Here is a 72,089-nt window from a genome sequence, read left to right as displayed (position 1 = left end):
CTAGAACCCAGTTTGCATTTACACTGCTACATTTGCTAGGCTTTCACACTCCTGTGACCTGTCTGCAAGAGCTGAGCAGTACCAGGGAGACACATGGTTAGTAAGAACCATCTTTTAGAACGGTATCCACATTTTTCAGGGGTTTGTCACTTGAAGAATTCTTCCAAAGCTATATGAAAAAATCCTGTCTGATAGGATCATGCTCAGGGTCTATTCAAAGAGCCAGTTCTTTAGTATATGATTCTTCTGCATACAGGATAGAGTAAAAAATATTCCCTTGACATTTTTTCAAAGGCAATTCAATTTGAAGGAAGACTTTAATGGCAAATGTAAAAACACCTTTTGGAAATGTTCGTGGCTTTGTTTTTGTCCAATGTTTTGTTTTTGCCTTAATGTTTTCCCGAGCAATGAAGAATGTTTCTATTTGCAGCTTTTGAAAACCAAAATCTTGTTGATTTCTTTTTATAACCAAAATAACTGTATGTCTGATATGTCAATAATGTAAAAAATTCTAGGCAGCTCTCTGTATTTATGTCACCATAGTACCAGTAGTCCTGGAAGGGGCTGGGAATTTTTGCAGTATGTGCAGTACACTCAGAGTCCTCAAAAAGGATCTGTTTTGCAGCTTGATCCTCTTTCACTGAAACCCAGTTTTCTGCCATATCTCTTCCACAATGAGAAAAGGTGAGGTACTGAGGCAGCTGTCATCAAGCAATTAGTGAAGGCCAGTCTTAAATCACCAGCCACAGGCTTATCTTGTCTAGCTACAGTAAGATAAAACCAACAGGATCTTGTTTCTGTTAGGGTTGTAGGTGGAGACTGGATGGTATATTGAAGATAGTTAACACAACATCTTTATCTGAAAATTTTAATTGCTAGCCTCTTCTTGTGGTATTACTAAAATCTTTTCATTAGGATTAATTTAGTCTGTGTTTAACTTCGCCTTATATCCTTAAGTAACAAGCTGAGCAGAATGTTTGTTACCTTGGGCAAGCCAGAACTGCCTGACAATAATTTGGGGGTTTTTTTCTTTAGCATTTTGTTCCTAAACAGAGCTAAACAAACAATTAACAGTAGGCAATTCATGCATTTAATTTAATTTTTTTTTTCTATTTTCAGCTTCCTTTTTTGCAGGTTTAGACCCAATTCTCAGCTGATGTGAACTGCTGTTATGCTGCTACTGCTGCTGCTGTAGCCATACAGATTTAGCTCATCTTGACTAGACATTCTGTCTTTCACTAAGATGTGAATTGCCTTTACAAATTTGCTATCCAAAAAGCCAGGAATTTGTACCTTAAGCTGGTCAGGACCTAATCTTTGCATTAATGATTTTGAGCTTTGACTGATCTTTATTTATTCATAGTGCTTGTGGACATTCACTTAAATCATCACACAGCTTTGTTTCTGCTCCTGGCTGGATGCCTGTGGCTGGCACCTCTGGTGTAAGCATGGTTTTTGCTCCTACGAGTGTGCATATTGGAGTCTGAGTTTGATAACCACTGGATAACTTTCATGCCAACACCATCTCACTTGCAATAATCTTTATGGAAGAAATAGACACATATTGGAGGAAAAACAGCCAGGATGGCTGCATTCACATTCAGTCACTGCATTCGTTAGCCCCAGCATATTTGTTTGCATGCAGAAACTAGGGAAGCACTAGAGCATGGACCATGCCAGGTCATACCCAGCTCAGTCCAACCACCTGAGGTCCTCAGGATCTCAGACTCTGCTGCTGGTTTCCTCTCGTAACCTACAAAGGTCGCTTTTTGTAAAGGGGGAAGAGCCTTGACTCTGGCCCTACTTCTCCTACAGAGTTGCTGTGGCATCAGGGAAATTTTGCGTTCAGCTTCTCTTGATGAGATGACAAGCCCAATTCTCCATCATATCACAGGAGTTTGCTGCTCAGTTCCTGTCTGAAGAGCATTTTCATAGCTTTTACATGATGATGTCGAGCAGTGAGACTTGTAGCTGCTGTTAGGAGACAAATCTGTTCTTGCCAGTGAGACAAATTTATTCCTAGAGACCTGGAGCTGCTGTCTTTAGAAGGCTTTTCTGAAATAATCCAGTATTTCTCTTATTGTTTAACAGTTATCCCTTTCTTTCTCTCTTTCTTTGACTTTTGACCATATGAACGTGGACTCTGGACCAGTATCAGTTTTAATTTGTGTTTTATTTGATATTTCCTCTTTTCTTGCCAACACCAGCTATTGGGATATACTTGCTTAACAAAACACAAAGAAGTGAAGCAGGGGAGGAAATTTAAGCTGAAGTTCAAATGCTCAGTTAGTCCCTCTTTAATTAAGGAAAAAAAAAAAAGCCTATTACCGAAAATGTCCATATCTCTTTCAGAACTGACAGTTATTCACTATTTACATGGGACTTAATAACACTATTTATTAATCAATAGGGATATCCATGGCAACCTTGGCATTACAGGGCCTGATATCTTGTGGGAACACGGCTGAAGAAACACTAACTCTTAATCTTTAATACACAGTTCTTTTGTGCCAGGTTTCAGAGGAAGGTAAATTTTCCATTTTGTGTCTTAATCCTTTCCTTAAAGAATAAATCTGCTTTTGGTCACCACGCCTTTCATTTCCTTTCTCTTTTAACACCTGCAGTGCGTGACACAAGTAAAATGCTACCAAGGGACCAGGAGAGAAATGAAGCAAGGTGCAGTGGCATCAGGTTGCATTTGTATTCCTATATCTGCAACTGTATCTCTAGAGCTTTATATTGACCTAAACATTAAAATCTGTAGGATGGACTGCTCAGATGCCATTTGGCCCAAAACATATCACTGCCTGCAATACATTTTTACCTACCTTTGACAGGTTTTTTTTTGTTGTTGCACAAGAGTATTCAACCTTTTCTTCCCAATATTCCTGCATTTTGGTCACAACAACCTCATGCACTGCTATGGGCTGCTGAAAGAGTGGCTGGAAAGCTGCCAGGTGGAAAAGGACCTGGGGGAGCTGGTCCATGGCCAGCTGGACACCAGCCAGTGTGTGCCCAGGTGGCCAAAAAGGCCAGTGGCATCCTGGCCATCAGGACAGGGCAGTGATCACCCCCTGTACTCAGCACTGGTGGGGCTGCAACTCCGGTCCTGTGTCCAGTTCTGGGCCCTCCACTGCGAGAAAGGCATTGAGGGGCTGGAGCCTGTCCAGAGAAGGGCAACGGAGCTGGTGAAGGACACAGAGAGCGAGTCACATGAGGAGTGGCTGAGGAAGCTGGGGGTGTTTATCCTGGAGAAAAAAAGAGTCTGAGGGAGGCCTTATCACTCCACACTACTCCTGAAAGGAGGCTGTAGCCAGGTGGGAGTCAGCCTCTTCTCCCAGGCAACCAGGAAGAGGACAAGAGAAATGGCCTCAAAACGCACCAGGACAGGTTCAGGTTGGAAATCAAGAATTTTTTCCCATTTGTTAAGCATTGAAACAGGCTGTCCAGGGAGGTGGTGGAGTCACCATCCATGGAAGTATTCAAGAAACATCTGGACATTGCACATAGTGCTATGGTGTAGTTGCCATGATGGTGTTCAGTCAGACGCTGGAATCAATGATCTTGGAGGTCTTTTACAACCTTAATGATTCTATGATTCTATTAAATTTCTATTGCTGTGTTGTTTTTTTTTTAATTGCAAAATAATGAAGGTTTTTCTCAAATTGTTTCTGTCCTCCAATCACCTAGTTCTGTTTCAGCCCTGATTTTATTAATATGCTGGTAGAAGTTTAGATAGATTGCTAAGCCTTGATTTTCTTTGCAATAGTCTTTCTGCTTAGTCCTTATGGCATTTGTACTTGAACATTTTATTGTTCTATTTTTAGTTAGAATTTCAGCCAGTTTCCTGGTATTAAAATGATAGTCTGGCACAAACTCTCAGGGAGAGCCTTACAGACCTGCTGATAGGTATGATTAAGGCTAGCTGAAAATTTTCCATTGAAACTCTCAGTTAATGAAAACAGGTTCATGACTCAGAGACAAGTGTTGAGGTTTATTTTTGCCACAGAAGTTTTCATTGAACAAAAAACAAATGCCAGTAGAGCCATTTCGGAAAAGTTGTGGCACCTCATCCCCAGAAGGCTTCTAGATCAGGATCAATGAGGCTTCAAGCAACCTGATCCAGTGAGAGACATCTGGGACTGTGTCAGGGGCATTGGAACTAGCTGATTTGTAAGATCCCTTTCAACCCAAGCCTTTCTACAATTCTGTGATTTACATTGTTGAGTAGAAGCCCCCATGGAATCTGATTTTTTTTTTTTCTCCAGTAAGAAGCAACAAGCTGATTCAGGTATAATTGTCTGAATAGATGAAAACATGAAATAATATATATCTGAACTCTCAAATTAGAAGGAAAATGTTCTTTCTCACAAATGGAGTGTATCCTGCTACATCTGCAGCTGGGCTTAAATGGAGTCAAAACATGTCTGTGAATAATAAAGCAGCTATAAGCCCAAGTACATCTTTACAACTCTACAGGTCTGGGATGGGAGGTTTTGTGATGTAAAATAAGCTTTCAGAAATGGAGATGGGAGAAAATTTAATTCTGAATTAATTGCTGCAGCATCTCCTTTCAGGATCTGAATGTTGGCAATAACCCTCAGGAAGTAGCTGGAGGGATCTGGAATTTCGATCCCTCATGGAAATTATCTGCATCTGTGGACTAATATTTTTGTGGGGATGGATACCCACCTTCCACCAGCTTGCTGCCATGTGACATCTTTTTCTCATTTCCTATCAGCTTAGAGCAAATGGTAAAAAATGCTAATGGCAGAAGGATAAGCCTTAGGTGTCTAAGGAACATTGAATGGTCACAAGTAAAAATGCATATCCCAACCCTGGAGGTGAAATGTATATCCCAGTTCTGGAGGTGAATAAACATCTTGCAGGCCAGTTATTGCAAGGGAAGCTGTGCCTAATTTCCTGTAACTCGAGGAATGTACAGGCTTTAACTTCTCCCTGGATGTAAGCAGAGTGAAATTCCTGTGATATACAGCTCTTGATTGTGGGCTGCAATATTTCTGTGTGGTTAGTTCTTACACAGGTGATCTGCAAGCAAAAATTTTACAGAATTAGATGTAATTATTTCCTCTCTATTTAATATTTGCTGTTTCCAATACTATTGGACTAAGAGAAGATAAGCCAGTATGGATCATGGAGCAAAATTGTCTGGACATTTGCTCAAATTGTATTTGAAAAGAATAAACCATAAATGATGTATACTGATCAGAGAATTGATTGAAAAGATATGTCATTAATATTTCAAAAGATAGTGGCTTACAAAAATGCAGGGTTTGCCTGCAAGGTCCTCATTGTGACATGATGAAGGAAGAATCCTGAAGATCTCTGCAGAAACTTCAATGACAACTGAAGACCATAATCCTGTAGGAGAAGAGTTTCCAAGAACAAAACTCTGATTTTCAATCTGAATGTTTGGAAAACCTGCTGCTTTCAGGTGTCTGCTGTGGCTTTTGAGAAATGTCCTATTCCCATTCCAACACTGACTTCAGAGGTGTTTTGACTTCTAGAGCCTTTGAAAACCTGCTAGGTACCTTTGAATACCTGTGTATGTTCATAATAATTCGTGGCAACTGTTGATATAACTCAGTGCTTGCTGAACCTGAAGGCACATTTCCTATTCCCTTTCATAAAATTCATAAAATTAGGCCAGTGCTTTAAGCATTCTGGAAAGATCAGAGTTTTGCTTTCTTCCAATATACCTCTAAGCTTGGATTAGCGCCCAAAAACTCGTTGACACATAACAACACCTGAATTCAGCTCTGTCACTTGAGAACACAAATACATTCACCAAGAAAGAGCTATATGCTTTTACTGACTTTTCCAAGAAAGCACGGATTTGAGGGGGGGTGGGGGGGATCATCTGTTTGATTAATTTCTTTAATTTTTAGAAAATTTAGAAAGTTTAATTTTTCAACTTGCAGCCCCCTCACATAGCAGTGATCTACCATATGAACAGAGATTAAATGACACTTGTTATACAAATCAAAAAATGTGGGTTAAACAAATGTTTAGTGGAAACAGTAAAATGTTAAAGAAAAATAATTATAAAGTTCAACTGATGCAAAAAGCTAGAGGCACAGTAATGCTCCTTTTTCAAAGGCACAAAAGGTGGTTTCATGCAACATGAAGGAGGAATAGAAAATTATTTTGAGGTATCAGCAATCATGGATCAAATTCCTAGATTATGTCATTTAACCTTCAAATGTTGTTCAGACCTTCATCTAAGTGCTACATGTTTGAGAAATTGGTATCTTTTGGCTCTTTTTGACTGTGAGGGATGATCTCCAAGGTGATATTTAATTAGAACACCAGCTATCACCATGATATCCCAATGCTGGCTGAGCCTTTCTTAAGTTTTATTTGTAGATAAAGCATGGTATAGTAGAACTTGCATTAGTTTTCTCCTTTGCTCTAAATTTTTTCTTTGGTGTGTGTTTTGTGTGTGAAAACATGGGCAGTTTCCAGGTCCTGTGCTCAAGAAATGTTGATTATGTAGGCAGTGGCAAAATGCTCACTGATTTTGATGGGGCCAGGATTTCACCTGAGAAATCTCAGCCCCAGTGAATTTTAGATGAATGGTTTGTTTCCAGCCAGCAAATGCAAACTGGAAGTCATCTGTCCTCTTAAAATGAGTCTTATTGCCTCCTGGTTCCAAATTAGTTTTTGGTGTTAGGAAAACATCCTCCCTTCATGCCATCCTTCAAACAATGATCTTTCCTGACATCTGGAAGCTTAGAGGAATATATATGTGAGACATAGAAACTACAGGGGGCAAAAAAAGAAAAAAATTAAAAAAAAAAAGAGGAAAGAGAAGGTGTCCTGTTTACAGATGTGTGTGTTAGGTGGCTGGCTGGCTTAGCCAAAGTGCCATGTGTGATTTTGGTGGCGCACCACATCGCTGCCTTGGTGGGAAGTAAATTGCTGCTGTCACATGTGGGGTCGGATGGACACACAGAGGCGGCCCCAGCTTGCCGGGGACTTCAGCGTGAGAAGCCCAGCTGGACAGGTCTGTTTGCCAGCAGATGGGGAATGGAGACATGCCCTCAAGGCTTTGGAGACATTAATGGCAGGAGAGGCCCTCAGCAGGGACCTGTGTTGTGTGATCTGATGTGGAAAGAGCCCACAGTGCCAGAGTCCAGGTATCTGTCCCAGCAGCCCTGCTGCCCGAATCCTAGCCATGAGGGAAATGTGGCCTAGGAGAATCCCTCCAAGTGGGGGATTTACTTGGGAGGTAAAGTGATACTGTGTATGCTGGCTCTCCCAGCTGCCTGCCTGTGTTGTAGGCAAAGCATTTGGAGGTATAAAGTCCTATTAAATACAAACAGGGTTGTGTTTTATTCCTAAGAGCATTTCTTTTATTTTAATTTTTAGCATTTTCCTTGAGCCTTAAAATATTTGTCTTTACTCTCTCCTATCATTTTCCTCACTTGTCTGATACTGTACAGCAAGGAGAATCCAATTAAAATATCAAAGTTAGGGTGATCTGTTTCCTGCTGTGGATGACACCCTCAGGTGATGGTTTCTTAGGAAACAATATATGCCCTCTTGGGCAAGAGGAAATATATTCTGCCAGTCATTGGAGAGTCAGTATTGGAGCTTATGCTGACAGGTGCTGGCTCTTGGAAGGGAGCAGATGGCAGAGAGACATCCAGCAGATCTAATTAAACTGTGAGGCATCACTTTAACTATGAAGGAAATGTACTTAAGTCCAGTCCTGTCACACTTGGAAGAAGTTCTGTCAGGGTTGCTTGTAGCTTTGGGAAAACATGGTATGTTATTATTATTTATTTTATTAGGTGTGTTGACGAGGGGGTTAGCTTCTCCTACACCCCCTCATCTGTGCCATCTCCTCCTTGGGATGGCAACTCCTCTCCGTGGCAGCTGATAGGACTTCAGAAAGAACGGATGTGAAGGGTACAGGAGGCAGGAAAAGCAAGATGCTGAATTATGGCCTACAGAAGAAGAGGATGCCTCCTGCAATAGCCCATGGATGAGACTTCATTCTCTGATGATTTTTTTTCCTTTTTTTCCTGGTCTTTTCTTTGCAAACACAGGTGGTCAAGAGGTTACTGTCTCTGATCTCCTTTCTGTGCAATACGAATACAAGAGATTCAGAATGTTTAGAAGTCTCATTTTTCAAGTGAATGCTTGGAAAATGCTAATTATTGCACAGTGAAAAGGGTTTGTATATATTACAGGATTTTTTTTCTCTCAGAAAATATCTAGCTTTTGTTGAAACAATTTTTCTTTGAAGCTGCAAACCATTGGGCATTGTATGCAGCTAATATACAGATATTATGCTACAACCAAAATATAATCATTAAAACACCACTTTCTAAACAAAGCTGGAAACTTTTTGTGTAAAAACTATTAGGATCACTCATATGCACAGATACCAATTCACTAAGAGGTAGGATAATGCACAATCTAAGGCATACACTAAAGTGCAGATAATGAGACACCTACTTATTCACATTTCATTAGCAGTATAAAGGCTCTAAATCAGCTCTGTTGCTACTCATTCCATAAAGCATTGTCATCACTTTCATTTAAAAATACTGATCTTAGTTCTCTATAATTACTGTATAAAAGCCCGAGATATTGTTTCCAAGAGATCATGTTTACTTTCCTGAACAAAAATGGGTATGGGCATCATAATGAGCTTCGTATCAGCTAGTCGGGTTTATTCACCCCTACAATGGCTCATCTTACTCTGGAAATAAAGGGACCTCTGGCTGACCTTTTGTTTCAGAGTTCATGGGCCAGGAGCCTCTTTTAAAGCACAGCTGGCCTCTGCTTTGGATCTAGAGTGGCTGTTCCCTTCAGACAAAATACACCCCCTGAGATAAAACTCTCCATGAGCACAGGTCCCAGCGGCTCCTGCAGACTGGGAGCCCCATGAAGTGCTGAGGGTGTGAGGAAGAGGAGGTCTTTGCCTCCCTGGACCCTGCTGCAGAGCCAGGAGGCTGCCCCTCTGCTGCAACACCTCAGTGCTCATTGCTGCAGCTGCAGGGAGCAAATGTTACCCAACATTGTACCCTGTCACTGGACAATCACACTGATCCTGTCCAGACTGGTTTCCACCATGGGGATGGATGGTTTGCCCCATTAGTTTGGTATTGCTAGCTCAATTGCCTGTCTCCTCTTTAAGACACTGTAATGCCTACATAAAAGTTACATTATTTGTTTCTTCCTTCATCAAACCCATAGTTCTCAAATATTTTGAGTATAAAAACCTAGAGCAGATTATTCTGAATGCTGCCAGCTTAACATTGAATAACTTTTATACTCTTTTCTACCTAAATGTGCTTATTTAAAAGGAAGATAGCTCTTGCTTATGTTCAGAGAGCACGATTGATATTTGAACCAAATTAATGTTTGCTTCGCTGGTACACCTCATCCTGAACCTGCATCTCATCCTAGCCAGGAGTTATTAAACTTCACTGCATTATTGTGAGAAATATTCTTGAACTGTAGTAACTTTACTTCACATGAAGGTTTCCCCAAGTAGTGAGTGAAGGATTGAGTTGCCCATAGTCTCCCAGCAGAACTGTGGGCAAGACAGATAGAAGACACTGTCCTGGGTATTCTTTGAAGCTCTGTGTGGCCTATTGCTCTGAAAATATAGCACATTACTTTTATTTAAAAACAGTGAATGGATCAATAGAACAATGCTGCAGAAAGATTAATTTTGGATCACAGTCGTTCTTGGAAAATATTCATCATGACTGAATAATTGCTTCACAGTTCAAAATAAAAGGGACAATCTTGGTTATTTAAGCATATTCTTATTATGTAACAATCACTTTATTTAGCAATAGAGTATTATTTTTAAAACCACGTTACTGAGAAATAGAGCATTTTGGGTTTAGTAGCAATATTTGAAAGCAGAAAAATGTTTTTTTCCCTACAGTACCAGCAACCCATTTATTGATTAGGTTGATAAATTTTTCTTTTTGCTTTTAAGGTTTTGCTTATTTATTTATTCCGTTTGCATAGGATTAAGGAGGTTACATATTTGTTACATGATTTCATTCAGAATTCATTGATGTGTCACTGCATTCAATAGAGCATGAAAATGCTTGGGTCATGGTCCTACAGACAGAAATCCTTCCTAGGCTTCACTGGCACCACCATGACTGAGACAAGTTTGATAACATGGTGGCTCCAGTCAAAGAAGCTTTGGTAGAAATTCTGTTGACTCATAAAAATACAGCTGCTATGCATGACGCTGATAATCAGAGTCCTGCTTATTAAAAAAAAAAAAAAAGATGAAAAATTCTAAGTGCTTTATCAAGGAATAAAAGACAGGAACTCTTCCTCCTGTGCTTTGCAATTTAACCCTTTAAACCTGAAAAAACCTGTGAAGAAACAACTCCAAAATGCTGCTGGATCTACGTGGGAGCGTTTTCCCCCCCCCCCCCCCCTCCCCTTTCCTGCTTTGCACTACTGAAAATTACTTCCCAAAATGCTGTAGTTAGTAGGCTTGTTCTGATACTCCTATCTTCTCTGTCAAATTTCAATCAAGAAACAAAGTCTGCATCCAGTTAAATGAGGAAAAAGTGGGTTGATTTTTGCAATGATGTTTCCATTGAGCTTGATTCACTGATGGGTCTCTGAGCAGTCTCCAAAGGCGGCACAGTGCTCTCTGTTCCAAGCTGAAGGACAATCAGGCTGGCAGGGAGGCAGCAGGAGCTCTTGGGAGGAAAGATGAGGCTGATCACTGCTGTTCCCCCTCCCTGCAGGCTTTCAGCCCTCATATTCAAGCCCAGATATTCACTGATTTTTGACACCCCAGGAGTTTGTGCTGCCAGCCAGTACAAAGGCTGGGCTCCCCCTGACTTGCTCAGTCTTGGTGTGCCCTGACTTCGTGCAGGTTGCCTCTGTCCTGAGAAGCAATGTGAGCTGATAGGAGTGGTTTGTACTGCAAGTGATGGTGACGACCCTGGGTCCACACTGAGTGCACTTCAGTGCTTATGAGGTCCTGGTCCTGGTCCTGTGCACCGAGTTCCTCTTAGAGTGTGGTAAGTGGAGACAACTGTGAGACAGCTCCTTTCAAAGATGCACTCGTGATGCAAATGAAAACATTACAGCTCAATGCACCGATACAGGCAGAAATATCAAGAGGGAAAATAATGATAAAAAATCCTGGTGAGTGGCTTCAGAATTTCACTGAGGATTGTCTTGAGAAAAAAAAAACAAACGCAGGAACATAACAGGGAGTGAATAAAAGGCCAGTGAAATTTCTGAGAGGTAAATGGTTAATAATAGCAAAATCCCAGAGAGAAGTTGTGAGGATTTAATTTTTAATTGCATTTTTTGTTATGAAATAGGTGTTTAGGAGAAATTCAAAATGGCAGAATAGAAAGAAGATTATTTGGAAAGTTAAATTTCCCCATATTCATGTGCTAAGCAAAAGCCCAACAAAAGGAGGAGAGATTAATTCCTTAGGCTTTTTTTCTAAAAGGAAACTGTATTTGGACAATGGATTGTATTAGTACCATTTTCTTATAAGCTAATGTAATGATTAATATTTTGCATTACTTGCAAAATACTTGCTTCTTTGTCCCTTAGGATTGTCAGTGAGATACACTGCCATAGTTGTCTGCTCCTTTTCCTTCCTTCTTAAGTAAAAATGAATTCCTCCCTCCCCTGATTTCCAAGTGTCTTTCCAAGAAAAAAACATAGCAACTCTTTGTCATCTGGTTGGGTGGAGACAGGGTGTGCAATGGAAGCTATCCAGAGATGTGTTTCCAGGGAAAAACATATGCCATGAAATTCTGAATGAACCAAACTACAGACTACAAGGACTACAGCAGAGGGGGAAAAGGAACAGGCATTTAAACAAATGTGCATTAAAGCACCTGAGCCTTTATGGTCTGTTTAGAAACTTCTTGCCAAATATAACATTTAATTTCCATGCCAGTGTCAGCCTCAGATATTATCTCTTCTACTTGATGCCAAGTAAGTTATTATTAATTGCTGTCTGAGTGCTCATCTTTATGCAGCATGTGGAGACTGACTAATGCAGCATTTGGGGACTTTCAATCAATTCACGTAAATGCAAGCCAAGGACTGCTGCAGGGAAGTTCCACAGCAAGCATGGGACTGGATTTAAGTTAATTTGCTGGAAAGACATTAGGCAATCATCCCTTCTTTTACTGTCCAAGATTGTGTTTGGGTTAGAATCTGCCCTAAAATGACAATTGTTGTTACTCTAACTGTTTCCATATTTTGGTAGGGAATGAATTAGAAAATGTAATTTCCAGTTTCACACATTTAAAGATAGTATTGATACTTCTCCACTCTTTAAATTGCTCCAATTACTGCCTATTAATCTCTGCTTTTCATAGTAAATTATAATTGCTCTTTGCAAACCCTTTCCTTCTTAACTGCTGATTTTTAAGGGTGAGTTATAATAGCAGATAGATTCCAGAAAATTCTTTACTCTGAGCTGTTTTCAGTTCTACTTTTGTTTTTATGATAGATTGATGCATAGTGAAATCTTCAAAGCCTGCTGTTCTTTTCTTAAAAAAACAATTCTTCAAACAATAAAATCTATTCCTTCCTAATCTGTGTATCTGATGTCACTCAAACTTGCTTTCTGAAGCTAAATAGAGCTTTTTCCAACCAAGGAGTAAGAAAACTAGGATATTATTTCTTGCCATGTCTGAATGTATTCCTTTCTATTCACCTGATGGCTCCACTTATTTGGAAATCTTTAAATACATCTTAATCTGAAAAGGTACACTGATTAGAGTGCTCCTTCCCTTGTTTGCAATCAGGCTGTGTTTTGTTCCCTGAACTTCAAAGAGCTGATTATAATGTACCCTGGCTTCTTCTGGGGCTGCATTTTGATCTTATTCATAATAGCATAAATGGGAAAAACTTGCTTGAAATCACTGTCTTCTGTCAACAAAAATAAGATCTGACTTGGATTTTATTAAGAGAGAACTATATTTGCTCTGTTACTCACACTCCAATTCTCCTTCGGTTTTCTGTCTGCCTCCAAATCCTCCTGCAGGGTTTCCATACAATGTAGAGACGCCTCAAGAACTCTAAACCTTACTTATATTTTTCCCACTATTAATTCCTGCTTCTGGTGCTCCTGCCTTCTGCTTGCTCTCTCTCAATACCTCTGCAGGGTTTTTTATCCTCCCTTCTTCCCACAAATCCCTTCATCAGAGCTCTCTGTCCTGAGCTACTCAGCTACTTCTGCTGTTTGATTCACTAGAATCTATTCCAGATGCCATCCATCTCTCTCCTGTTCACAGCTGAGTCCTCCTGCTGTGACTAATTAGGACATTTTCTGCTGTATGAAATAATGTCTTGCAATATTTGCTTCTTTTTGGGTCACAGCAATGGGCAAATAAACATAGATTCATAGTATGGTTTGGGTTGGAAGACACCTTAAAGATCATCTAGTTCCAACTCGGCAAAGCACCAGACCAGGTTGCCTGGCCTTGAACACTGCCAGGGATGGGACAACCCAGAAGCAGCATTCCTTCCTGTTAGCCATTCTTCCTGTTTGCTCCAGTTGCATTTTCGACACCTTGTGAGGAGAGTTTACATGAGGTTTTGTGAAGACAAGATGATCCTTGACATGGTTCACAGAAAACACTGAGTGACATAATACAGGTTCCAAAGCCTTTATCTTGATGTGATGTTGTGTTTGTGAATTCTATGCCCATAAGCACCGTACACCCACACTGTCACAGAACTCCTGTGTTTAAGCTAACTTGTTCTCCTGACCTGCTCCATGGGTGGTTCCAGCCTGCAGTGCAAACAGATCTCTATGTGTTTGATGTAGCCTTGGCTTTGGTCATTTACTGAGAAGAGGTTCTTTTAGCCCTTTGGAGAAAAATGCTTATTCTGTGAATCTTCACTGGTCACAAAAGTAACCAAATGATCAGTTCCTAGACAGAGCTGCATAGCACTTTTCTACCTCTCTTTTCCAGGATCACAGGTGTCAAAGCTGTCCTGATTAAGTGGTTGTAGCTACCATCACCTCATCACACAGCCTATCTGCTCTCCACCTTCTAACAAAGGCAACTTTCTTCTGATCAATCCCTGCGACTGCTGATGTGGAAAGGCTGCACCAAGAACTATGCATATTTTGTGTTGCCCCTTAATGACATTTTGCAAGTGACAAAGAGCAGAAAGCATTATGTCATTAACAAGCAAGAAGAAGAGAGAAGTGTGGAGCCATCAGAGAACTTTAGCACAGAACAGTGTGGGACAAGGGATGTGTATTTATTTCCTGGAGATATTTTTCTAAAGGAAATGCAGTATGAGAAAAAGTCCATTGAGGTGTCTATTGAGATAGAAAAAAATCAGAGAAGGTGGAGTAATACATTTACCTCTGTTTTTTTTTTTTTTTTTTTTTTTGGGTTTTTTTTGGGGGTTGTTTTTGGTTTTTTTTTTTTTTTTTCCAAAAAACAGTGAGCAGTAGATATTTTCTTAGCTCTATGAGACATTCAAATACATTCATATATGTTGCTAGGTTAATGGCAAACCCTGGTTTCGTGGATCCTTGAATGTAACTTGGCCTTATCCCATGCCTGGCACTGCAATGGAGACTTTCTATTATCAAACACAAGGAAAAAGTTTGCTTGGATAATAAGCAATAACATCAGGTCTGCTCTGCAGAATTTCTTAGAGCATTATCTTGCAAGATCATTTGTTTATTAACGGCATTCAAGTCAGGTGTCCAGAAGTCAACCTTGTGGGACAGCAAACATGTTTGGATCTGCATTCACCAGGAGCTGCTGGATAGGAGAGATAGATCTGGAAGGACCTGTAGGGGAAAGTGATAGCTCTGAGTTTTGAAGGTTTATAAGACATCTGAATATTACCATGTATCAATTGAATGTACAAAGCAAAGCAAAAAATGCCACCATTATTGATCAATGAGACTGTATTGACAAGATTTGTGTTCCCCCATTTTTATGGAAAAATGGGAGTAAAAATACTGGAAAAACTCTAGGGGAAGTTCTAGATTTGATGGAGGAAATGGGTATACTCCCAATAGCTTCATCTTGATGGTGAAATGGCATCTTTCCTAACATCAGTGATCCAAAAGACTGGCCCATGTGATCTCCCCAGAATCTGCCTTTAAATCAGATATCAGAGAGGGAAATATCTCCTCTCAAGAAATTAATCCCCAATTCCACTGATATTAAGAGATTTTCCATGGGATCATTTGCCTTACTGGAGGCCTCTCCCAGTTGATGGTGCTGACTGTGCTTTGTCTGGGAAGAATAAAATTAAACAGAGGAAAACACTGAAGTGAACAGATGTCTGAAGTCACTGGGGTAGGACCAGGGAGAATTCTCTGTTTGTTCTTACCTATGTCAGTAGATCAGCTTGATGCTGAAGATCCTTCCCTCAAAAAACCAAATCAAACCAAATCAGACCAAGACAAGCTCAACTAAACCTCCAAAACTCCCAAAAATGGCATTTGGAAATGATGGCCACCTGCCCTGCTTCTGAGTGTCTTCTATATAATTACAAACAATTCTTTTGAAGGTGCTATCTTCTGACAAAAATTGTGCAAAATATGTGTTCTCTATTGCTGATCATAGTCTGACCACAGACAACTGGGTCATAGAGATCCACATTTGGTCATATCCAGATGACAGACTCCTGAAGATCTTAGATTTTTGGGAAAATAATGACTAAATAACACTAAGAAAATTTGGGAGGTTTCATTTAGGAAAGGGGGAAGATTTTTCTGTAACTGTTTCTAACCATATCTATCATATAAATTAAATAATGTCCTTCCCCCACTCTCTTCTATTTTTTTTTCCCCATGAGTGGTAGACTTTTTTTCCTACATAGAGATACTAGCATTGAAAGTTGGGGCAAACAAATCTGGAGAAGTTTTTTTTTAAAATATCATGTGGGGTTTTGTAGCCGAGTAATAAATACTGACATGGATACTGAGTTAATTACATGTATATCAGTCCACAACTATCTTTTTTTTTATTTTTTGTGATTATTTAATTTGGAAAAGATGAGCATCTTGTCTTGTGTCTCCTCACTTTACTGGAGTTTTCACTGGTGAATATGGAGCCTGGGCATGGATCATAACTCTCCTGTTGCCTGGCAGGGTGGAGGGGAAGCTGCCCACAGAGCAGGCTTAGGCTGCCTCAGTCATGGTAGCAGAATTCAGAGATGGATGGAGTGGTGAGAATGAAATTTGTGCAGTTAACTTAGTCACTAGGATAAAAATTAAGACTCTTGATGCAATTTGGGGGTGGTGGGCTGAAAGAGGTGTCAGAGGATTTTGTGAATACTCTGTGTTTTAAGGCACCTATTGGTTTTAGGGATTTTGAACCTGCTTATCACCTTCCTTCTGTTCTAGAACAAGGTCATGACTTCCTGGTCTGTCCCACAGCCCCGGAGGAAGGATTTCCATTAACATCTTGGACAACAAGGACAGCCCATCCCCATCTGCTCAGGCATATGCAAAACAGACATTCTGAGGGCTGAACCAAAATTTTCATGGAAGGTTTGTGTCCCAGTACTTTTCTGTGAATATAACTTGAAGGGTCTGTAACAACTGGAAAGCAGATCAGTTAGCTGCAAATGTGCCATGTGAGTGACTTGTTTAATGGGTCAGATTACGTGTGCACATTTCCAAGTGTGGGATCTCAGCTCACCTGACACCTGACAGATGAAGGTTTGAACAGGAGACCTGGTGGAGCCTTCAGCTGCTACCTGGCTGGGGATCTGTGCTGTGGCACACAAGCAGCCAAAGCAGCAGGACAGATGGCTCTGCATTTCCCTGCTCAACTTGTCCCCCAGGCACTCCTGCCTGCTGGATGTTGCTGTCCTTACACTGCTGTAAGTCTGGCTACTCCCTTTGCTCATCCCTTAGCAGACACTTTCTTCATGAATAGGTTGATACCCTTTCTGGTTTCTTGGTCAAATTGCAACCAAAGAATTGCCTTTGTGCTTTCATGCATCCCATCTCAAAATTTGCCACACAGTCTTTTTCCTTCTGGCAGGTCTCTCCTGAGTTGGCTGATTTTCAGTAGTGGATGAACAAAGTACTTTTGTAACAGGTGATCAGCTGCCGTCAGCCAAAGCAGCGCTGCTCATTGTAATGGAGTTTTTCTTGGACCCACTGATGATCTCACCCAGGTTCCCTAAAAGCACCTGGGATTCAGGTGATGGCAACACAGCATTAGCTCAGTGCTGGCTGGTGCATGGGAAGATCCCAACCACAGCCATCAGGATAATTTTTACAAGTAGAAAGCCTCTCAGCAAGGCTTTCCCTAAGAGACAACTTGGCCAGGACAGTCTCTGGCTGCAGCCCTGGCATCAGTGCTGGCCCAGTGCAGTGGGCTGTGGAGTACAGCAGAGCTGCCTGGGCAGGTTTGCTTAGATTGAAAGGTGATTATCTGCTGCTCTGAACTGTTTCTGACTGTACAGCCCAATTGTTATTTGTGTTGTAATAATACCTTCAGGTTCCCAAAGACATTAAGGACCTCACTCTGTTATATTCTCTTCATAGGAGACCATCCTTGGCCCATGAACTGCCAGAATAAGGACAAATATGTCATTCTGTGAACTGGGAAGTTAAGGAAGCTCAGATCCATACAGATTTGAAGCCTATGTGTCTATCCTTTTCCAGGATGTTCCCTCCCTTTCCCAAATCCTCACTGTCCCTCCTACTATTGCTAAGGAAACCCCATTTTCTCTCTAGTGACATTTTTCCCCTTCCTTAGCCCCAGCCCCAGGCCAGGGGCAGAGCCCACCCTTGCTGAGGTGGGGATGGAGGCAGTACATACCCTGGCTGTTTCAGAGCTGCATGTGTTGTTTGGGCAAGAAGCATGCACTCACTGAATGCCTGGAAAAAGCCTGCACTGGGGAGGGAGCTTCAGAGCTGCCTCTGATGGGGCCACTGAGTTGGCTTTAATTCCTTCAGCTCACAGAAACCTGATGCAAGCAGCTCTTCAGCCAGGGAGAGTGTGTGATGACATTAAAAATGAACAGGTTCAATATAGCTTTATGCCTGTGAAAACCATGAAAGATCACCCAGGTTTTATGGCAAACAATTCCTCTATGCTTCTGACCTTCTGATTTTCAAGTACTCCAGGACTGTTATATGAAGTCTTCAGTGTTCTTTTAAGAAACTCTTCATTGGGAAAAGGAGAAGTTGTGGAAAACACAATATCAAAGTAAGTGTAATTAGTATGTGTAATAATATCCCTTCCAAGTACATTTATCATCATGTATCCAATTACCTTCTCTGCTACAGCTTCAAATGCATTGTAGTATCTTGAAAATGTAAATTAAATAATCCACTGATGAATCTGTTGTGCAGATTTAGCATATTGATGAAGAGGATTTCGGGTGCATCACAGAAGGATTTTTTTTTGACAGAATGCATCTGGTTATTACCCATTCTTGGTGGGGAAAGGCTGTATGGTGGGATCTCTTTGGTCATCCTGAGCACAAGCTCCATCTCAATGGCTTTGCCTGCATTCAGCTGGGTTGGAGTCTAAGGGTCAAACATCATGCCCAGCCCCAACAGGGACACCTGAGATTTACATGTGTGTTTTAGAATCAGCCCTCTGTGACCTCTGAATGTCTGAGGCAGTGTAGTCTAATGCAAAAAGGTGAGTTTAAGAGACATTTGATCTTTGGCTGCTGTTGGATCTGCTCTGACTTCCATATCTTTGAGTTTGGATATTTTTCTGCCTATCCATAGTAAGTGTCTAGTAAGAAGTAAATTTCCTAATCTTCCCACATAGTCAGTGGAACAAGAAAATACTTGACTCCTTCTGAAATTGCTTTTATCTCCATTGTCTCAGTTGTGAGCCTATGAGAATTGCAACCCTAGTTTAGGTACTTCAAGATTACCTTGGGTGCATTTAGACTTGATTTCCATTCTCTCTTTGGTTGCAACATTTCACCTCTCAGGAATGAAAGATTTCTGTTACGGTGCTAATGCTGTAGCACATCCTTTAGGAGAAGCTGAAAGGCAGAAAACAACAATGATCACAAACGAAAAAGGAAAGCACTGCTGCTAACAGCAGAAAAACTTCTGCCCATCCTCCCATCCTGAGCTGTCAGCCTGCCACTGGACCTCCCTACCCACTCACTTCTGCCTCCCCTGCTGAGCTGGGCAGCAGTTTTCCTTCTTTTCTTTATTTCTTCGGTAGGGTTTATAGAAACCAATGAAAGTAAGAAAAGGAAGAGAACGAAGGAAATGGTGAAACAACAGAGGTGACAGTTAGGGGGTGGAAGGGAAAGGGTGAATGTGAATGCTAGAATGACAAAAAGAGAGAGATTGCCTTTTCAAAACAGGAAAGAGCTGATAAGTAAATAAAAGAGCCCTGAGCAAAGTCATGAGTACAAGAAAGAGTAGAGTAGACATGGAGAACACAGATCAAATGGAGAAGAAAATAAATGCAAATGAAGAATGAATAAGAAGAGTAAGACAAGAAAACTGAATTTGGATAAGCTAATTTTATTTACACTTCCAAATAAAGGTTTCTTCCTGAAGTCATCCTACATCACAGTTAAAAAAATAAATAAATAAACCAAACAAGTGATGTCAGGCAGATAAGGATGACAACTCATAATGCCTGCCTTCTTCAGTCTTCACAATAAACATATGCAAATGGCTCCTGCTGCAGAAATCCACTTCTGCCACAAGTCCTGCAGTGGAGAGGCTGCAACATGGATAAGCAAGTATTTGGAAGCCAGGCATGTATCCCACTTCTTCTTACACCACCTGCCTCCTTTTTCAGGTACATCTATAAGAATGACTGAGAGGAAGATGGGGGCAGATGTACACAAGAAATGAGTACTTTGATAGAAGGCAGAGGCTTGTGGTTGGGTGGGTTTATCTCAGCTCTCTGGGCTTTCAGAGTCCTCCCTCTTTCCCAGGCTCCAACCTGCTCCTGCTGCTGCTTTTCCCTTGAAGGAGTGTTAGGTTACTACTGCAGATGTTTAAAATCAGTGATGTGAAATATCCTGCTTTTGTCACCATTGCTTGCTCAATGCTTTTCCTAAGACTCCTTGAATTAGCTGGAACAGGGCCAGCTGGGACTTATTGACAATTACTTTGAGGGAAGGAATGAATTCTTCCCCATCTTCCATCACTACAAATCAAGCTGGCCAGAGGGAGGAGAGGCTATTTTTATATCAGATAACAGTGTTTGAATGAAGATAAGCAGAAACAATCAAAACTAAACTATAGTTTTTCTATTTCTTGAACGTATCCTTGTCTACCAGCTTTTGCTAACTATAGGACTTCTGCTCCACAAAATTACCTTCTTATGGGTCTGCTCCAGACTCAGTATAAGCATCTGCAGGTCATGCAGAAACAGGAAATAATGGCAGGGAAGAGGGAAGCAAAGGGCACCCTCTTTCATCTGGAAAAATGAAGAGAATGGGCAAAATTTTGCAACCCTCAGTAAGACAGTGTAGGAAAGATAAAGATTAAATATCAACAATAAAAAAAGCAAGTCAAGCATAGAAGGAAAAAATTAATAACTAAATTACTCTGATCTTGCCAAGGGCCTTTCATTTATGGTGTTTAGCTTTAGAAAAGCTGCAGGGAGTCTATAACAGGAGGATAAGGCAATCCAGAGAGCCTACAGCAGCTTCCCTGATATCAGTAGATCTGCTCTGAGGCATGTTCCAGGTTTTCCTGTGGTGGTGGGCTGGTGGTCATGGCAATCCAGCAGGATGTTTGTTTGGCCTGGTGGTGGTGTGTTGAAAACCCTGTCTGGCAGGGGAACTCTGCTGTTCCCCTGTCAGCAGGCTGCTGCTCTTCTCCGGGGTAAGGAACAAGCACTTCAGTGTGTGTTCCACCTCAAGTGTATGAAACACTGCATCTCCCAGGAAGTAAAAGGCAGGCTGCAAGGAGGCTTCAGTTTAGCCAATTGAATTTTACTAGTCCAGTTTAAAAGACTGTTCCTGCATCTTCTAAATTAGCTGATATGGGGGTCAGTGAGACGTGTAAGGAGAACTGCTTTGGTTGGGTGACTTACCAAAAGACAGTAAATGCAGATTAGTTGTGTGTATGATTTGAATGGGAACATATTGACAACTTCCTCATACATGGCTTCAGTCCTGTTTCTTCCAGCAAGGACACATGATAGTCAAGTTGCTGCCAGGACTATCCCCATAGAGTTGGAGTCCAAGGGTCCTGGATTTGGGCAGATGTGCTCAGCTCATACAGGCCATTTGGAAAGGATGATCTATAGGTCATTGTGAAATGAAGTGCAAAATCCAGCAAGTGCCAGCATGAAGGCTGATGGGAGTCCACTATTCTGGAATTCCCAAACACTCATTTTGTGGGCCAGTGTCCTCTGAAAATATCCTCACAGATCCTTGTTGATGCCATATTGATACATCTTGAATTCCAGCTCAGTTTATCAGATGGTGTCACATGCTGTGCTGTCCAGGGAGACAGCCATGGTCTTAATTTGTTCCCTCTTTCTCCTACCCCCTCCATCCTCCCATTAAAAAGTATTCTTTGCCTGGCTCCACTGTAGTCAACCTTTTAGTTTTTCATGACACCTTATTTTATTGTGCCTTTCAAGTAAGAAATCATGAGGACAAGCAGTTAATTTTGCTTTTATTTTAATGTGCTGTGAGACGTTCTTGTCTTCATCCATTCCTTTGTACTGTACAATGGAAATTTTATACTTATGTCATTTTTTCTCCCTTCTGGTTCTTCTAGTGTTTATTTTTGTCCTTTCTAGAGAGTACGAGCATTGAGCCCTTCTGTTGATGTATGCCAGGTTTTGGGCTGGTTTTTTGTGAGGGTCCCTTCTTCCACATCATTTTAGCATGCACATTATTTAGCTGAATTTTCTCAAAGTTGCAATTTGGGCTGTGTTGATTCACATTCATTTCTGAGTTGTGTATGTACAGAGAAGGAGCTGTGCATTTTTTTTCAAGACATATTTATGGTTGTTTTTCTGACCACAGATAGCTGACGAGGAGATTTCCTTGGAGATTGCTTGAGTTAACTTTGGATGTGGTCAGTGGTGATGCAGACAACACACTGATCTCTAACACACTTGCTACAGTTCCCACAAGTGCAATTACTGAGTAATCTCAGTGTTAGTTGCTGTAAACAGGGCAAGCTCAGTGGGGATGAGCCTAAAGCGAGTCCAAGTGCTACCCAGCACACTAAAACACACCCAGGCTCATGTCACACATGCTGTAATTACCAGCCAGGAGGAATCAGAACTGTTGACAGTGAACTGAGCCAGCTAAATACCAGTAAGAGTGGACATTGGTATGGCTGTGTTGGCCTCAGAGCTGATATTCTAAGCTAAGCTGCAAGGCAACTTCTGAAAATACTGAGTTTTTGGAAATAGTTCTGTAACATGAAACTGGAAAAGGAGGCAATTCAGAACTCCCGAAGAGAGATAAAAATTGGCAGCTAATATCTGGTTTCAATCTCCTAAATTACAACTTCCAGAATTGCTGTAGCTGAACCAGTTAAGCAAGGTCTGAGTTTGCTGGTAGGTAGAAATAACCTGGGTCTGCCTGCTGTGATGGCAGTCACAGCTTTCTCCTCTCGGTTGTGCCAGCAAGCCTCCACCTGTGCTAGGAATTTAGCTACTCCCAATGTCTCTAAAATATGTACAAACTCAGCTTCTCATGATGTGCTGGCTGACTGCAGGTGATTAAAACAGAGCAGGAATTTCTGCTGCCCTGGGTTCAGTGAATACAGATCATGCTGCTGCAAAGCAAGTTATCAAAAATCAGGAATGTGCTTTACTAATGTAGAGATAAAAAGCCTCAAACTGTATTTCTCTGGGGCAGGAGTGACTAGTGTAAATTAATTGTGTGATGTCACCAAAGCTTAGAGGCTTGGAAAATAAGGGAAAGGAGGGGAAATATTTGGTTGCCACCAGAGTAATGACTACAGTACTGCTATTGTCAAACCTGCATTATGTAGGGTGTAGATGTTTCAATCGAAGGCGAGTTTCATGCTCTCAGCACAGGGGTGGGATATGCTCTTTGCCTGACAGATATTGAGAGGGATAATTCCCTAGCAGCTTCCAAGTAAACAGAGGTGAAATTGAAGTTTGCACTGTGAAATCAAACTGTATTAAGCAATAAAATTTGCTCTGGCTTACATGGAGTGCCTGTTCTGGCTCCCAGGTGGGTGAGTACCTCAGCAGCAGCGAGGTGCCACTACTGCACATTGTTTGTTTCTGTCACTAGTCTTCCTGTTTCCCAAGCACTAAAGCTACCAGTAAGTTAACCAAGAGTGACAAAAATCACTTTGGCACATCTCCAAATTCCTCCCACCAGCTGTAACTCATTGTGACTTAATTTTGGGCCAATATTTCCTTCTGGTTGAAAAATTGCCCTACCATTCCCGGTAGCTCTTTGACCTATGACTCAAAAAGCAGCAGCCTTGGCACTGCTTGCTTCTGTGAGCCCTGGCACTTGATGAAGAGCTCTCCAAACAAAACTCTGTGCCTAAGTAGATGAAAGATACATGTCTAATTAAAACCTCTCCTGCTGCCCACCGTTTTTTTTTTTTTTTTTTGTTTGTTTTTTTTTTTGGTGAAGTTTATTTAAAATGTAGGATTATTGATTTCTCTTCACGTTAATTAAATTAAAATGCAGTGGGTATTTTCCTCTTTTTTTTTCCCCCCAAAAGTATTATCCTAACTTCATCCTTCACGTTAATTAAATTAAAATGCAGTGGGTATTTTCCTCTTTTTTTTCCCCACCCAAAGGTATTATCCTAACTTCATTTAGATTCTTGTCTGTTCAGTCCTGCTTCATATATTGGCTAGAATTTTTCATCCCCTCTGCACCATAGATTACTGTACTCCTCAATGCCTCTTGCATTTCACCCTGAGAGGTTGCAACAAGTGTTGAAAAACATAAGTAAAGAAATATTTTTGCTTCAGTAAACTTGACTGCTGTTCAAACATCAACCAACCATGCTGTTTGTTTTAAGATACAATTGTTAGTATGGCCCCATTAACTGCAAATTTGCTTGTTATATTCTCAGAAACCTGAAAAATCAATAGGTAAGGACCATGAACTCTGGAAAAATGTACCCTGTTCATGTGGCATAAGATGGGAAAGCTGAAAGTGGAATAACCCAGGTGATGTCAAAAATTTAGAAGTTCCCTCTCAAAAAAAAACTTTTCTGAAAATCTTCCTTGTGAAATGTTAAAACTAATTTTTCTTCTTCTGGAAAATTTGAAAGAAGAAAAAATAGCTTTTTAAATTAAACATAATCTAATCAATATACATATATATAGAGAGAAGGGGGAAAATAGAAGAAAACAATAAAGGAATGTGATGAAAACACCAGAAAAATGCAATGTCTTAAAAGGTGTAAGCGTGCGGTCAGAGTTATCATGCTTGTGAAAATTTGGCTGTAAATGGCTAAAAGTAGGGAGAAGCAAGATTTTTTTTTTTTTGGTTTGTGTTTTTTTACTGAAAGCAGTCATAGTGAGAGTTACTGAACTCACTGAAACACATTGCATGAAAAGTGTTTCAGTTACAATTTAGTTTTCTGAAAATTCTGTTGATCTGACCTGTATAATAGGTAAGTGCTGAAAAACCAGAAATTCTCCTGGTTTGGTTTTCCCTCTCCCCCCCAATGTTATCAAGACTCCCAGATTTTCAAAAGGAAGAGTGGTGGTTGTGCCAATGTGGTAACACACACTACCCAGATGGCTCTTTCTAAAAGCATTTATGCTGCATATATTACTAGCCATAGCACATATTCTCATTCTGCTCTAGAGACTTTCATTTACTGCAGCTTCTTATAACCACCATGTGCTACTTGGGATTCTGTTAAGTGATGTGACTTAGATGTATCACACCTCAGTGGTTCTTCTGTTCTTTTCTAAGGCAAGATTCTTAGAGAGTAGGAGTTTTGCATGTATGTGTTGCATACGTAGCATGAGGCTGTTGGAAAGCCTTTCACAGGCAGTGCAGGCTGTGGACTTGGTGGTTTGATAAAGGCTGCATTTTGTCCTAAACTAGCCCCAGAAATTTCCCTTTCTTCAACAGATGAGGCTGTCCCCAGTGAAAACGCCCTGGCTGGAGCTCTCTGGGTTGGAGGAAGAAGGTGAGCAGTGGTCTGCAGCCCAGAGCCTTACAGGAGCGTGCTCAGGTGTCCTGAGGTACCTTCAGCATGAGCATTAGGGTTTGGTGTGGGGGCAGTTACTGAGTTTTGCTTGTTTGTTTGTTTTGTTTCCCACCCAGTGAATATTGCAGAATGAAATTCTGTCTCAGCTGGGGCTACAACAAAAATGAGCTGTGCTGTAGGCATTGATGAAAGCCATCCTTAGCCGTACTACTACACACCAGCTGAATAAATCTATCCAGTTTGTCTGCTGAGGTACGGAGCAGCATCAGAGATTTGTTGTGATCCTTCAGCAACATTCCTCTTTATTTGGGTTGTCTCAACTCTTTATGATCTTGCAGCTTTCCTATGCTGTTACATATACCAGTATAAACTGTTACACCATGGAATGTCTGGGATGGTGGTGTCATGAATATATTGACAACATTTTCATGAAAATACACAAGGAAAGGTGTTTTTGGAGAACTTGCCTTGCACCAGCCAAAAATATTCTGGAGCACTGTGCTGGGAAGAGAAAGCAAGGTATTAGTAGCATAGTTAGAGCAAGCCTAGTCTAATCTGAATTTTTCTTGGATAGAGAAGGAAAGTCCTGTAGATGGTAACAAATTCTTTGGCTTGGCACAAAACATGGACATAATATGGGCCCATGCTAGAACCATAATTGTTCTAGGTAAAGGTATTTCTTACCACTGAGGCTTTATTTAACATTGCAAATTTAGCATTGATTCCCAGCTGCAGAATTTGTGCTTCCTTTCTATGCGGACACAAAGTCCATCAGACAAAACAAATGTAAAATGAGGTAAACTTCAAATTGGAAATATGATCTGTATTTCTTAGAATCTACTCCCTCACTAATCTGAAGAGACAATGTTTTTCCTTTGGTCAAATATTTAAACTAATTATGCCACATTTGACCTCAGTAAAGCACTTGTATTTATTGTATCGATTTTGTCTGCCTTATTGTGAAGCTACCACGTTGAATAACATCATATAAAAATTTGTAATTTTCTTTCTTGAAGGCTTCTGCCCTGAACACTATCTCTGGCTCACAGATGATCAACACATATTATTAGTATGGGATTAGCTGGAAATTGTTCAGCAGATAATATATCATCATCTTAGATCACTTCAGTGGTTAAAGCTACCTTTCAGCTCTGCAGCAGTTAAAGGATTTTCACAGTTCACTCCTAGGCATGCCCAGTCCCTTTTCTTATCTTTATACAGCCATGGTTATAAATTGCACAAGCCAGATCAATAAAAAAGGATTTTGAAGAAGAGTGAAAATAAATGTCATGCTTCATAATTTCTTTTAAGACATCACTATCTTTATTATTGTCACACCTACACTTTGCTAAAAATATGCACAGGTTAGAAGCCAGAGTTAAATTCATTTTCAAATATGTCCTTTTCAGGTGTTCCCAAAGAAATATTTGGAACTGATATTATACACCACCACTCTTCCAAGTTATAGACCCTTCAAAAACTCAGAAGCAAATCTTCTCCAGGCTTCCAGCCCAAAGGATTTGTGGCATTGTCACTCACTGTGAAATCCCCTGTGAGCCTTTTGGGCCCTAAGGCACTCTCACAGGAGAAAACAGTTGCCTGATGCTGAATTTGGGGGGTAAAGTTCCTCGTGGTTCTTTTGGATTTTCATGTGTATAAACACCTGCTGGAAAGGAAGAGAGAGTGGAGTAAGGAAGAGAAAGCCAGATGCTGACAGTTAAATCAAGTTAAATCACATGGAATTTCCATCTGAAAACCCTTTTTTCTCTTGTGAGGGTGGTCAAACTCTGGCACAGGTTACCCAGAGAGGCTGTGGAGATGCCCTGCTGGTGGAGATGCCAAAACCTGGATATAGTCCTGAGCATCCTGCTCTGAAAAGATGAGGTCAGATGAGGTGTCCTCCAGGAGAAACCCAGGTACAAGGAGCTGAGGACCATTCCAACCTCATCCATTTAGTGAGTCTGAAATTTCCCACTGGCTCCAGGAGCTGAATGTGTCTTGCAGATGCCTTAACACATTGAAAGGGATGGTGCAATTCAGGATCCCTTAAGAGAAATCTACCTGTGTGTCTCCTTTCACATGTGTGTGGAAAGCTATTTCCTTTGGAATACGCAGCATGCAGACTGAACACTTGCAGAGATCATGTCTGAATGTACAAATATAAAAGCAGGGAGGGAAGAGGGAAATCTTGCTGGGCTGAAAGCTTTATTGTGAGTTATTGTCTCCTGCAGTGATCAGTGAAAGCAGAGGGAAGCCTCTTCCTGTTAGGAATTATCAGGTCAACCCCTTCATCTGTGAAGACTAAGCTGTTGAGAGAACCTGCAGAGGTTATATTAGAGTTACGGATTGACATCCCAGGGACGTCTAATTTATAACATCAGGGTTACATTCCTCTGAATTTTCTTTGTGATCCAACAGCTGAGATGTAGTACAAATGCAAAAATAAAGTATGAAATATCCCAGCTCATTTAAATGCTCTTTTGGTAGTTTTTCTCTCTTTTAAGGAAGGTAGGTTGCTGTATGTATGTGGATACTTTTTGTTTTGGAGTGCCTTTCCTATACTCTTGTTACAGGTTTTATTGTGGTTTTACAGATGATGAGATAAAATAAAATTTAATGAGTCTGAAAGGAAAATGAAAGCTAGAGAAACAGCACTTACTGGTGCCTCCTTGGTGGGTTCATGCCCGCTGCTCTGGTCTGGGGCACTGCTGTGTCCAGCAGCCTCACCAGGCTGTTCTAGCCCAGATGCTGCTTGTACAACACCAGGGTTAGGAGAGATGTGGAAGACAGACCCTGTGATGTGGGGGATGATTTGGAAATGTTTAGGAAGCTCTGCCTTCTTTAGTTTTAGCACTCATCTTTCTTTGTTCCAGATAATCAATAGTGTCTGTTGCATTTTCTTTAGCAGGGGAAGTATTCTTCCCTGGAGTGCCGTGCAAGGAGAGGTATTCACATCTCTGGTGGGGCTTGACTGCTAGGATTTATTGGCTGAGGCAGCAGGAGCACTCATCCTCACACCCCATTGCAATGGTAATTTCTGCATTTCCACACATGCTGCCCTCATTTGAGGTCATCTTGATACATCTGACAGGACATCAAAACAAGCCTTCAAATGACATAATCAGACAACTGGTGCAAATAATTATTTTAAGAAAATTTTATGCACAAGGACTACTAATTAGGAGAAATTGAGACAGAGATGGGGAAGGAGGCATCAGAGATTGAGAGACTGGGAGTGAAAGATGGATCCAAAGCAAACATATGCCACCCATGCTGCCAAATCGTTTGTGTTAAGGGGGGTTTGGGATTTAGCATGTGTGAAAGACAGTACTGCTGTCCACCTTGATAAACAATTCTGTTGTCTCCAGTAGACAAAATTGGAGGGAATTCAGCACTCAGCAAGCCCACAAAATTGTCTGAAAATTAAGCCTGGGTGGAAAAGCCGAGAAATCTAGGATTGATCACAACAGCCTGAGCTTAAATAAGATTGTCTGAGAGGAAATGTGATGGCTACAGGTACACAACATGAAACAGTGAAGAGGTCAGGGATGGAGTATCACCGTTAATGAGTGAGGACAGAACAGGAATAATGGGCTCAGTGTGTGGCTGGACTCAAAAGGTGACTACAAAAATGGCACAGTACCCAGGCGGCCTCTTTGTTGTTTGTGGTGTTTGAATGACTTTCCCAGGCAAAAACCTGCAGTTTAACAGCGAGCTGATGCAGCCTTGCTTTATACTCTGGGAGGATGCATTTGCAGCAGAGGCTCCCTTGGCAGGGGAACTTCTGAGCTTTTGCTGGAAGACTGGAGCTGCAAGAAGGCACAGTGTAGTGAGGGAGTAGGAACCTGGCATGGGGCAGGAAAGAGGGGGTGTCCTGTACCCCAGTATCACAGGGCATAGACAGAAGTGAACTGCAGAGGCCATGGAAAGAAGAAAAGTGAGGGAAATTGGCAGTGCTACCAGAGGGAGGGAAGAGAGGAGGTACCCCCTAGGAGGGACAGCCAAGGGAAGTGAATGGAGGAGCTGGACAGCCCAAGAACAGGATGATTCCTCCATGTGTGTACACATTGCACTGATCAGGAGGCTGAACTTGCTTTACTGAGTAAGTGAAAACTCCAGAGCTGCTGCTGCATCCAGCAGAGGCAGGCAGCACTAGACACAGAATTTAGTGCTGCTGTCTCCTCACTCCCCAGGGTCCCATGCTCCCACAGAGAGAATGGAGAGTTCAGAGATTGGTAGTTAGGATGCTCCTTGGGAGGTGGGCAAGCTCCCATTTTAGAAGCTTGGAACTACACTTTCTGGAAGTTTGTTTCCAACTTCAGTATCACTGAGCTGGGATTCTCCCTATAGCAAACAATAGTGTCTCATTATTAAATACATTAATTGCTTTATACGGAAGTGGATACTCCTTAGCTTGGCCACCCTGTCTTCAGGACTGGTAGTAACTTACTTTTGTGACACATTTACAATATAAAACATTTTCCTTCTCTTTATGCCTTGTTTTGTGATGTATTTATTTAGAAAGAGCAATAATATTTATTCTCAGCCCAGGGTGAGCAAAATGAACCATCCTTTTTCACTCTTCATGACAAATGGTAATCTCCTTTTCCTACCAGTTAACCTCTCTTTACAACTACCTTGCTTTTAGCCCCTCTCTCTTGTATGCAGTGGGCAAAACAAAGTTGCAGATTAAAGCTAATTTTCTGTTGATACGGATTCCTCATCCTTGCTGGAAATGTATGATGGTTTCCTAAGCATTCATTACATAATTTGTTGAGGCTGGTGAGTGCTAGTGGAATAGGTTTCATTAGTCTGACTTTCAATAGCCTAAAATACTTGAAGACAACTTTTGAAACAAAGGAGAATGGACAGAATAAGGTATAAAGTGAGGGTTCTGCTACCTGTACCTGGGGAACAGGGTAAGGTGCCCCTGCACTGTGCATGCATGAAGTGGTGTTGCAGGGAGGAATGACAGGCAAGCAGAACTGCTGCTGCTTTAGCAACTGCACTGTCTGTGAGGAACTGGCTTACAGGGAGGGAGGATGCTGTGAGGATGAAAGCTTTGGCAGCAGGAATTTGCTAGAGGAGTTTCCCTGGGGCCTGTCCCTGTGGGAAAACTCCCAGCAATGTTTGCAATAATGATCTTCACACAAAGTGCAGTGTGCTAATGAACTGGGTTTTGACATCGCCTATAAATAAGAGTGGAAGACTATCGGTTTCTGTGGGTCTGGATTGAAGGCACTTGAGACAGTAGTTTCATATTTGGACTCAGGTGTTTATTATTTCTTATCAATAAAAGAGTCTCACTACTGTGAGTTCAGCAGCTTTTCATTAGAAGGCACAAAATGGCTAACCGTCTCTTGTTACACATCTTTTAAGACTAAACTGTCCAATTAAGAACTGACACCTAGATTATTTTCCCTTTTAGCCCAATAACTGATTCCAAAGAGCCTGCAATGCGGACTTTTCTGCTCAGTTGCAGAGTGCCACCCAAACCCAAGAAGAAGGAGGAAGAAGAAGCATGAAGAAGAAACCCAGGACAGCACCCTGTGCCCTCCATCTTGCTTCCATCCACAACATACTAAAAATCCCAAAACCAAAATTTCTCACCAAGTGATACACTTACACTACTCCATATGATCTATTTCACACTTTTGTGGATTCTAGTCTATCTTGAAGTCTAGGAAACTTTCTCTGTGAATGAGGGTCAGAGTCAGTGCTCTCCTGGCAGTCAGGGCACCCCAGAGCAGACAGAGAAATATTCCCGGTGCCCTGGGATTCCACAGAAGGCCATTTTAGGATAGATCTTCAGAATAAATAGGGTGAATGGATGAAAGAGGACCTAAACAAAGGTTGTGATCGTGGCATGTGAGCTGTGGAAATATTAATGGGAAATAGCAGAGCACAGAGCTATTGGGGGTGGTGAGTCTAATTCCACAAACAGAGAATTTAAGGCAACTGGAAACTTTACAGAGGAGTCTTAGACAGAGTCAGTGGCAGCTACCAAGTTGTGTGTGCTGCCCAGTATGTTGTACAATAGTTTTTCCATGCTCCCATTAGTAGCTCTTCTGCTGTGAGGAAACTGAACATTGTCCTTGCTATGTGATCTGTGTCTGGCTGGGCTCCACAGGTTCCCGTGGGGCTCTGAGCAGACTGGAAAACCCATTTCCACATGGACCCCCTGGCCTGGACCAAGACATCTGTCACTCTGATATCACCAGCAAGTGGCTGCATGGTAACTACAGCAGCCAAGAAGCAACTGCTTATCCTTAAGGAGATGGAAGACTCCAGGATGTAAAGCAATGCTTTTGCCAGGCTTGCCCATTGATGCATTTCAGCATTACTTTGACAAATGCATTACTTAGGTCTCCAGTTGTAAAAATTCACTTTTCCAATATTTCAAATAATTTAAAAATAATTGTTCCCTTTTGGGAGGGTATTCTTTCTTGTTACGATTTCCCAGTAAGGTGGTACCTGGTCCATGTTTTAAATAATTCACAGGAGTGCAGGATCAATCAAAATACCTTCTGCAAAGTATGACGATGCTGTGCAACTTGATGCAATTTGATTCCCTCTCTAATGTCATCCTGAGCAAACCTTTAATAAAGGACAGAAGAGCTTGAAAAAAATCCAAAAAACACATTCCCATTTTGAACTTACCTCAGATTCTCCTGCACTGCACATCCACAAAAAATTCAGGGTGTAGTTTTAGATGGGATATGTCACCAGGGGGGAAATGTTTTCTGGAATGTGCATGTGGTTTGTTTACCTGCATCAAGAGGTAGGACATTACTAAAAAGGTCCATTTGTGGCTGTGCAAACAGCAAAATCTTGCTGTCAGTAGATGTTTGTGTTTCCACTGCAAAGGTTTAGTGGTTCTGTATTGGGCAGGTCCTTGAGTAATGGCAGCAACCTCTTCTTCTGCTGAGGGTGCTAATGCAGCTGCAATAAACGCTCCTCCCAGATGAGCAGCCCATGGACATGGAGATGGTTGAGGTGCCTCCATCACAGCTAAGGGGACTGGAGCAGGATGGTGGCACAGCCTTCAGATGGAGCTCCCCACGAATCTGGGATGAAGGCTGGAGGAGAAAGGGAGGTAAAAGTCCAAGACACACTAGGGAAGAGGTTCTGGCAAATGTCCACCAAGGCTGCTGTTAGAAGGATGAGGAATGTGATCAGACTGAAGTAAAGATCTGAGATGACTGATATACCCCTGGGAGAGGAAATACTAATTTCTGAATGACTCAGTCTGTAATATTGTTGCTGATGGCTGTTTTGTTTCCTTAAACAACAGTTTGCATGTATGCAGTATATTTAAAATCAGCTTTATGTAGAAAGCCACCAAAAAGCAAAGAGATACACCTAAAATATTTTTACAGGGTGGGTCATCTGCCTGTAAGGATGACCATGACAACATGACCATTTGATAGCTGAAGGTGTTATTGATTCATGTCCCTGTACCACATCCTGGATGTTGGCTGTACAGGGGACTGTCTCCAGGATCTCCTGGCCCAGAATGATGAAGGTGCTGAACTGAGAGAATAGTCACAATCTAGGTTTGAATCCCAGTGTTATTTATATATTCCAAGTCATTGAAATTATAGCTCCACCTAAATGGTGACCATGACACTGGTAGTGGTTGCAGCATCTGAAGGTACACCCCCAAAAGGAGAGGAGATTTACACTTTTCTCTGAGTTGCAAAATCTCATACAGACCTGTAAAAACAGGAATAATATAATTTATGCAAATTTTACCTACTAATTTGCTCATTATGGACTGTCAAGTGTAAGAGTATGCCAAAGGGATAGATTATAATCCTATTGTAATATAAGACATAAACTCTTGCATCTTTTCGTTAAGCAAAGGGAATGTACAAAATAATAATGACTTGCAGAAACAGTGGAAGGCTGCCTCAGATTTCTCTGCTTTTTCTTATATGTAGCACTGGATTGTGGCAGTAAATTTAAAATTGGTCTTCCTGTATTCACAACAGCTTGAGTCAAACATCTTGGCCGGACAACCCCCTTGAAATTACAGAAGGGAATTAAGTTTTTCAGTACTTGAACCTGTGGAAATGTTGAGGCATGTCCAGCTGGATGGCTGTTAAATGTCTTTAATCAGACAGGGTTTTAGGTGAAGCTTACTCACCACAATATTAAGTTCTTCAACGATTTTCTTCCTTCTCTAAGCACATACAAAACCATAGGGATGATGGACAGATACTTTATTCCTGAGTACTGCTAGCTTTTTCACAATAACCTGAGTACTTTCTTGGTACCATATTAAATTTAGAAAATCTGAATGTATGTGCTAAAATTTGACATGAAAATTAGGTTGAATAAAGAAATATTAGAAAAAATATTCATTTAATGAGGCATATACGAGCTCTCCAATTCTGACTTCACATTTTCTTTTCAAAGTGCCCATATGTTTCAGGAATCATTGGGTTAGAAGTGATTAGGTATTTTTATCTTCAGCTCTTGCCTGTCTTCACTTCTCAGAACTAATGGAAGTTGCTCCTCTCATTTCTTCTTGAAATTTGACAATGGAGAGACCTTTTTGCTTGTGTGTTAACAGAGTTTGACAGATTATATAAATCTGCAAAATATTGATTTTTCAGATGAAGGGTGTCAAATTAATTAGTATTATCCCTTTCAAGAGCTTATACACTGATTAAATATACTAAGTGACATTTAAACTAATAAATTGTAGCTTTGTACAATTGCATGTATTAATATAGCTGCATTTCAATAGCCATGCATGCTTTTCTAACATGTTTTTCTAGCATGCAGGGCTATAAAAATGCACTCTCTTAAGAACAGTGGTTCAGCTTTAATTTTAAGAGGTGTTCCCCATTTTCACCCTAGAGATTTAAAGGTGCTACAGATGAATGGTCCATGCAACATTTTGGGCTGGAGAGGGTTACAAAGCTCGAGCTCACACTCAGCTCTCAGCAGCAGGGGTGTAGCTCTCCCCACCTCTGCCCTGGCCCCTGTTCATGAAGGTCCCCACTGCTGTAGAGGCTTGCCCAGCTCGACTCCTCTGCAAGACAGGGCCCTGTCTATAAAACAATAAGGAACAGTCCCATATCTGCCACAATTTCATTTTTTGATACAAAAAATTTCTGTGAATAGCTGGATAAAAACACCTTGAGTAGCAGAGCTGGTGTACCCCCAGGCCCCCTGGAAGTGACCACTGGCCCCAGCTGCTGCAGCAGCACAGAATCTCTGGGATGCACCCTCTGGCAGAGCTGAGCTGGGGAGCACAGCTGGCTCCTTTGGGGTGAGGTCATGCTTTGCTCTCCAGTGCAAGCCTGTGCTGCACTGAAAGCACGCTGTTGGCATGTGCTGGCACTTGTCTGCACAGCAGGCTAAAGGGGCTAGACCTGCCCAGGGATCCTCATTTTCCCTGCTGGCACAGGTGGTGTAGTGTGACAGGGACTGCATCAGCTGGCGGGTCCCAGGCTCTGGGTGCCCCTACCCGGGCTGTGCATGACAGATCCCACTGCTCCTCTTGTGCTCTGGCAAGAGAACTGATGCTTCTTAGTGAGTGATATTGTGAGGCATAGTCGAGGACAGGAGGAGTCTGAATTGTCTTCTTGGTAGTTCTGTAATAAAGCACAGGGCGAGGCATAAGCCTGAATGCTCTGTGTGGGACATTTGCTCAAGCTGGTGGAGCTATGTCCTCTTACTGTCACAGCCTCTCTGATGTGCATTTGTACTATGGTTCCTCTTTGATGCTGAGGACTTCGTGCTCTTTAAAGTTCTTGAGTGGGTCTTTTATAAGCGGGAGCTGATGTTAAATGCTTCCCTGACTTGGCATGTCAGCTGCTTAATGAGTCAGGAGTAGAAGGGCTGCAATATGTTTCTGCCAGTGGAGTTTAGCCACTGGCTTTTCTGATTTGTGCAGAGCTGCTGGGATATCAGCCCACTGGCAAACTGGTCTGGCAAACTGGTCTGGCAGTGATGTTCTGGTTTGAACCAAAGTGCTCGTTTAGAATGTCATGTCAATGTGAAGCAGAGGAAATGGGTTTAGATTATACAGAAATCCTCACAAAAATATACCTCCTTTTTGTGCTAAATATTTTCTAGCTTTCACTTCTTTATAATTAAAATAGATTCTCCCATTTCTAGCCTTCACCTCCAGCTAATGCATGTTTTTCCATCTATCCACTACAACATTGTTCCTTAAACAAATAAAAAGATTTAATGAAGTGCCATTCAGAATAATTCCTTCCCTTTGATGCCCCACTGTAATTTTCTTATGGAAACAATATTATCAGGTGAAATAATAGTCTTCTGACTCCTTCACATGTGGTTATGTTGCAACAATACTAAGTTCGTGGCATGTGAGATGTCCCTTTGAATCAATAAAGGAGTGAAGTAAAGGGGAAAAAATAAATTATTCAGTGCAGTTAATGCAGATTTGCTCAAGCAAATGAGTAAACTCAGAGCTCTGAAGTGTAGTAGCAGTCAGAAGTTCTGCTGCCAGCCTTCCTGTCATGAAATCACCTGGTTTTTTCCTCCCTGTATTCAGTATTGCATATAATGTGCACAGATTGTCCAAAAAGCACTGCCTGCAAGGCTGAAAGCAGAGCATTGTGCGACTAAAGTGCTTACTGAGCACTTTTAGGAGTATTTAGGTTCTTGACTCTTGGAGATGGTCTGTGGGAACTGTGTGTTGAATTCCCATGTACCCACTCCAGAGAGAGGGAAGGACCCTCAAGGAGATATGCTAATTCTTCCAAAAGCTGCCTTCATTCCTTTTCCAAATTTTGGGAGCAATGAGTTTGCTTTTGGGAGTACAAAAACTTAGGTCTGCTGCCCTCACTGTAGATGGGGACACCTGTGGTGAGTGGACACCACCTTCCAGTCCAGGTTTGGAGGGAACTGAAGGGAGGGAAAGAGGTTTCCTGCAGTATAGTCAGGCGTCCGGGCAGGCAATGTCAGGAAGGTGTGCAGGCAGCTGACAATGACAAAACCATTTACCAGACCCTAACTAGAGCTGGTACTAGGGAAAAGACTAGTGTTCTTCCATATGGATTCCAAGGAAACTGGTTTAGAAATTCTGCAGGACGTGAGGGATGAAGTAGAATTTCAAAGTTAAAGCACAGGCACAGTAGGAAGTGCTGTGTTTTTGCTGTGTTATAGTCACTTACTCTTGCTAAAGAGCAAAGAGGCATCTTTCAACAGTCAGAAGAGCCAGCTGTTTTCACATCCATCCAATGTGATGGATCCCTCCAAAACCAGGGGCCAGAATATCTGGAGGTCAGTGACTGGGCAGGGAGATGGCAGCTGATATGAGGAGAAAAATGAGATATGATGTAAAGTACTCAAACGGGAAGGAAATTGTGCCCTCATGAATTCCCAACCCTCAAAGTGAAGCCTTTGGAATGGCTTTAACTACTGCTCAGTGGTAGTTCTGGGAATCACAGAATATTCTGAGAATATTCTGAGTTGGAAGGGTCTCACAAGCATTATCAAGTACAGCTCCTGACCCTGCACAGGACAGTCCAAAAAACCACACCATCTGCCTGAGAGCATTGTGCAAGAGCTTCTTGAATTCTCTCAGGTTTGGTGCTGTGACCACTTCCCTGGGGAGACCAACCCTCTGAATTAAGAACCTTTTTATAATATCCAGCCTAAAACTTCCCTTGACACAATTTCAGACTGTTTCCTCAGGTCCTGTCACTGGTCACTACAGAGAAGAGGTCAGTGTCTGTTCCTCCTCTTCCCCTCAAGAGGAAGTTATAACTGCAATGAGGTCTCCCCTCAGTCTCCTCCAGGCTGAGCAGACCAAGTGAGCTCAGCTGCTCCTCAAAACATTGAGTGGTTACATCTCTTCTGAAGATGAAAGCCAAAGCTGTTATTACCTTTCTATCATCTCTTGCAAATGGCATTCTGGCTCAGTTCTGGTATTATTTCAATTTATGTGGCAGAGAATCACAGCTGTAACTGCTGACATTTACTCTTCTCTGCAGAGAAGCCACATACAAGGACCTAATTCAGCATAGCAGTTTAGTGAAGTTTGTCTTCCAGTGAAGTTTGACAAGCTTCAAGACAAATGTGTGTGTGTGTGTGTGTGTGTGTGTGTGTGTGTGTGTGAGAAAGGGTCCATGTAAAGGCCTGTTCAGCCATGAACAAGTGTAGGGTAACACCTGCCTTCCAACCCCAGGTTAGCTGGTCCAAGTCATGCTGCTTTACTGAGGCTGAGAGGGCAACTCGAGTCCCTTTGCAGAAAATAAAGTATTTTCAGTCTCCAAGGGTACTTTTTGTAACATTTAAATCACTTTAAAAGGTCTTTAAAAATTTACAGTAAGGCCTCAAGTTCTTCCACAAGCCACAAATTAATTAGCTTGTTCCTTAAATTCCAGCAAGTTAAGTGGAAACGCTTCAGAGGTTCCTTTCCTGGAAAAAGTAAAACATCCTTTTATTAACTCCCCGCTCCATGATAATGAAGGCCTGGGTTTTTTTTTTTTCAAAAAGCTTGATGTGATTTTTAAATTTAAGATCGAAATAGGGTTTTAGTCAGTGTTTGAGCTTAAACTGGTTCTTTACTCAAAGTTGGAGGGAAAGAATTTAGTTGGCCGCCAGCAAGAAGAGACCCTTCTGCCAATGAGAGAAGGACCATCCAGCTCTGCCTGCTGGCTCAGGCAGCTTGCAAAAACAATCCCAAAGCAATGTACTACTACAAGTTACAGAGGGAGACATAGGCTGGGGCTGCAAACCTTGTGGGTGCATGATATCATAGAAACATGGAATGGTTTGGGTTGCGTGGCACCTTAAAGATCATCCAGTTGTGACCCCCCTGCCATGGGCAGGGACACCTTCCACTAGACCAGGTTGTTCAGATGCCCATCCAACCTGGCCCTGAACACTTCCAGGAGAGGGGAATCCACTGTATCAGACCCACCTGCCAGCTCAGTGCTCACACCTGCCTGTGTGTGTCATGAGTCTGCAGAATGAGCCGTGGCTCAGCAGACTTGTAAGGGTGTTTGAGAGAGACCTGCAGACACTGCTCTGGACCAGGCTATCCACATGTCCTGTCAAACCATTGCATTGCCCTGGTGACCAGCCAGACCTCCTTCTTGCCACATTCTCTGGAGATTTTGGGATCCTGATGTCTCCTCCTTGGCTTGCCTTTCCTTTAGTGCACACACAGGTGTCCATCTTTTTCAGCTGCTCTCAATGATGGCATTGGCTTCTCTTCCTTTGGTGCTTGTTTCTAAGTCCTGTCTCCTGGATCCCCTGGCTGGCAGATTTGAAGTCAGTTTTCCTTATAGGTGACAGTAAAGGGAAAATAAGCCTCTTGCTTAGGAAGCTGCTAAGTGAAAAGGTCAGACAAAATGTAAAGAGATTTGAGAGACTACAGAGAGGGAATGGGCTCCATACAGGTGCTGAAAACTACAATCTGGCCAGTTCCTAAGCAAAGAAATCATATTGTCATCTACTTGGAGATAAAATGGTGAGAGGGAGGTGTTCTTTCTTGCAGAAGGTCAATTCCAACCATCCAGCTGAGGTAGGTTAATTGTCAGCTCCTCAGAGTAGGTCCTGTGGGACTTGGATCATGCATCCACAGAAGCAGAGGTTGGACATTACACCAGTCCTGATAGTGAAGCCTTCTCAGACATGGCCTTGGAAGAGCTCTGTGGGCATACACTGTGGGCAGTAGAGAATTGTCAGCACATGCAGATGTGGCATATCTGTGCCAAAATACACAGCTTTACTGTAAAACAGGCAGCTGACAGCCATATATAGTCTTTGAGCCAGGGAATGGCTTCAGGCAAGGCTTGAAAGGGTTAGCAGAGCTTAAAAATCAAGTTTTCCCCACTATATCCCTGTTCTGAGCTCCTCTCTGCAGTGAGACTGAGGGCTAGGGAGGCATTTCCATGGCCTTCTACATCCATGTTTACTTAAAAACTGCTGTTCCAAGTCCTGGGGTCCCTGGTTCACTTTCACTAAATTCTGGATGAGAAAATTTTCCTATTTTTGCTTTGTAAATCCTGAAATCCTTCATGACTGAGCATTGTTACACCTCCAAAGTGGTGGTATTTATTTTGTGCCAGTATTTGTGAGTCCTGACTGCACAAGATGACTCCACAGAGCTAGGTGCTACCAGCTAGTTAAATTTGGAAAATAGCAGGTACCCTACAGTTCCTTAAGTGTTTAACATTTCTGCTGTCCCTCAGAATCCAAATACACACGTGGTCCTGTTACATAAGAGGGCTCACTCCCACTGTCTGAATGGTGATTGCCTCACAGCCCATCACACTGCTCACCTCTCAGTAGGCCTGGGTGAGATGTCCCCTGTCTCCTCCTTGCCCTTTTCTGCTTGATCCTCACCCCAGATATTATATTTTTCTCTTATGAAGTTGCATTTTTGCCATCTCACTGAGATGCTCAGTTTGTTTTCCCAATATTGGCAAAACCTTTCTAACAATGGGCGTATCCTAAACTGTCAATAACCTTGTTTTAGTCATGTAGTTTAATTTGGACAAGGCAAGTGTTGGCCTTGGTTTGTTCACTGTTAAGGAATGCTTGCTGTGTGTGTAGAGTGTGAAAACCTCTACAAACTCTACTGGTGGTTGTATCCTTAATGCTCAAGTTACTACAGTATAGTTGCTAAAAAGGCTGTGTTGTTTTGCATGACATTGGCTACTCAAAACTAAAACCTCATTCCTTTAGAGGGGCAACTTGGTTGTGTAAAGCAACTGACAACTAAACTTCAACTAAAGATTCTTCTAATTATTTCATATGCCACAGAATTTAAAATTTGATGATTATCTGGCTCATAAGAGATTAGACTTGTGGAAGGGAAAATTTTATGCCTGTTCTTTGTTACTAGCTACATAACAGTTGATTTTGTTTTCCAGAGGAGACAAAGTAGGAAGTTGCAAAGGATGAAAATATCTGGGCAAAAGACAGTTGAGGGGAAAGACAAGAGCGTAATAAACTGAAGCCTAATGAAAAGGCATTCTTAGAGGGTAGACAGAACAAATGCTTGTGCAGTAGGTCATGAAAGTCTGGGGAAGACGATCAGCCCATCAAAACACTGCTACAAGGTCGTTGTTTCTGAATTACAGCTGTTTAGGCACTTTCATCCATCTTCAAAGTAAGAATAATGTAAACCTCTTTAATACTCTAAGGTCAAAATGTACTGCTTTATTTTTCCTTCAATGGAGACATTATGGAAGGTTATGAAGTAGAAAACATTGCCGAGTTACTGCAGGAGAATTGAGTTCCTCTGCCTCTAATGACAGTTTTGCTCTGTAATACATCTATGTTTTTATACCAGCCTACTGCTTTTTTTATTTAGGTTGTGACATAAGGCAGGATACAGATTGTGTATTTCAATGAGTGTAGTACTATTTAAGGAAATAACAAAAGCCAAAGTAGTTGAGAGTAAAATACCCAACCTTATTTTAAAGGGAAAACTTGCAAAGCAAGCGTGCTACAAGGAAAGGCAGTTGTATAGTCTCAGAAAGTAGGTTAGGGTACCCAAGAGACAATTTAAATGAGCTAGTAAGGAAAAACAGACCTGGGACTGTTTTGAGATATTCCTCTGATAAAATTGTAGAAATTAGTAAATCCAAGGGGGAAAAAAAATCACATTTCATATATACTATTTCATGTTGTGCTGATTTCTCAAGAACTCAGTGAATTGTTTGTATGTGAACTGTGAGAAGAGAGGATGCCAGGAGGAGACCAACATCTGTGACCCAGTGTAACAATGTTATAGCAAAATTTACAAGTAAATACTGGGTTTTGTTTCTTATGATTGAACCTTTTGGGGTCTTTGTTTTTTTGCTGTGCACAGTGTTTATGTCTGGTAAACTGTTATTGTTGCTCTCAAGACTCAAGAATAAAAGCCTGCCCTGACTGGGATGTCACAGTTTAGCGAGATACACAACAGGACTTAACACAATTTCTTGGGAGGGCACAGGAGAAGGAGTGAATCATGGCACAACTGAGATGAAGAACATGAATTGTGGTGTGTGGGCTGGAAAGGCTCTTGCTGAGGCTGCTCTGAGCACTTCACCTGTGGCTTCGGCAGCAGCGTCTTGGTACAGAAACTCATGTGGTGCAAATAGCAGTCGAAAAGTGAAGCACAGCAAAATACAAGCCATCAGTTTAGGCTCTTGCTAGCCAAAGGCAAGTCTTTTTGCCTGAGGCTGCTAATGGAGGGGGCTGTAGGCAGTCCCTGCTGCAGTTTCTGTGGCTCTGGGCACCTCTGGATGCTCTCCTTCGGCCAGCACAGGAGGAGTTCACAGCACAGTCAAGCCTCAAATCTTCTAGCTTGGCACGTTGGTAATTTTTTTCTCTTAATGGAGAAAGGATCCTTCATTTCAAACACACTAAAATACTGACAGGCAGAATAGTCAGTGGTCCTAGAGCAGCTTTTATGCCTTTGTTCAGTTACGCTCTAGTTGCTCTGTCAGCTGAGAACCTGCCATAGGGGAAAACACCACTTACACCCTGTCCTTATTCCTCTGTAGCATCCCCAGGTGAACAACACAGTTTAAAAAAGCCCTCAGTATGACCTTCTATCTTCTTTATGACATGGCTCACTTACCTGAAAATAAGATTTTATCTGTTGGTAAAATTAGAAACCTTTGTGTGAAGTCAAGTTTATTTCTACAGCAGTTTGTAATGACATTTATTTCATTTGGGATTAAATTCTGCAATTTCCAAAGCCATAACTGTGAATACTGCTGAACCTTATACAGCAGAACTGCAATTCTAAGCCCATTACAGACTAAGATAAAACTTCCAAATCAGCTGGAGCTAGGTTTACAATATAGGAATGGGAACAACATACAGATTTTCATCCCATTGTTACCAGTTTTAATCATTTGATCATATAATTATAGCAAAAGAAAGTGTGTATGCAAGTTTGCTTGCAAATGTTCATACTGATATAGAAAACAGAATTTTAAAATTTGAATAAAAAATCCTGAGGAAAATCAGGGGTTAAAAACAGAGGAGAAACTCTGTCCAGCAGTATGTGACAATCAGACTGATCTTTCATCCCTCAGGATTTCCAGAATCAAGTACTATTTCTATTTCTACCTACTGGATGATAAGAAGGAACAAGCAATTCTGTGTGCACAGGTACAGATGAAGCCTAGTTTCCAGTGTGCTTCTCTGACAGCTGCCCCCTGGCCCAGTGGATGTCTTATCCTTAGGGAACAGAGGAACCTCATAAAAAGACTCATGTAGCTGGCTTTGAGCTGTGCCTTGGACTACAGCTTTTCCATTTGTCAAGGCACTTACAGCATGTTTTCTCTCTCCACTACTTGCTCAGCCCTTGTGCTTATGATACTTGAGGAACTAGAATATCTCTGCATTTTTTCTCTTCTTCTGTCAGCTTCTGGCTGGGATGAGCCAAAGGGTTCAGAAGTTATTAGAAGGAGACAAGAAGAAAGTGTGGAAGCATTAAGGCTTGTTCCCATAGAAACCTGTCTAAAAACATTTCTGCTGTCAGATGGCAGGCAGGGAGAGCCGGCTCGCTGTTCCTGAGAGCTCGGCCACAGGCAGGGAATGTGCAGGTGCTCTCTGATTTGTATCTCCATGTGCTCAGTTCTGTGTGCTGTCAGCAGGGCAAAACTAGGCACCAGGAATACCCCTCTGGTTGCCTTCTTCTGGCTGCTCCTCCTGGGTGAGCTGAGGACTGTATTTTGAAAAAGGACTGCATGCCTGCACCAGGGAAGGAAGGCATGTTTTCAGTACAGCCTCACAGAGAGCCAGGAGGGGCCAAAGAGACTGGGAACTACTGAGATAAACACGCTTCCAACTGGATTCAGAGAAGAGAGATTTCTCCTTAGGGCCCAGAGGGACTGCACAGGACATGCTGCAAACTCAGAGCCTTGATGAGGAGACCAAAGTTTAGCCCAGAGGCTGGGATAGAGCCAAAGGAACACAGAACAGCCTGGACTGGAAGATCACACATATGCAACCCCCCTGCCAGGGGCAAGGGCACCTTTCACTGGACCACACTGCTCTAAGCCTCATCCAACCTGGTCTTGAACTTGTCCAGGAATGGGGCATCCACAACTTTTCTGGGCAACCTGTTCCAGTGCCTCATCACCTCCACAGTAAAGGATTTCTTCCCAATATCCAACCTAAACCTACTCTCTTGCAGTCTGAAGCCATTCCCTCTTGTCCTGTCACTGCATGCCCTTGTAAAAAGACCTCCAATTCCCTTGTAGACCCCCTTTGGGTTTTGGAAGGCTGCTGTAAGGTCACGCCAGGACCTTCTCTTCAGCTGAACAATCACAACTCTTTCAGCCTTTCTTTATAGGAGAGGTGCTCCATTCCTCCAATCATCTGCCCTGCAAGGCCATGGATGGCAAGGAAAATAATGGCTGACATCTTTCCTGAAAGTTGATTTTTTCTACATACAGTCTCATTTTGCATGTGAAACAAAGTCTCAGAGTTTTCACTCTCTTATTGGTTTTGAGATCCACCTTTTAGTTTGTAGTGTTTTGTGGTGAATCAGGGCTTTGCCACTGCAGGGTTTCACTCCACGTACCATTTAGCTATAGCACAGAGATGCAGAGCAGCAGAGCACGGCTGCTTTGAGCTGGGACAGGGAATGGTTTCACTGTGCCTTGGTGAAAAGGACTCTGTTCTGGTGTACATATTCTGCATGGGTGCCCTGTGGTCATTATGCTCTGTCACTGGGAATCTGGGATGTTTCTCATGGTTCATTGAGGTACACCAAGTGGAAGTTGGCCAGAATGAGCAAAGTTTTTAAAAACTTGGGCCAAATTCACATATTTCATCATTGTATATTTTAGAAAATTATTTTCCAGTGTCCAAGTTTTCATGTTGTATCAGGCAGCATGCTGAGGCATTATGGAGAGGTTTTTTTCCCTCTAGGTCCTTCCATGTTATTTTGCCATGCCAAGCACAATATGTCCTAAAGCATCTCAACTTGTTCGGCACACTGAGGGTGTCCTTTGCACTCCTGACCACTGCATGTGCTGGGTCACTGTGCAGAGCAAAAAGGCAAAAAAGGATTATCTACTGAAGATGCACGTTGTCAGCTCAGTGGACAAGATTCTACTTGGGTCTGTATGAAGGGTGTTTTCTGAAAAACCTGTGTTGGGTCTTCTTTGAACCATTTAATAATAAGGAAAGAAAGGGAAACAAAGCCTAGACAAAATCTCCCAGAGGAACACCATATTTTGGGCTTTCTCCATTGCTTTTGCTGAATATCCATTTCCATGTATTACTAAAACCTTCTGGGACCAAATTCTGCTCAGTAAAGCTCCTCATTTTGCCATCTTCAGCAGGATTTCAGCTCTTAAATGTACTGCACTTAATATAAGTTGGCATTCTTGTACAAATCTGAGCTGACATTCCTGTATATGAGTGGTTACTGTGGTCATCTGGACTCCTTTTGAAAACATTTTTCTTAAAGAACAGAGCAGTTGCAGTCCTGGAAATATGGAAAAGAGATGTAGAAGAATAATTAAAATGATAATTGGAAGCCATAACAAACCCAGTTCATGGCTTGAGGTGACTCCTGTTTCAATTCCAACAGTGTGATTCTGTTAAAAATGTTCCTTGCTCTTTCCTCACTGGGGTGATATTACAGTCTGGTGCTGATCTGAGATGGCAGGGTTGAAATTCCAGGCATTTCTACCCTCCTCACTTGCAATACTGCATCAAAGAAGATGAAAAGTCTTCCATACATGTGTATGTATCTGTGGCTGAGGGGTGAGCAGTTAGCATTCTGTTAAAGGCCTCATAATGCTGAGCCAGTTAAAGATAATTCAGGATATCTAGGTTTTGTTTCAGTTACTGCAGGCCAACAACAGTTTTGCCAAAAGGGGATAAATTTTCTTCCTCAACAATTTGGTTGGGGAATTTTAAATTATTTTAAAAACAATTTCTCTTAAGCATTGATCATTTTTTTCTACCCATGTCAGTAGAATCTGACAGCTGCAGATTTATGTCAGACAAATTCTTGCTTCTTTACATTAAAGATTTTGTAATGTGTTCTGTTGGTCTCTTTGAAATCCTGAGGTTTTTTTAACCTGCCTATACTTGAGAAACTGATGAAGACAACCAATTTAAATTTTCTTAGAGCAGAACTGGGTCAAAAGCTTTCACCTAAAATGTGCTGCTCCTTTTTAAGCTAATTTTTCCTTTATTAAATTCTCTAAAACATCGAAATGGAAATCTTCAGACTTCCAGAATGACATTTTAAAGGCACAATGCTTTCTTGATGTCAACAGTTGTTTGTGGGTGTAGCTTGCAGGTTCGGAAAACTAGTTCACTGTCTTCCACAAAAAAATGTCTTCAGTTTCCTCATGTAATGAAATATGAGGCAAATACTGGAGAGGAAAGTCTTGCACAAGGAGATGAAGTAAGTAATTTGTGGATGTGCTATCAGTCAGTTGCAGACCCGGCGTGGGTGCTCAGCCCTGGAGGGTCTCACCAGTGCAGCTCATTCACTTCCCAGCTTGAACTGATGGATTTTAACTATAACTTCCATCTGGAAAAACGTGATGGGCTGTATCCTATTGTGCTTCTGGGGATGGTGGCTGCTTGGCAGGGCTGAGGGCAAAGTGGTTCTAATGCAAACTTTGGGGGTGTCATCCTTTGGTGGTGTACAGTTTCTGTTCCTGTTAAGGGGTGTTCTGTGTGATCCATGGCTGAATGTAGCCACAGAGACCCATCTTATCAGCATTTCTACCCACCAACATCTTTAGTCTTTACTCAGAAATGGGAGCTATTTTAAAAACAACTTATAAATACAGATTCAGTGATGTTGTTGTAATTACTGTACCAGACAAGATGGCTCATTTCAGGAAGGGGAAAGCAGTTGCAAATGCAGCATTTCATAAAAAGAGACTTCAATTAAGTTGAGAGGCAAAATATAATACCAATCTTCTTAATGTAGACATTATGTATCAAGGATCCTCCGACTCACAGGAAGATTAAACTGGTTAAGTTTTCTACATCAGCATAACTCTTGAATTCAGCACTTGCCAAAATTAATTGGATCATAAAATAGGCAGGTTCTTATATAGCAAACTATGGAAGGTTTACAGGATTTTTTTATTTTTAATTTGGATGAAAAAAGTTTTATTCACAGTGAACAGTTTAGTAGTGTGTGCATTGGTATAATGAGAGATAGAAGGTCCCTGAATTAATGCAAATTACCCAGGTTCCACCTCACTTCTTCCCAACAGAGATAAATCCTGGCCATATCTTTTTATACAGTGCTATTCATATGTGCACTGCTCCCACTGAAGCACTGCCAGTCATGGTAGCAACTTCAATGGCTTTTCCCATGTCCAGTGGGAGTCCTTCAGGGGTGCTCCTGTGATGTTCCACACTGAAAATCTCACTGGCCCTCCCAAAGTTCTCTGGCTCTTCTGCCTCCCTGGAGGTGTCTTTACATCCTACCCCAGCTTGTACATGTTGAATTCTTTCCTCTATCTCTCTGTTTTTATTTCTTCTCCATCCTTGGAAAGTGACAGGGCTTCTCTTTGGGTCTTGGGATACAAAAATAACCTCAGTGGAAGCAAATAATTTTTTTCCCAAATTCTTATTCTCCACATAAGCAACAGATTCTTTATGTGATTTAGAAAGCCAGGCTATGTTGGCTTGATCCTTCGGACTGCCTTTGGAATGAATGGTCAACCTGGGCCAGCTCCTGGGTGTCCCTTCTGCTTCTATGACATTGGTAAACCTCCTGGGCTTGGCTGCTCTAGCAGCAGATGGGAACATCAGGGACTAGCACTGGAGCTTCTACCCCAGGAAGGAAAGGGTGAACTTTTCTGGTCAAATAAGCACCAAGTGCCTCTTGTGCTGTGGACTTGTGCTGCCAAGTCCCTAAAACCTTGGAGTTAAATCAGAGACTTCAGTTCCTATCTTTGACACAGACTTTTTTTTCTAAGTCAGGTAGGTCAGTGTCACTAAAGATAACTTTATAAGTCTACCTCCATTTGCAGTGATAATTTCTGATTAACTTCAGTGTAACTTAAGAATTTGAATTTAAATTTTCTCTGTTTATGAGATGTGCAGCCTTTGCTTCCTATTTGCTAAAGCTGGCAAGTGTGTTCTTCTGTGCATGTGAAATAATTTGTATAATAGGACACTGCCACAGTAATACTATTAATTACTAGTGAAATTCTGGCACAGAATAGTAAATGAAGGTTGTGAATCGCTATTTACTTCAAGAACTTCGTTGGGGCTTTAAAGTGGGGAGCAAACCAAGACTACGGTGCTATAGGCTAGACTGACATTTAATGGTAATTTTAATTATAATGACCCTTTTGGGTGACAGATATTTTGTGAATCAAAATATTTGTAATTATTCAATATTTCAGAGCTACCCTCCTATTGCTGACTGTCACTACTGGGAAGAAGCAGGCCTTTTGGAATTCAAATGATTTACAGAAATCATAATTCACTGGGATGTCTCCACTTTTGTTGGCAATCTATCAAATGCACTGTCAGTGGGAGTCCAATTCTGCAAGACGAAGAACAGTCAAATCCATTGGCTCCACTGCAGCCCATGCTGGCTTTCAGCCAGGTTTGGAGATGGGTTCCCAAGCATCCATTCTCAGCCACGGATGGTGGCAGGGTTGATCATGGCTGCTTGAAATTCTTTCAAAGGTGGGAATGTTTCACTGGCAACAGGACAGATGCTGAAGGCTCCTGGACAAGGGTCTTGTTTCTACAGCACCATCATTTTCAAAAATATCCCCAGAAAAGCATTTTCTCTACCTGTAATATTTAAGTTGCTTGGGGTCTTTTTTGCTCATCAGGTTTGTTGACAATGATCAGGTTTTTACCACTAATGTAAATAGCATATGTTTTCACTATAGTATGTGCACAGTACTCTTGGGAGATAAATTACCTTTGTCTGGTTAAGGGTTTGGTTTGATGGATTCTGCCATTTACATTTAACTAAGAAAATGGACGGGGCATTGTCTTGGTCTGGAGGCAGGAAGCAGTTTCCCTGGGCTGGAGTTATCTGTCTGCATGTTTGGGTCAGCTCTCATGGCATGGTCCCACAAATAGGGACTCTTTAGGGTCATCTGCTTTCATGCAAAGGCTTCTCTGAATGATTCTTTTCTGGGCTACCTGGGAAACCCCTCCTCAGTCTGGCTGCTCTGCAGCTTTCAGAGGTATCATTCATCTGTTTAATATCTGTTCTGGGGCTGGGTATGCCATGAACATCCCTTTCCTGCACTCCTTGGGGGCCACATACACCAGCTCACTCACATCCCAACTGTCCTGGGGCTCTCCTTTCCCAAACTGCCAGGAAAGCAAGTTCATAGTAAAGATGGGGGAGGAAATGTTTTTCTTCCCATCTGTCAACCCCCACATTATTAACATCTGAACTGTATCCAGTGGTGGACAGTCTAGTTCATCTGAATTGGTTTGAAGCAAGTGCTTCTTGTTTTTCACACCAAGTGCAGAGATCAGTGCTCAGTGTCTGTTTCCCTGACAGCAAAACACTAATTTTGTGGAGAGACAAACGCTTGGGAAGATTTAAATGGGGAACCTTTTGGCTCTTGAAACCTGCTGGATAAACACTGTTTTTGTTCCTGGCAGATGCTCTTAGCACAAGTCTTTAGGAAAGTAAGATGTGAAGCTGGGCTGTCACTGAATGCCTGGGTGGTGCAGGGTGGTGCAATGCACTGGCAGAAGATGGGCTGGAGGAGATGTGGCTCTGCTTCTGCACAAAGTGCTTGAGAATTGATGAAACAAGGGCTAAATATGAGCCTGGTGCTATTGTTAATGTTGTGATTAAGCGTTGAACCAGGAGAAAATGAGAGACCAGGGCACTCCTTTTTGTCCCTTACCCTCTCTCTTTGCCATCCTTAGCTGGCCTCTGCCCATCAAGCCCTCCTGTCACATCCAGTGAACAGCTGCAGGCTTTGGCAGGCGTCCCAGCCCTCCTCAGTGCAGCTGGAGACAGCCAGGGCTGCTGCTGGCCACTCTGTCCCGAGAGGCTGGGTGAAAACACTTTCGTCAATCAAGACTAGGTTATCACATTCTTTAAAAATAATGAGACCTAGATATGAAAGCTCTTCTTGTGTCTCCAGCTGCACTTACACCTCTGCAAATCCTTGAGCAGCAAAGTGTCCCCGTGCTTGTTGTGGTAAGGTGTAGAAATAGCTCACTCATTTAAAGATGCAAAGCCATGGTAATATTGCTGGGTTATGTCCCTATGGCTAAAAGCTCTTCTTATGTACTGCTGTCCATGTGGGTAATAGTAATGCCTGGGTAGGTGAAAGGCAGTGTTGGGTTTCAGATGGTTTAAGTTCCTTCTAAGTTGCTGTCAGTTTGGAAATTCAAATACCATATGTGGGTAGAGTTCCAGTCAAGCTGTAAAGGTCCCATTTGGATGCTGAGTGTCAGGGTTATTTTCTGATCCATGGAGATACTAAAATGTGCTTTGTGCGAAGGAGGCAGGCAGTGGTCAAGGATACTTGAATGTTTTATGACTTATTTGATAACTGAATCTTTTCTTCCTATTGCAGCAATCAGACTAATATATTCAGTTTTCTGATTACTTTCTGAAATAATTCATCAATTGCAAATGCTTAAGCACCTTCACAGATTTTGTTACCTGCAATACCAGAATCAAACCTATTAAATAGAAATGAAAAGTAAATATTGCTTGCTTCTCCATTAGAAGTATTTCCTATTTAATTTCTGAGATGTCACCAGTATCTGCATGATGCCAGTATTATACTTAGAGAGATTTGCCTGGTAAAACATGAAAAATGATAGCATAATACAGGTTACAGTTTCAGGCACAAGGAATTGCTCAAGTGCATAAACCTGCCTAGGTGATGATCCAGCCCTTCCCAGAAACATGGTTATTTTCAAAGTTATAGAAGAGTGAAGCAAGAGGGTGAGTGTGTGGTAACGTTCACACCTTCTTTCCATCTGCACCTCCCATCTGTTGAGAGGCACAGGTGGTGTTTCTCCAGGTTGATACTCTTCAGTGGGCTCCTGTCCTCCTCCAGATTTGTGTAATTCTTGTTTTTTGCACCCACAAGCTTTTTGTAACCTGTGGCAAGGAGCTCTAGAGACATTGTGTAATCAGGTATTTTCTGCTCTCTCAAAATTTTGTCCAGCTGGAGAGCATAAAATAAAACTGATAGGAGACAGGCTGAGAAATTGCCATCCTGCTTGTCTTCTCTGTCCCACCTGAACTCTGGAGCTCTCTGTGGTGCCTCTGATCTATTGTCTCACTGGCCTGAAGACAACCAGTGTCTCAAACCTTCCTTGCCCTGCCCTGTGTCCCTCCCAGCTCATCAATGCTGCTGGAGATGAAGGGCCCCTGACCCACGCACAGTGACCTGGAGATGTTCTCTGCATGGCCCCAGCACCACAAGGACAATTTCTTTACTGTTCTTTGCTTCTTTCCTTATTTTTATTATCACAACTTCTAACTGTGACTATGCTGATTTTTTCTAAACTATCCAATCTATTAACAATATGGAAAAAATAATTTAAAATTCATCTTAGGCAGGATTAGATTTTTTTCCATGTGTGTCACTATATATTTTTCCATTAATTACCTACCAGCTTGCTGCCCAAGTACTGCTCAATGAGGTCCTTCTGAAATTCTTCAAAACTTTTTTTGTTCTAAATAACTATGTGTCAGCAGCAACATTTTTGATGTCATTATTCAATCTCTTTACAGCTCATTACATCCATTATAACTTTAGCATCCTTTTCCTGAGTAGTAATGGATTGTTCAGAAACCACTATCATGTAGATAAAGCAAGAGCTGTTCTTCTCTTCTCTATTTATCTACACTGAATTTAATTTGCCATTATAGAAAATTATGTTGCTTTTAAAAAACAGAATATATTTATTTAAATCAGATTTTTTAAAGAAGCAAATAATGAAACAAAGATCTGTTTTGAGATATGAAATTATGAAAAGTGTATTAGGGCAGAACTTGTTTTTATACTTGAGAATTTAAACTAATATAAATGAAATAGACTATTTAAGAATTATATTGCTTATTTTCAAAGCTAGAAAAAGTAAGACCATAAAGCTCATAAAAGCCACCTCACAAGCATCTAAAACAAGGGGATTTTTTTGTCAAAATAAGAACTTTTACAGCCTTTCCATCTCAGCAGGAATTCAGCAGTGGGGTTTTTTTTCCAGCAAGTTCATCTATCTGACCTCAAAACAAACTAATTGAAAGATGAAAAACTGTTTCAAAATAGGAAAAAATGAGTGTGATTTTTCTGCATTCTTACAGAAGTGGGATGTGAGGAGAGCTGTTTTAATGGTTTCAATGTCTTTGCTGACCCTGTGGTTACTGATGGCCATGTCAATTAATTTACCAGAGAAAATGCCTAATTTAATAAATAAGAAACTTTTTCAATAGCAATCATTTGTCATTAAGGATTTAAGGACTATACAACCAATATCATTGCTGTTTGTTTTTAATTTTTAAGTTGCTGCTGTGCTTTGTATCTGTATTTTTAGACAAAAAAAAAAACAAAAAAAATAACAAAACAAAACAAAAAACTTGATCCGAATTACCTAGGGAAAAAAACACATGCAAAGAACAAATCTTCAACTTACATTTTAAAGCCAGAAATTACGAGCTACACTAAAAATTTGCAAGCCAGACGTGCAGATAAAGTTTATCCACCGGTCCTCAGATATTACCTCATGTATCTCAATCTTTTATTAAGTTTTAAAATGTTGTATCCTGGTGAATGCTAGAAAATAATAATGATTTGGGTTTTAAATTTAAGTAACTTATGCAAGATAAGAATAAAATTGATTTGTTTCAATCTGCAGCTGACAGAACCTACTGAAACTGATGAAAACTGCAGGTGGTCAGAGTCCACCCTTTAGGAGAGAGCAGCTGCCACTGTAGGTGTCCTAATCTCATGATCTTGCTTCCAAGTCTCTGAGCAAGATACCACTAGAGCCAGAGAGTCACACTCAATATTTGTTTATGGCAATAGGTTGAAATAAAGGCAAATGGCTGGGTACCTGAGTATATTCTGGCTAAATCTTGATGCCGTTTAGCAGCTATTCCAGCTAAATTTAGTCATTGACAGCAGAGATCTCCTGATTTGGAACAAACCAGGTATTCCCTTCTTGGTAATGTCTCTGACACCCTGAACTTGGGCAAGTTTTGATTTTTAGGGACCTTGGTAGTGCCATGCAAATGGCCATCAAATGCTGCAGCTTCTGTTGGGTGAGGTCTGGCACTGAGGGCTTCCTTCATTTCCATGGGCTCCTCCTGGACTCTTTCAGCACCGATCTGATTCCCAGCCAGGACAAATCCACATAAACCCATGGGCTGCAAAGGAGGCCCACTGACAGCAGCCATGGCCTGGCCTTGTTTGTGCATGTGTGTGTTTTGCCTTTAATATAAAAGAAATGTGGTAATTGTTCGTCTTGGTAATTGTTCGTTTTCGTAATGGCTGCCCTTTTTCATCTACCCCCTTTGAAGTATGAATTAACTTTCTTGCTTCTTCTCTGATGAGCTAAACAGGGTTGCCTTCCTGGAGGAGGATTCAATCAACATGCAAATACCAGATTATATGAAGAATAGATGACACCTCTGTCTCAACCTTTGTGAACTTAATTCATAAAGCATTGTAAGCAAAATAATTGCTTCTTTTTTGAGTCTGTAATTGCCAAGTACACTATATTTGGCATTCAGGAAGAAATTACCACTGTGCTATCTGATAAAAATCTGGAGTTAATGGGAAACACAAAATTTCATGTCAGGGAAATACAAAACAAGGTCATGCAATTTCTGCACATAATTGTGATAATGTAAGGCCTAATTCTGCAAGACCATGAAATTCATCCACTGAATAGAAGTTCTGATCAGACAGGTAATTCTAGGAGTGGATTCCTATTTAAATAACAATTTTGAATAACATTCCTAACTAGATTTAAGTTGGGATAACAAGGCACTGTGGTAAGCATTCAGATTTGATAAGATGCATATGTAGATAATAATTTAAAAGTTTCAGGGACTCAGCTGACTTGTTTTTGTCACATATAGCTTTTTAAAGCAAAATATAAGAGACTGCCTGATTAGGGAGATAGTATCTCAATTGCTGATTTGAGGCAGAACTTGAGAGCAGATGTTCTCACCCCAGATCAGTGATGTTGTACAATCAGACAGGTTTCTTTTGACTGTGGTATTTTTGTGGATAGACCAGATCGAGGAGATGGAGCTTCTCTTAAAAAGCAGATTGAACATGTAAAACCAAAAAACACCCCACCTTTTAAGCAAAGAAAGTGTGACTAGAACTACAATGTAAAGAAAGGGTGTAAAATGCTGAAATCTCATGCACTAAACTTGCCAAAGCAAAACACCAGTAATGCTGTCACCAGCTTCAAAACAAGCACTGTGTTGGTAGCATTGCCCCCTGACTTAATGCAGAGCTCAGGCAGCAGAACACTGACAAAGATAATATTTTATAAAAATAAAATGAGGAGGAGAAAAAAAAAATCTCTTAATGCAAAACAGGAGCAAGTAATGGCATGGGATAAAATAAGAGGTAAGGCCTAGACTTCTGTGCAGGTTCTGCATGTCTGGGTGGCTTGGAGCAGTTCAGAAAGGACCTTGCTCTTCCCTGGGGGCAATGCCCACCAGGCAGCAGGAAGGGATGACTGGATAATTGCAAGGGCATGAGGATGTGTGAATGAACGTGGGGACAGGTGGAATCACAGCTTCGGTAGCCTTGAAACACTTCCCGTGCCCAGCTCTCCCAGCCCTGGCAGCTGGTGGCAGGGAGGGGACAGCTCCTAGCAAAGGGACCAGGCTGGCCACACTGCACATGGCTTGGCCCTTGGGCATGACAAGACAAAGTGCTTTGCAAGGGTGAATAAAGGTGTCTGACTGCATTTCAAAGGAGACAATCTGCCACAGCAGCTGGGAGCCAGTAACTGAGGCAGCTCGGTGCCCAGTACTGAGCTCACCTGTCTCAGTGCAGAAACACTCTCTGTCTTTCCATGTATGATTCCCTGATGTGCCATAGTTGCATTCCTTCTGACAGGAGGCAGAAGCACTTCTTTTACTCTGCTTTTATTGCCACTTGGTACAGTTCATGGAAATGTGCATGACTGTGCCTTGGACTAGGTGAGGGAGGAAGTAAGCTCTGCCAAAAATGCTGCCAATTGCGAGGTAAGGTTATCCCTTGGAGTGAGATTTTCATGGGTACTAGATAATTCTAGTTAGGCTTCCTTACATTTATGAGTATGTCTGAATGAAGAAAAGACATGCTCCTTTTCCAGGATTCTCTTGCTGCCTGGGCACTGTGTCCCTGCCTGCCCTCCACCCACCTGCTGGGAGCAGCCACAGCCTTTGCCAGCTGAAACTGCAGCTTCCCACACAACAGCGCCCTGAGTCAGGGCATCTGGATGCTACCATAAGGTCAACAGCAGCCTATGGGTGGAGGTGCACAACACAAAATTTGGAAAAAAGAGATGCTAATATGGGACATCTACTGTTGCACTCCTGAATTTCAGAAGCCAACACCTTCTGCATACACACACTGCTCTATGACTGGGATTATTGACAGGATTGACAGCGCTCTCATAGTATTGGAGTGACATTGCAGTAATCTTCATCTCTTTCATTACCAGCTCCAGAAATAAAGGATATCTTATGTTGGCATCTGCATTATTTGCAAGATGTTCTCACTATTCATCACAATAATTTTGTTTCTTCTCTCTTTCCTGTTCTCCCCTTCTGTGTATAAATGCAGCATATTATCTAGGTTTCATGATTTTCTTTCTCTTATTGTTTCTCAGAATTGTATTTCCACATAAGACTGACCATGCAGTCTGATATTGCTTCCTTTCTGAGAGTATTAGATTTCCCAACACATGAAATATGGACACTATTAGATGGCATTGACTTTTTTAAAGCTGTAAGTAGTGGCTGATAAAATCAGTAACACAGATCATTTTAAGTGACCTTTCATCCTAATAATTCTTTGGCTTTGTCTGATACGGAAATTAATTTTACATAATGTGAGAAGATATATGTATGGAGTCTTGAAAGAGCATATTTTCTTTTGAGTTACTGAAACTCACAACTGTATTTTCTCTTTGAATTTTGTGTTACTCTTTGTGGGAAATGACTGAAGATGCTCTCTGGCTCTCTGTGTTAAAATTTTGTGCAGTGGAAGATGTGGCTAATGTGCTGCATAGGCATTGTGGTCACGCTGTGGGAGTTTTATAACTCTGTGAGGGTCTGCAGGAGGCTGTCTGTGGCTGACCCTGCTTGGCTGTTTGAAGGTGGGTGTTTGCAAGGGTTTCCTGTCAGAGACAGCAACACCTCGACACAGTGATGGCAGTAAGGATGACGTCATGAAGGTGGAGTGGCAAAGGGGCCTCTGCAGTGCTGGAGTCCTGTCCAAGGCTGTGACAGCAGCTGGAGAAAGCGGGTGTGGCTGAGGATGAGGGTGGTGGGATGAAGCTGCCTGCCCAGGGACTGTGCTGTGCATAGAGGTCCAGCAACTTGTGATCTTCAAGGAGAAAGCTTTGCATAAAGAGCTGAAGGAAGGTCCAGCAGATCCCTAACCCAGAGGTATTGGGTTTTCTTCATTTACCGTAGATAGATGGGTAGAGCAGATCCCCAAATCCAGAAAAGCCAGTGCCCCAGCCTCCTCTGGAGAGGAGCTGCAGGTACTCACTGAGTGGAAGACAGAGCTCCCACTCTTGTCCAGAGACCATTGTCTCTGCCTGCACATGTGAAAGAGGACTGGGTTGGGAAAAGCATCCTGTGTGTTGGGATTGGGGTGGGAACGGAGCCAGAAAGTGCAGCTATTGCTGCTGCTGGAGAGGGACTAATGGCACCTGCTTTATCTGAACCATGGAGATGGGAAAAGCTGTGCTGGTGACAGAGCAGTGATATTGTTCATTCATACTGTTGTAACATTCAGAGAAGGCAACTTTTGGGTGTCTGCTCTGTTGAATACCGGGTGAACACATAATTGCCATCAATAAATGAGAACAAATGTCAGCTTTGCTTTGAGGCCAGAACACCCTTTAAATAGGGGTAAACTAAAGCCATGAAAGGCCCAAATTACTTGAAAATCTCATGTTCTGCAGTATGGTGCAGGGTAATACAGAGAAACATCTCTTGTGGGTAACTGAGCATGGGATCCTGGAGCTGTAACACATGTCCATGGAAGGTCTTCCATCAGCTTCTAACTTAATCTTGCATTTTTTACTTCCAGAAAAAAAGTAACTGAGCATTTTAAAGGGGCTAAAAATGACTACTGGCACAAAAATTTGACTTTTTTTAATGGCACTTGACAGAAACCTTGTTTAGTGTCTAATCTTTTATTCATACTAAATATGAATATTATCAGTAGTAACTTGTATTTTATTACTTTTTCTCTGTGCTTCCAGACTCTTGGAGGAGAAAAACATTTAAATTTTCACAGCCGTGTGAATTTAGAATTACTAAACAATTTCCATTCTCAACTCCTATTTTCAGTTGATTCTGCCTTATCAAATAAGATTGAATCCAAATTAATGACATATTATACTACCTATCCCAGAGGTTGGTGGCTTTTCAAGCTTCAGCAAATTTGATCTATCAAATTTGGAAAAAACCTGACACAAACCAGTTTAATTTCCTTAAGTCAGAATTCTTGGAGCTCTTTAGCCTGAACTGCAGTGCCTCATTTTGGAGCAGGAAATGAAGCTCAGTAGGAGGGTTTGATTTGCAACTGGATCGGTTTTCATTTTTCTCTCTCCTCAAATCTGGCCAAGACATAAACCTCTGAAAAGAAAAAAAAATCTCTATTTCACTTACACTTTAGATATATGGTGCTGAGGGTAAGTTCTCAGGTGATTTCCTCTCCAGACTTAAGGCTGCAGCCCAACATAATCTCGGGAACTCTGCCTCTGTAATTGGGCATTAGAGCCAAGGATGAAGGAATGCCACACTTGCAGTTCAGGCATATGGATGCATAAAGCAAAGCTGTGAAAAGCAGGTGGAGACAGACAAGCGAGTGGAGAGCAGATGTAGAGATAGACAGGGTAATCTGGATGGTAGGAATAGGAGCAGGGCAAAAAAGCACAGTAAGAAGCTGGGATATGAAGCAAGAGAAGACAGTGGGGAGGCAAGTGGGTTTGTAATCAATGGAATATATGACTTTCTAAGATCAAATTCAGGATGGGTGAGTTTCTTCAGCATGTTCCCCAACAAATGGACTGGAAATAACAAGTAAAATGTGAATGTCCTCCTACATAGAAGGTAAAGCTTTGCTGTCAGCTCTATGAGCTGAGTTTGAAGGGACTCACAGAACGAAGCAGGCCAGTGGGGTAAGGACTGCTTTGAGGTGGAGCACAGAGGTGATTGAGTGCCTCATACACACAAGAGATGATGGGCTAGTGCATCAGAGAAAGCAGAAAAGTGCTGAGACATTTCAGTACAAGGTCTCCTCAGTCACTGTGTGGGACAAGTCACCACAGAGGAACACTGCTGCCATATTAAGCAGACTAGTCTCTAGTGATAGCATTTGAACAATACCATCAAAATGCTGGCAGACATGTTTCAGAACACTCTAATATCTTGTATAATATCAGCTAAGGAATGAATTGCTTTTCCAAGCTTCATCAAGAGAACTGGGACAGATTGGCAGAGCACATCATACTGCAGAATGCATGACACTTTGAGGGAGGGAAGTACAGTCGACAGGATATACTGAATTTAATACCTTTTGTATTAACCCTGACAGCAGAAAATAGAGCTCTGTGTGTTGCTAAACCTGAAGTGATCCATTCCCCATATATGCTGAACCCTAGCACTTATTGCCATCTGGGTTAAGGGTCTGCTTTTCTCCTCGAGGAAAGAACTGTGAAGGGTTGACAGCATTTGAGCAGGGTTGATGCAGAGACATAATTAAAGGACAAGGCAGGTATTAAAATTAGTGGGTAGACACAGGGCATTGATGACAGGAAAGTGACAGTCCTGCAGCTGGAGCACAGACTGAGTGTGATACCTTGGCTGGGAGAAGAAGTGAAAAGCTGGCAAAGAAGTGAGGGATGCAACTGAGTCATGAAGGAAGGAGGATGGGGGGGTGTGGAGTGCTTTGTGCTTCCATTCAGTGCCAGGGAGATGTGAGCAGTGGTATTTCATTTGGAAATGACCGATGCAGGCTTGGTTTGAAGGGGTAGCCTTGAATCTCTGTAAAGTATTTTTTGGAGGTAACATTTGCAAGAGCAATACATTTCCAATACGAGATCAGTGCTCTCAAACCCAACTGAGGAGGCTTTTGTGGAAGGTGATTCACCTTGCAGGGAGATCAGGTGCACCCTTCTTGGGGAATGAGGGCCAGGAGACCGCTGAGCAGTTTCAGCAGGCCCCCAGAGCAGCACTGAGGGGTTGGTGGCTCTCAGACCTCTCTGGAGTGCAGTTGTGACATTCCTACAGGGAAGGAACCTCTCCTGTGCTGCCAATTACATCCTGAGTTTGCCACCTTGATGGGATGCAATACAAACCATCTCATGGTCACTCAATGGTTGTTTGTAGACTGTCAAAAAAACAATGATTTTGTAAGAGCAAACTCAGTTAATTGAATTTACTCATTTGGAAATTTTTCCTGAAGCCTTGTTTGAGATCTGCATGCATTTAGTATATGCATGTCTTGTAAGTGCCAGAAGAAATTGAATATGCAGGTCATGAAACAGACCTTTGGATGGCCTCTCATTTAGGGAAATGAACAGATATTTCAAGCAAGACTGAAAAGTTTCCCTCCAGGGCAATGCTTTTCTGGCAGAGATGGTCTAAACTGTCCTTTTTGATCACCATAGCAATACAAAGAAGTGTGTGGGGTCTTACTTTTAAAACTGGGTAGGTTTTAAAACACTCAAATACTGGATTTAGCAGAAACACACAATGTAACAATTTAATGTTAACAATATATTAATGTAATTTTCATATTGAGTGCTGCCTCACCTGTACTTGGACTGAGACTAAAATGGGGCAGTTCCTTGTCCCTGTCCCCTTCAGTGTCAGCCCCCAGCTGGGACCAAGCTCAGGGTTTCCTTCCTGCAGAGTGGAGGGAGAAGTTGGCACGACCAGAGTCCTAACATGGACCTGGGCAATGTCTGGGTCCCTCTACATGCAACAGAGACTTACAAATATTGTGTGTAGCACTATGGGCTTTTTCTTGCCTTGCAAAGGTCTGCATTAAAGAAACCAGCCTTGAGACACATTTTCAGTGAGGAACTAATGAGGTCAACACACACAGAGAATTTAGGATTCATCCCAAAGTAACACTTTCCTGAAGACAGTTTCCATGGGACATTTTCTTTGAGTACTAACGATCTACTTTGGAAATATGATTCTAGAACTTTACTCATGTTCTTCATATAAGTAAAAGAACATAAATTATGAGCTTTGGAGTCTGAGTCAGGGCAGATAGGTAACACTTGAGAGGGTTTGCAAACTGGTTCTCCTGCTGGCTGCATCATATTTCTATAAATGCTGGTTTCAGTGCTGATACCATCAACACAGGCTAATGAAGCAACATTGTGCCCAGAGAAAGAAATAAAGAGAGAAGGAAAAAAAAGTTTCAGTTTGGAGATGAAATTTACTTTTCTTTCTTCTTCTAGTCTCACTGTTTTTGTATTACTCATTTAATTCTGTGGTCACTTTTCAAGATCTCCTGCAGGGGATTTTGCCTCCTCCTCTTCCCTGAGAAGAAGGTTATGCAGGAATTTTCCAGCTGTGTTCAAGTACTGAGCAAATATGAAATTTAAAAATGAAAAATCTGTATTTTTAAAAGGTGGGAGCCAGACATCTTTGCACAGAGTTGCAAGAAATGATAGATGAAGTTTGGAAGGTTGTTATGAACATGAGTGGTGCTGCTGCCTGATCTATTTGCTATGTACTTAATTTGTGGCTTATCTTTAAATGAAGCTAAATGCCAGCTGTCAATCTAGCTCAGAAATGGTACAAAATCTGGGATTCTGGCTGCAGAACTCGTGTTGCTCAAGGCAACCTGCATTAATAGTCTAAGGTAGCCCATCTTGCTTTTCCTACAACACACAGTCAGCCATTTGGGTGATGTATATGCTACTGTCTAGTGTAAGTGTTGGTGATACTTTCCATGTAGAAAATTCCATCAGTGTGACAGATATGCACTGCCAACACATCAAAATGGAAAGCCTGCTGCAATTCAAATAGAAATATCCTGGGAGGTTCTCAGTTATGTTGAATTAAGGCAGGAAGAATAGATCAAATGTTTTTTTCTAAGCTCAGTTAACTCCATGAGAACAAGACACAGCTGTGAGTCCCTTCAAGGCAGTACACTTGTCTGCCAAGTCAGAAGGCAATTATTCTTCATAAATCTGTCTTTTTAAATCCAAGCAGATCGATTGTCTCGTCCATCCTTTGCCTATGCAAGCACCCAGAAAGGCTCTTTTAGCACCACCTACAACTAAGCACCCCTCTTTTCAGGAGAGCCACACCATGGAGGTGATGGAAGCCCTGGCAGCCCTGCATATTCCTTTACAATGGTGGATGTAAAGGTATGTTCATTTTGTTCACATTTTTAGTGCTTTAACCAAGAACTCTCTTTTCTGGTTTTAAACATCATCTTGGCTTTAGATATCTGACCTCTATGCAAAGAAATAGAATACTGCTAATAATTTATTGTCTAGCTAATAGGTAGAAAAGTGTTGCAAGAAGACAGGGTGGTTTCCTTATGTCCATGTCGGTGTAGAGCTCCCAGAGCTGCACTGAAATTGGCTTGGTTACAGACAGTCACCACCTAATAGCTCTATTTTGCCAAATCACCCAGGCTCTGAAAGTCAAAATGGCTTCTGCCCTTCCTGGTGACCTGTAATCATGGGTAGACATCCAGCAGATCCAGTGAAAGCAAAATCAGTCATAAGCAAAGCCTACATAAAAATATGTGCTCATTTTGATCTGAGTAACACAGTGGTGATTTCACAGGCGTTTTTTTCTTCTTTCAGATAGGGAGAATGCTTTTCAGTATTTGCAAAGTGCATTTTGAAATTGTTCTGACCTATGGTGTGTCTTCTCTGGCTGGTATTTGGCCCTAAAACCCCAACAAATGCTATAACAAAGTGAGAGGAGTTGGCATAAGTTGTTGTCTCCCATGCTGCAGTAGCACAGCAATGAAAGAAAGGGTGTTCATTTTTCTTTTCTTTGAATTTTATTTTAAAGACCATAATGATATATGTATCTATTCTGTTATTATGAAACAAAGCAAGGAAATAAGATGTTTGTCCTTATTAACAAGCCTCCAGACAGAATCCAGCAGGAGAAGGGAGACAAGGAGAGATGAGGGGTGGGATGTGGTGTGGAACAGATTCAGCAGCAAGCCCTGGGCCAGCTGCTTGGTGGCACTGGGTATGACTGGGGCAGCCTGGAGACACATCCTAATCATTGGCAATGTAAATACAGTGGAAAAGTATGTTCTACCTATGAAAAAGTATGGGAAATTCTGTTGGCATGTAGGAAGTCTATGATTTAACTCTACTGGCATCATGGAACAGTCTTCCAGCTCTTAGTCCCACCTCTGATCACAGTATGACCAACTTAAAAGTTGGTGATACTGTCCACACCCTCATTCCACTGAATTTTGAAACTCTAGGATGGAGAAAGCATTGCTTCCCTGGATAACAAGTCCAGTGCTGGACTATTCACCCTCATGATGAAAATGTCTTGCTTGATTCCCCTGCTGCATCTCTGACTGCTCTCCCTTGTCCTTCTGAGGAGTGTATCTGTGAAGAGGTGAAGCACCTTTTGAGATGTTTTGTCCTTCCCTGTAACCCACCACGCTGTTAAGCAGCAGGAGGCTCCTTGTCTCCAAAAAAGCAAATGAAGAAATTAGGCCTGAGCCAATGTATTCATAATAACTTCTGGGAGACTGAAAGGCCACGTGAATCTCAATTTGTGAATCATTTCTGCTGCAAAAGCAGAACAAATTCACAAAAGTGAACATCTTGGCATTGGCACTTCCAGAACAGGAATTGGAGGGGGCTTTCTTTAATCTTGACTTTGAAGAGACTTAGAGATTGACAAGGAATGATGGAAAAAGAAGGGTTAAACAACCTGGAAGCTGAACAGAAACACTGCTCTTATTTTGACCCATCTGTAATTTGTTGTTTATATTTCAGCTTCACACAAATAGAGAGAAACGCTATGAGCATTGCTTTCTCAGCCTCAGAGGAGACCAGAGCAAAGCCTACTGGTGACTTCATGGGGGACTTAGCTCCAAAAGTGGTGAGGTGTCACTGGGCTTAGACAAGAGGGCTTCCACTTTCTCCTGGCATCTCCACTGAGGTGTTGAACTGCATTTTTAAACTGTGAAAATGTGGAAAACTGCAGCTGTGAATCCTCTGATAAATCACAGAAAAACAGGGCTAGAAAGAGTCACAAGGGCTCATTTAATTTTTTCTCCAGCCTCAAGGCAGGTTGTACCACTTCATCATTTCTAACCACCCCCTGTCTGACCTGCATGTAGGATGATGGAAATTTCAATCTCCCTTACTGCTGTCCTTACCTGTAGGATTTTTTTTTTTTCCCCATGCATGCTCTGAATTTTTGCTTGCTTTAATTCAAGCTCATTGCTCCTGCTTATGGTAGACATCCATTTTTGACAACACTTTATGTAGAGGGAGGATTATGTTTCCCTTCAGGCTTCACATATTTAGGCTAAATCTCTGTTCAGTCAGCGTCTGCTCCTGGGGTGTTTTCCACCCCTGCTTGGCAGCTGGGCTCCCTGCAAGCTCCACTCCTTGACACAGCACATCACTGTCTGGTGTGGAAGGGTAATTTCCCATTGTATGGGCTCTTCTCCTACTATATCCACACTAGAACATCTACGTTTTGAATTGTCATTCTGCCCTTTTCCTCCCACTGCTCCCACCTGCTTTGCTTTATCCATCAGCTTACAGGCATACTTTCCATTTCTCCATCATCTGAACCCACAGCAGATGTTCTTCCCTTTAATTGACCCTAATGTTTTCAGACACAAGGGAAAACTGTGTGATGCTTTACCTGCCACCCACTTTAGAGCCCTAAAAAGCTGAGTTGCAGAGAGATGGATTTTGTTCCATTTGGAGCAGGAACCCCACAGCAGAGCTGTATGTATTTTTGGCTGATACAGTACTTCTTGCTTCCTCTCTCCATTAGCTTCATGTTGTGTCAAATAACTCCTGCACTTGCAAACGAAGGAGAGGATATCTGCTTATAGTACCTACCCCTCTTGTGCACATTGAATGGCAATGGCATAAAGGAGAGCCTTTTGTTCTGGAAGACATCAATGCTCTTAGCGAATGAAGTCTCTAGAAAATCATAGTTCACCACTATGAAAAGAGCCCTTGTTTGGTAATGTGCTATGGCAGTGCCCAGTAACTTTGTACTGGTAATGAATAATGCCATGGCTTGTGGAAACAGGAGCTGACACAGGACAGACCCCTCTGCCAATTCACACATGTCCTCAGTCAGGAGGTGTGACTGGAAGTGCCTGCTCCTGTGCCAAACAGGACAGTAGACAGTAAAACAGCTCTTGTGAAATAGTGATAATCTCCTTGTTGTCTGTGAGTAGCTTGCCACTTCTGGCTTGTGTAAAACTGAATTCTCAGGTGATCTACTGCTGTTACTAAGAAAAAGCAATAAACTCCTGCCTCTCTGTGGGTATGCTCTTTTACCAGAAAACAAGTAAAGGCAGAGTTGGTCTGGGAGATGCTGTGCAGAGTCTTGTGGAGCTCTCTGAGATGCTGAGAGCTCTGGGATTGCATGTCTGCCATAAACCAGTCACCCAACACTGGCTCCTCCAGCACTCAATTAAAGCATGCCCAGTACACAGCCTGGCTGCACGTGTTAGCACATAAACTATAAAAATCCCACATCTCCCTACCTGAGAGGGATGAATTAAATGGGCAGTCCCAAAGATTCAACATCTAACTGGGCACACAAATGACTGGCTTTAAACTTTGGAAAACGAAAGAAAACTTCTGTGTTTGCTTGCTGATGACTCAGGGCTCAGGGTTAATGTTTTCAAACTTGCCATGAAAACTATGGACTGGAAATATAACAGGTTAGGAATTGAAGGTGTGTGTCTGCAAGCAACACATTAATTGCAGCATCTGGGGCTTTGAAAAAAGCCTACATGTGATATGGTCTGCAAAAAACTGGGATTTTATGAACTAGTGGTAACACAGTAGACATGGCAGTAGAAACAATGTAGAAGGGAAACAAGTTAAACTAGCATGTAAACCAGAAAATGAAAATTTCTGAATTTCCATTGTTTCAGGTTAGCATTCATGCCCCAGGTGTAATAGGTGCCCCTATTTACACCTGGGGCATGAATGCTAACCTGAAACAATTGTACTCCTTGCTTTTATGCTTTCCCTACCAAGCAGTGTTACTTTAGATTTCTTCTCACTCCATCAAATTATCTGGTAGGGGCTGCTTTCTCTCTCTGGGCTGAATCCACCCAGGAGGAGCTGTCTGTAAGACTGTGCAATTCTGCCAAGTCTGAATTTGATCCACTATGCTCAGTTGTCCTACTAATGCATCTGTCTTGGGTCCAAGTGCTCTCCTGGTCTGAACTATAATTATCCTAAAACTAGATTTTTCTAAATTTCATTCCCTTGTAGCTTTTTATAGTTCTGTGAATTAATTATTCAGAGCTGTAGAAGTTCTCAGCAGTGCTTTTCCATAGCTTTTATGGACATGGATGCATTTCACTCATGTAGAGCAGAGCATGCACTAGAACTTCAGATGGGGACAAGGGAAAGACTTTGTCCAGATATGTTAAACACGCTGAGTTCAGCACGTCCTCCTCTGACACCCTCTTCTTGAATCTTTTGAGACATAGATAATCTCTGAGGCTAAAAGTGTCTGTATTCCCTCCCTAGCTTTTTTAGGCTTTAAAGTCTCCCTTTTCCTGTTGCAGGTTGATGACACCTGTAGCACTGTGGGGCAGCTGGGGCTGCTGTGAGCATGGGGACCAGTGTGGCTGCAGAGCTGAGCACTGCCAAAAATACCTCCACATTTTGGCTGAGATAGGGGTGAGGTGCAGCTGGGGTGCAGTGGAGTCTGGAGGACACAGACTTCTAGATTGGAACCAAAAGCTGGAGAGAAGTCAGCAATCTCATTTTGTTGCTGAGAGAGAGTGGATGTGTGTTTGGGGGTGGCTGGTTCTTGGGGACATGTGAGAGGGATCTCTGGGATGCAGGCTGGGGAAGATGTGTCCAAATAAAGCATAAAGCTTTGTTTGAATTTCACTTGAGCAGGAAGTTATTAGGAATATAAGAAGGTTGTGGAGACACCAAATCACAGACCTATTGGTCTGCTACTGGCACAGCTCTTCTGGCTTGCTCACCTAGGCCTGAGCAGTCCCCAAAGTAGGTGTGTGGGGAGATGTGCCCACATGGAGATGCTGCTCCTGCCCTCAACAGGCTCACCCCCTCTTCCCAGGGAGCTACAGCCCCTTCTTCCACTGGACTCTTTCCCCTGGAAAGGGCACTCACACACTGGGGATCTCCATCCCACAGAGCAGCGAAGGAAAGGTCTGAGCTGCACTGCCGGGCTCTGAGCAGGACCCTGCTTTCCCTGCGCTGGGCTCTGCAGAGGCAGCACAGCAGCACCAGCAAATCAGACTGAGCCTCTTCTGCCTCCCACATCCTCCTTGGGGTAAATGCAGAGTGTGTACTTTAATTAGTGATGATACATGAGGGAGACAGGAAATGAAGCAACATTCATATTAAGTATCTGCAGAGCTGGTAAGAAGGTAAATATGAGCTCCTAGACTTGGGGGATTTTCTTCAGTCCCTTCTTTTGCCGCAACAGTTTGAGTTTTAATTCAAAAAGCAAACAAATCGTTGCAACATTTTTTTCCACCAAAACACACCTTTGAGGTCCACTTCACAGGGCTCTGAGCTTTATGGCACTGCAAAGCCCAGGGTGGGTTGGTGGGGCTCCCACTGCAGCTGGGGGACAGGCCATTCCCAGGCACAGCATTCCATCAGGCAAAGGGCCGTTGTTTCCACGCTGCACACCCACGGTGAGGGTGATGGACTGACACCTGCACCACATCACCAACCCTCCTGCAGAGATCACCCTCTGACAGAGGCAAACCACAGCAGGTCTGGAGATTTTTCTCAGGAGCAGAGGCTTCAGTGACTGCTAACTAGCCTGACTCTCCCATCCCTTTGCTCCACCAGGGGAGCTGTGAGGACACCTCTGCCCCCACCTCTGCATCTATTTCTGCTCCCATGGTCAGGACTGCCTGCCCACAGCTGTGTACTTTGTACCACTGCTCATCCTGGGACACCTGAACAGCTCCTACTTCACACTGAGCATCCTCTTTCCCACTGCCATGGACAGGCCTTCAGACTGAAAGTGGGTGGGATGCTGAACACAAATATTACACAGATGCCAGAAGGATAAATGAAGGCTTATTGAAGAATAAATTAACCTTGCATTAATTTTTTTTTTGTAAGTGCTAAACTTCCTCTGTGCCTTATATGACAGATTTTTGTTTGCTTTTGTAACTAATACAGTATTTAATTATTGGAGAAAGCACAATTCATAGCAAAATATGTTTTTAAAGCATTTTGAACTGATAAACAGCAAGTATTCACAATGCTTTGCCATGATTTCACTTTAATAATGATTTTGGTGTTTCAGTATGAGTCAGGCAACAACAGAGGAATTGCTGAAGAAATTTTGCTAAAAACCTCTCTGAAAAACAGTTATGAGTCAGAGGAAACACAACTGAATTTTACTGGCTTGGGACTGGCTTGGTTGGATCTGTAATTTCAGACACCAAATTCCACATCTGGAGCTGTCTACAGATCAGCTATTAATAGGATGTCTGTGTTTTTATTTCAGTGCCACATCTGGGAGATAGGACCTGAGGAAGGGGTGGCTGCCAGTGGCCACTGATGCCAGGCACAGAGAATCCCACTACAATAGGAGAGCTCCTGCAGTGATGACTCAAAACAAGCAGCCTTTTTTCCAATGGAAAAATGCATTGTCAGTGTGAAAGAAAAACATAATTAGTAGAGGCCAGAAAAGAAAGACACTGGAAGACCCCAAAAGCTCCAGAGTCCCTACTTTTGCTTTATGCCCCTGCCAGTGTAATTTGTTTACCTATCTTTTTGTTAACAAAAATTAAATTTTATGTGCCATTAAAGGCTGGTTGTTTCTGACAGGATACCAACGAAAAGCAGAAGTTGTGTCATTTTTGGGAGCTCATGTGTGGAAGGGCAGAAACATGTTCTTTGCCTAGTTGAAGCCAAACTGTATATTAATTAATCAGTACTGAAACTCTTAAAGGAAAGGTGACCCAATCCAACACTTTTAGGAATACATCTAGTTTAAGAACTTATTGGATGCTCTTAATTATTTCTCAGTTTCTGTCAGCATAAAGGCATGCCTTTAAAACCTCTGTCAGAATAAAGTTTGCTCGGATACCACCAGCATGGAGTAAATAACTGAATTTCTCTTACTTGCCTGGATATAATTTGATATGAAACACCTGGTATAATGATAATATTAAAAAGTCTGGTGGTATTTGCATGGCATTTGGAGCTCAGAGGAGCTGCTGTGTCTCCAATAAGCTGTGCCTTTGAATGCTGTCAGGAGGATCAGGTGAGCATGGCTGTGCCTTTGCAGAACACCAACAGGATGCTGATAATAACACAGAGTCACACATTGTCCAGGATCCTACTAGTGGGCTCTTTTATTGGATTATTGTCTCTTTGGAGAGGGGAAAATATCCTCTGCTTGAAGCAGATTGCCTCATGGTTTGTGTTGTGATAAAAGGTGATCAAACATCCATGGAAACTGTGAGTCTTTTTAGTTGCAAAGTTGCTGCCTCTCTCTCTGTTGGTTTTATTTAAAAAGTGCACATTTTGGTAGAGCTGTGGCAAAGGCAGCGCAGCATGCTCGGCAAGGCTGGAAGGCAGCCTGCCCCGGGGAGAACTCCTGCCATTCCAGCAGGAATCCCCATCTCTTGGCTGTCATATCTCCCTGGGGCAGCCCCAGCCGTGGGATCTGCTCCCCTGTGCCTGCCCCAGTCCGGCCACTGCGGCTTTGTGGGGCGGCGCGCTGGGCGCTCCAGGGCACGGGAAACACACCTGCATTCTCCAGGCCAGTGAATGAACGTGGCTGGCTGCATGCTTGGAATTACGTGTGCTTTGCACTACTTGAAGTCAAAGCTTGAGCCAGGAGAATCAGGATATGCCTGCAGGAGCATGGAGGATCTGGTGATTATCTAAATGAGTAATCAATACCCCCATTGACTCACTAGTGTGCATTTGTCAAATGTCCAACAGTGTGATTACCCTATTTAAGTACTTTCTTCAGGCATAAAGCAACCTTTCCAAAATTACTAACTTTTTGCTCATTGAAAATGTTGTTAATTAATACTTTTAGTGTCCTCCCCAGTGATTTGCTTTCTCTTAATTACCAACAGGAGCAATACAAGTGTGCTCCACTGCCAGTGCCAAAATTAAACTGACTTTCTCCAAATTGCACTGAATGATCCACATGGCTGTGCCTTCAGGTACTAAGCAGGAGACCTCAATCCCATGGGAAGTGCTGCTTTATGAGGCACTCTGTTTTCACAGAACCACAGATTGATTTGGGTTAGAAGGGACCTTTAAGAGTCATCTAGTCAAACCCCCTGAAATAAACAGGGACATCTTCAACTAGATCAGGTTGCTCAGAGCCCCATTCAACCTGCCCTTAAAAGTTTACAGGCATGGGGCATCCACCACATCTCTGGTGGATGTGCCAGTGTCTCACCATCCTCATTCTAAAACATTTTTCATTCTATCTAGTCTGAACATGCCCTCTTTCAGTTTAAACCCATTATCCCAAGTCCTGCTGCAACAGGCCCTGCTAAGAAGTCTGCCTCTATCTTTCTATAAGCCCACCTTGAGTATGGAAATGAATTTCAATAATAAGTATTTCAGAGTGGTTTCATGCAGATGGGAGCAGCGTGAGGACATGGGTGTCCCAGCAGTAAGGTTTGAGCCCTGGATGAGAAGTGCAAACATGGTGCAAAGTCCCTGAAGCCCAGGGTGCTGGGGAAGCAGCATCCTGATGCCAGTGGAATGCCCTGGCTTGTGCAGGGCTCTGGAAGGTGTCCCAGAGCTGGAAGAGCTGGGACAGGCTGGAAGAGCACTACAGTACCATCTTGTTGGCTCCAGCATCCCAGGAAGTGCTGTCACATTTCTTTATCTTTCTCTTTTGTTCAGCCATATGAAAAAATGGTCTCAGCAAAACTGAAAGTTGCTGTGGGGAAACAGCAGGCTTAGAATATTATTTTTCATTGCCCTGATTCAACAAAAATACCTGGCTTTAGGAAAGCTTTGCAAGGCAAAAGCTAATTTTCATTTAGACCCACCAATATTTTCTGACTTTTGCATTCTCCTGTTGTGTTTCAGAATAGAAACAAGTAACAGTACCCCAGTACTTTCTGCTGCAGTGAAACACTTGAGTCTTCTTATCCTATTCCCCATTTCTCAGCATAAATTTGCCATGTTGAATGACAAAACCAGAGTTTACTCTGTTATGCCTCACAGAAACGAGTTTTTCAGTGGCTACTTCTCTCTGTGAGAACTCATCCATTTCAAGGGCTCTCTGTTATTTTCTGCTCAGACAAATTAGACATGTCATTTTGTGTTTAGAAATTGCTGCTGTTGCCAGCATGAGGAAATAGCCTGGGTGGGAATGCCAAGCCCAGGTGGGAATGCCAGGGTATCATGGGCAGACACCCAAGGCCCTGCTGCTCTGCCCTGATGGTGGAGATGCTTGTGCAGAGACCCTGTGGGACAGCAGGGTTGCTGGTAGATGCAACTGGAAATAATCATGAGCAGGCTATGGAGTGTAGGAAATTCCAATTCTTTTGCTAATAGATACAGCTAAAATGCCCCTGGCCCCAAATTTTGTTTGATGATGAATCCCAGCAAATATTGTAGCAAACACCAGAGTGGAAATCTCTAGCAAAGCACCACAGCAAGAAATGAAGCTTTTACATTTTCCTTATTTAGCAAAGTCTTTCTCTTTTTGCGTAAGAAACTTTAATATTAAAATCTTGTCTAAAACACCTAACTTTAGTGTCTGACATAGCAACTGCAGCCTGGGAGGCAAAATCAGGTCCTTTTTAGGTTTCCATGTAATAAATGGGTAGACAACAGTAAATTAAAAGAAAACGTGTCAGTTTAATTCATAAATTCTTCACCTCTGTCAAGCCTCATTTTTTTAATATCTCCACCCTCAGTCTTTCTATTATGGGAGAGAAAAACCACGCAGCCAATTTTCCTTTATGTTGGTTTAATTGTTGCTCTTTTTGACTTTGAAAAGGATACCTAGTGTTCTCATATATGTAAATGTGCCTGATGGCTTCGGCTGTTCAAATACTGAACCCCCCTGTAGGCACTGGGGTATCCCTGGGGCAACCTTAATACAAATGTAGGTTGAAAGTGCATTTTTGTATTTGTCCAGCTGTGCAGGCTCACATCTGCTGTTCTCAGGCTTGCTGCCAATCATTGCAGCTCTTACCATTTATTTTTCCTCACAAGGGAAGAAAGCACCCAAGACAATCCTGCTAAGGGAAAGAAGAGCAAGCATGCAAAGGTGGACTATTGACACTATTTTCGTTACTTTCTTTTTTCATCTATCTGATGTTACTGGCATAGTGGTAGGCATAGTAAGTAGGCTGGAGATGAAAAAGCATGCAAAAATTACATTAAATATTGTTGTAGCTACATCCTCTGAACACTCATTTTCCCTTGCTTTATGTTATATTAGTCAAACTAGACAAAGAGCCTTCAGAGGTAACTAGCAGATTTCCTTCTCCTGCCTCTCTCCATCCTACAAGGTCATCTAAAATAGGACAGGGAAGTACACTAGAAAATACTGCAGGGAACAATCTTGCTTTGGCAGGAAAATGCATTGCAAAAGTCTACCTGCTCTTTTTCACTTCCCAGTTTCTGTGATACAGATGACTGGCAAAGTCCCTTGGCATATTTGTTTCAGTAGTACATTAAATACTAGGTCTGCCTGTTCAGGTGATGCTGCTTACCTGTACGGAAGATAAGAGCCATGGATGCAGCTGGCATTTCCCGTTATGTTTGCTTGGTTAGTCTGACTTGGAAATGCAAAGGAGCACAAAGAGGAGTTAAAGCTCTTAAACAAAGAGGGGGCAAAGGTTCAAGCCCCAGCATCTGGACACAAAAATAAGAGGTTTTATAGATGAGCATCCATCGGTTTATCACTGGAATTCAAAATCTATCAAAGAAAATAATATTCTGATAAACAGCTTTTCCTCTTATTTCCCCAAGCACCTGTCAACCAGCTTGGTTTTATCACAGGTAAATAACACAGGCTCCTGTCTCCATTACTGTTCTCACTTGAATTTCTTTAAAGTGATCCCTCATTAAGGGATTTCCAAAAACAAGATTAAAAGAGGATTTAAAAAAACCCAAAACTACATTGTCTTTTGAAATTCTGAAATTTTGAAATTGCTTTCTTCTTCATCAAACATACATTGTGAGGAAGCTCAGTGATGGAGGGGGTCTCAGGGCTGCTCCTCCAACCTCCCCTGCAAGGTTGTTCTGCAAATGGCCCAGCCAAGAAGGAGCTCCTTCCCACACAAAGTTGCTGGCCAGAGGCTTCCCTTGGGAAGTGCCGTGTTCTTCCAGGACTGCAGTGTGGGGATGGCCAGGATGTCCCAGCTCAACGTCAGAAGACATGCTTTTGGCTGTCACTGTTTGCAGGAGGCAAGTCCTGGCTCTTCTGGGAGAGGCAGATCAGAGCCAGCCTGACCCACAACAATCTGCCTCGCCAGGCGCCTGGCCGTGTCTGGAGCAATCTGTCACCTTCAAGGACACCAGCAGCGCCTTCCATCCCAACAATCATGGCAGATATCAGAAGCCCAATGGGAAAAGAGGACCT

The sequence above is a fragment of the Onychostruthus taczanowskii genome, unplaced genomic scaffold, assembly GCF_017590055.1.
Source record: "Onychostruthus taczanowskii isolate IOZ18803 unplaced genomic scaffold, ASM1759005v1 scaffold11, whole genome shotgun sequence".
In the NCBI taxonomy this organism is placed as follows: Eukaryota; Metazoa; Chordata; class Aves; order Passeriformes; family Passeridae; genus Onychostruthus; species Onychostruthus taczanowskii.
Note: the sequence above shows the minus strand (reverse complement) of the source record.